The sequence below is a fragment of the Nicotiana attenuata genome, chromosome 11 (assembly GCF_001879085.1).
Source record: "Nicotiana attenuata strain UT chromosome 11, NIATTr2, whole genome shotgun sequence".
Taxonomy (NCBI): domain Eukaryota; kingdom Viridiplantae; phylum Streptophyta; class Magnoliopsida; order Solanales; family Solanaceae; genus Nicotiana; species Nicotiana attenuata.
Genome location: NC_031999.1, coordinates 26,559,174 through 26,631,262, shown reverse-complemented (window position 1 = coordinate 26,631,262; position 72,089 = coordinate 26,559,174). Strand labels below are relative to the sequence as shown.

At 38.3% G+C, this 72,089-nt stretch overlaps 3 protein-coding genes across 4 annotated transcripts; 2 read left to right on the top strand and 1 right to left on the bottom strand.

Annotated features, from left to right (window-relative positions):
- Positions 20,537-24,920, top strand: LOC109234274 (phosphoribosylformylglycinamidine cyclo-ligase, chloroplastic/mitochondrial). The gene is made up of 9 exons (XM_019400187.1): positions 20,537-20,669; positions 21,240-21,628; positions 22,676-22,770; positions 22,838-22,939; positions 23,050-23,109; positions 23,666-23,838; positions 23,944-24,046; positions 24,143-24,301; positions 24,457-24,920. Exons 2-9 carry the CDS (start codon positions 21,277-21,279, stop codon positions 24,625-24,627), a joined length of 1,215 nt encoding a protein of 404 aa, XP_019255732.1. The 5' UTR covers positions 20,537-20,669; positions 21,240-21,276; the 3' UTR covers positions 24,628-24,920.
- Positions 31,777-35,127, top strand: LOC109235010 (glucan endo-1,3-beta-glucosidase 13-like). Its single transcript, XM_019401030.1, has 4 exons — positions 31,777-32,039; positions 32,985-33,323; positions 34,569-34,605; positions 34,712-35,127. The coding sequence occupies exons 1-4, from the start codon at positions 31,985-31,987 to the stop codon at positions 34,815-34,817; spliced, it is 537 nt and encodes a 178-aa protein (XP_019256575.1). The 5' UTR covers positions 31,777-31,984; the 3' UTR covers positions 34,818-35,127.
- LOC109234273 (UDP-sugar pyrophosphorylase) lies at positions 45,882-62,092 on the bottom strand. Of its 2 annotated transcripts, XM_019400186.1 has the most exons (18): positions 62,030-62,092; positions 61,743-61,886; positions 61,447-61,551; positions 58,655-58,771; positions 57,635-57,775; positions 57,288-57,387; positions 56,454-56,581; positions 56,303-56,374; positions 56,112-56,176; positions 55,394-55,454; positions 55,165-55,282; positions 51,351-51,475; positions 49,787-49,863; positions 48,552-48,657; positions 48,385-48,444; positions 47,425-47,505; positions 46,525-46,764; positions 45,882-46,333 (listed from the first exon to the last, which is right to left on the bottom strand). In XM_019400186.1, the coding sequence occupies exons 2-18, from the start codon at positions 61,845-61,847 to the stop codon at positions 46,166-46,168; spliced, it is 1,869 nt and encodes a 622-aa protein (XP_019255731.1). In that variant the 5' UTR covers positions 61,848-61,886; positions 62,030-62,092; the 3' UTR covers positions 45,882-46,165. The 2 variants fall into 2 exon arrangements, with proteins under 2 accessions (XP_019255731.1, XP_019255730.1); XM_019400185.1 differs by lacking the exon at positions 62,030-62,092 and having other exon boundaries at positions 61,743-62,006.

Here is a 72,089-nt window from a genome sequence, read left to right as displayed (position 1 = left end):
ATTCAACCTAGACAATAAGCCTTAGAATCAAATTTCGAACATCCGGAATTTTCTATAAAATCAGAATCTCGCATCAACACTCTGTATAAGTCTGAACAAGCTGTACCAAGACGTAACCATAACTCAAATACTCGAAACTCAAATACTTCATAACTCCAATACTCGTAGCAATGATTTCTAATCACAGTAGCTGCTCCAAACAACCCAATACCGGTAATAAACCTTGTATCAAACAAAACCTCGTTCTAATGCCTTTTCACACTACCGATGATGAAAGAAACATGCAGAACTCATCACCATTCATTAGATCAAAAAGTCATGGAGCTCCCTCTCCTTCGACAAGAACTATAGCCGATTTCTAAGCCAACTTCCGATATTATCCTTCCAACTATGCTGTAATCAATTATGATAGTATCCATTCTGGGTCCAGTGACCTCACCTCATCCAACACAATCATTCTAGTGACATGCCACTTCAATACCATCTAAATGTACTCAAGTCATAGAAAATGACTCAAACGAGAGAACTGTCCCACAAACTTAACAAGTACTGCCCCAACAAAATGCTGAAAATCCATCACACATCATAGGACCATCACACGAATCTAACACAAAGGTTTGTACCTCAACATAACCCCGCTGCAAATGCATGAACTCATCCAAACACTGATCTATGGCATATACCTCAAGCCACCTTGCTCAAAATCAATAACCACGCGCCATTCGACATCAAGTTCCCAAAGTGCATTACCATAACCACGGAGAAGCAAATGACGCAATGCCACACAAGCCCCAAAGAACATAACCAATGTGCAATCAATCATGCAACACCCAAATACCCATCTCGCTTAAATTTCGCTATAAAGCCCAAATAGAACCGCACCATGTGTGCATATAACCAACGAATCACAACTCCCCGTCGCATAGAAGAGTAACTCACAGATCATTTCAAAACACAAATAAGCTCAACAACAACCGAATGGCACATCCCTCAACAATAGTAGTATGGAGTCAACCAATCCGATGCGGTGTAGGATACACATCCTAATTAGGCCTACCAATGGACCCCCAAATCAACTCTAGCCATCCACAAATAGATAAATAACCCTCCGAAGATCCACAATGACCCAACCATAACACATACCATCCTCTGACTAGCTTTAGCCACATTTTCACAGTCCACAACCACGAAACAATCTACTCATGAGAGCTCCCAGTCTCCAAACCCATAGCACACACGAATCACTGTATTTGATCCCAACTCCACCTACCGAATATCTAACACATCTTTAATACACAATCATCCCATGAGGAATACTTCTATAATTCTTCTATGTCACAAAGCAAAATTTGAACATTAGCAGTCGATCAACCAGGAGAGTGCCGCAATACCTATGAAGTATCCATAAAGCAAAACACAGTGCCCCTTCTGAAACTTACACTCTCATCAAGCCATATCTAATAGTAACATCATTTATCTAGTCTTTAGAGATCATCCATGCTGCCTAAGAATTCATGTCCTTCCCTTCAAAACTGAACCGTGACCTTACACATGCAAATCTCAATCCTACACAACACACCGCATATACCATGCCATCATATGAAAAATACGAGAACTTTATAATCCACTCTGAGTGACAAGCAACTACGTACTCAATTAGCCAAGAACTTTCCATTTGATTTCATCCGAAGAAAATCACTATACATCACATGCTCCTCACGCCAGTAGGGAATATATTCCTCGAACCGTGGTAGAAATCATTGAGAACTCTTCGAAACCCATTTGCCCAAAATCAAGCCATCAGAACTAAATCCCTCTAACTCAACCAAGCCACGCAGGTCACCAAAAACCCAAGAGCATTACCACGAAACACCTGTAGAGACTAGCCACATCATAAGTACCCAAAGAACCTATTTTATCCATTACTGTGATGATCCAACCTAATACCAAGTTGTCCTAATTCTCCGAGTTCTTCCTGAATTACTTTCAAGTTGATACTTTTCCTCGCCATAATACCAGAATCCTCAACCAAGACTCACCATACGAGATCCTAGCATAAAACTACACCGCCCTAAGGCTCATAAGCCGATGAATGCTCTCTTAAGCACCCCAAAAATACCGCAACCGAGATACTTACTCCGAAGAGACCTCCTACGAATTCAGGTTGTTCTTTCACCTTCTTGATACTGAAATGTAGAATCCATAAGGATATAGAAATATCGAGAGTCCCGACACTCTCTAATGAAGATCTCAGTTTCTAGCCAAATACAAATTTTGAAGATTCTCAATTGCTACATATAAATCTGGAATCCGTTAGAACCATTCTCGAGAGTCATCCACTCAACTCAAATCTCAATTAAACCGACTAAACGGGCTGAACGACCCCTGCCCCATTAGCACACCAACACCCTAAGAAGTAATCCACACCTCTAAGCAACCAAGTGAATCCCTACTCCATGCACACTACATCTTCCTTCCCGAATAACAACTTAATCATCCCATGATTCCCATACACCCTTAAAGTGTAACATAACCCGCATCCAGAAATTTCCTTACTCGAGTCATTCTCGAACTCAACCTCTCCAAGTCATAACTGATTTACCAATATACCTCAAACTGAAACCAATACAACACATAACCATGCAATCAACTTATTAGTAGCAAACTCCTCCACTTGTCTCAAAGCCATATATCAAAACACACAATAACTCACAATGCCCATCATCTATTACTGCCATAATACCGCAGTGAGATTCAACTAAATCCTTCATAAACTCATGTAACACAAACCATCTAATATCTCAAATCATCTGCAGATCTCGCATTCACTCTTGTAACAGTCAAGCCAACTCTCATAAGCGATCCACACTCAAATTGCAACACATCTAGCATATTGGTAAAAGAGAACTCTCTACAAAACAACGTAGGGATCACACAAACCTCAGGACACCCTGCAGGAGATAACCCGCCTGTTCTGCCTCAACTTGACATCTCTCTATACCCTTCCACAATTACAACTACTTCGCAATCACCTAATCTTCCTGATTCTAAACTCATCAACAAGATATGAGAATCTAATTCGTTCCAAGAAGCACAGATAATTATGGAAATGGACTAATTGTGAAAACAAGCGTAGAAGTTACTAACTTTTTTTATGGAAGCACAACTAAACAACATGAACGATCCTTCAATACACTCATAACTCGAGACTATACATCACATCAAGACAGAAATCAAGCACCCGATAGTCCTTTATACACCTCAAGCAAACCCTTCTTGTCACATTTAACCCATATGAACACATCTCGCAGTCACATGATAGTCATCACGTATCCATCCAACCACAAATTCCACTAATAGGGACACTACCAGATATACAAATCCAAAAGCACGTGCTCACATAGTCAACATCTTTATGCTCAAGCTACAGTCAAAACCAAGCCTCAAGTCCTCCAGACTGGCCCATTAGCAGCATATTGAAATCACATCTCGCACCTCATCCCTGGAATCATAAATCGTCGATGCACAGCTGATACCGAGCGCTCATGTGTGCATACGAATGCGTGAAAACAATTCAAAGGATTACGCTTCAAGCTGAATCGACACCGCACGATAAGGAAAGAAAGATGGGAAGTATATCCTAAATGCCTTGTAGCCTCTCGAAGATAGGTATGGACGTCATCATACGGATCCGCAAGACTCTACTAGACACTTGCTCATGACTTGTAGAACCTATGAACCTAGAGCTCTGATACCAATCATTCACGACCAAAATCCACTAGTCGTGATGGAACCTAACCCAACCCGCTAGGTAAGCCAACTAATAACTATTCAATTCCAACAATAATAATAAAACAATTAAACAAAAGAAATTTTCTGAATAGTATATATTTCCCAAGGACTGGTAGTACAAATCATGAGCTTCTAAGAATAGAATTTATAAAGCTGATATAAAGTAAATACATCTTTTGTTTGAAAAGTACATAAAATAGAGTTTTATATTCTAAGGCTACCATGAATAAAAGGTAGCTACAACAAGGACGCAGGTACATCTTCAAATCCAGCTCCCATCGAACACAGCAACAACAACAGCCAACATCTGTACGCAAGGTGCAGAAGTATAGTGTGAGTACAACCGACCCCATGTACTCAATAAGTAACAAACCTAACCTTAGGTTGAAAGTAGTGACGAACTGCAACATGGTCGAGTCCAACACCAGTAGCCAACAACAATTCATAACAACGTAGAGCATATAAATAAGGAAATAACTCAGAGATAAAATGCTCAGATTTTTCACACTTTTCTGAAAATAATTTCGATTTTCAAGAATATCAGTGAAAACCCAAATCCTTTAACGAAATTGTCGAAAAATATGAGATAGTTTGAAAACTGTAATTTTTTTCAAAAATTCTTTCCACAATAAATAACAACAACAACAACAACGACAACCCAGTAAAATCCCACTCAGTGGGGTCTGGGGAGGGTAAAGTGTACGCAGACCTTACCCCTACCCCGGAGGGGGTAGAGAGGCTGTTCCGGGAGACCCTCGGCTCTGAGACAATAGATCTGTGACAAAAAAACTCGAAAAAATAATATCAGCAACGTGAGAGACATCAAATAGGTGGAAAAGCAGTATCACAAATATTATACAAAAGTCTAAAACACAACATAAATCGACTGCCCGACTACAACCCTTAACCTACTACCCTAATGCTCGACTACCCCTTAACCTACAACCCTAATGCTCGACCTCCACACCTTCCTATCTAGAGCCATGTCCTCGGAAATCTGGAGCCGCACCATGTCATGTCTGATCACCTCGACCCAATACTTCTTAGGCCGCCCTCTACCTCTTCCCGTACCTGCCAAAGCCAACCGCTCACACCTCCTAACCGGGGCATCTAGGCTTCTCCTCTGCACGTGTCCGAACCATCTAAGCCGCACTTCCCGCATCTTATCGTCCACCGGAGCCACGCCCACCCTCTCCCGAATATCTTCATTCCTAATTTTATCCAGCCTAGTGTGCCCACATATCCACCTCAACACCTTCCTATCTAGAGCCATGTCCTCGAAAATCTGGAGCTGCGCCATGTCCTATCTGATCACCTCGACCCAATACTTCTTAGGCCGCCCTCTACCTCTTCTCGTACCTGCCAAAGCCAACCGCTCACACCTCCTAACCGGGGCATTTAGGCTTCTCCTCTGCACGTGTCCGAACCATCTAAGCCGCGCTTCCCGCATCTTGTCGTCCACCGGAGCCACAATAAATAAGATGTTTCGTTTTCTTTCTAGATATCTAGTGTGAAATACCACTCTATGCTCATATATCAATGTGTGTGAGAAATCATGAATGACGTGATACCGTACAGCATGAGGAAAAATACATCTCAATGCATGTAGTCATGTGTGCTTGTCAATGCCATGTATCTCAGAGATGAATCATGTACTCACACTCTCAGAGTACTCAATCTCACTGTCTTGCACTTTCCACTCATCATGCTCAACCACTCGGTACTGTATATGGCCCATACGGCCCAGGAAAGATCCATCCCGGAATATATACATCATTGACCATCAGTCACTTAGTACCGAGGAAGGCCAATCTGGCCCTATGGAGAAGATCCATCTCCAGGTATATAATTGCTTTGGACAAAATCCATGTCTAGGGAAGATCCATCCATCAATATAATCAACCGCGCTCACTAGGTGAGTGTACAGAATCCGGAGGGGCTCCTACAGCCTAAGCGCTATAATCTGCACGGATAACTCACGTGCCATAGTATTAATATCAGAATCCGCACGGACAACTCACGTGCTATAGTAACAATATCAGAATCCGCACGGACAACTCACGTGCTATACTATCAATATTCTCACAATTAGGCCTTCGGCCTCATCAGTTGTCAATCTCTCCAGTCTCTCTCTTTCTCTCGAGCTCACAATGTCATAAAACTAGCCCAAAAATGATGATATGATGTATCAATAAATAACAACAGAGACTAAGATATGATATGCATTTGAATATGTATGACTGAGTATATAAAGCAATGAAAGTAAATAACTCAACAGTAAAAATGACCTCAGTAGGTCCCAACAGGATAAGCATGTTGCCTAGACATGGTGTCAAACATGGATCACAGCTCAATAGCTCAATTAAGTAGAAATTTCATGGTTACAGGTAAGATCGGGTAACTACACATTACCACAAAAATGACGGAGTCACAATTCACATGGTGCACGCCCACACGCCCGTCACCTGGCATGTGGGTCACCTAAACACCAATCACACAGCATGAAATTCGGGGTTTCATACCCTCAACACTAAGTTTAGAAGAGTTACTTACATCGAACAACCCAATTCCAATACCGAGCAAGCCAAGCGACACTCCAAAATGCCATCACGCACGTAGAGACCTCCGAACGGTTCAAAACTAGCCAAAAGAAACTCAAATACATCAAATAAATCCCAAGGAAACAATTCCAAATGATAAAAATCGAATCTTTAATCAAAACCCAAAACCGGCCAAAAATCACATCCGGGACCGCGTCTCGGAACCCAACAAAACTCAAAAAATTCGACAACAAATTAGATTATGATTCAAACCATACTAGCTTCACTCAAATCCGACACCAAATCGGTGTTCAAAAATCGAAAATTCACATTATGAAACTTTAGGCCAAAACCCCCAATTTTCTCTTTAAAATTCATCAACCAAAAGCTAAAATCGAAGATAGATTAACAAAATTTAACCAAAATCAAGTAGAGAACATTTACCCCAATCCTTGTAACGAAATTTTCTCGAAAAATCACTCAATTCTGAAGTCCATAGCTCAATATGTGATAAAAATGACCAACCCTCAAACTTATAACAGTCTGCCCAGCGAATTTGCATTTGCGGTTAAAATGTCACATATGCGACCTCCGCTTCAGCGGATGAAATCTCGCATCTGGGAAGCCCATGGAGATCGGCCCTCCCGCACCTGCGGATATCAAATTCCACTTCTGTGAAGATTTTCGCACCTGCGCTTCCAATCTCACATCTGCGCACACAGGTGCGCTTCAAAAATCCGCTTCTGCGGTCTTCCTCACCCAGCCTCTTCTCGCTTCTGTGACTCCACTAATGCTTTTACGACCATCTCACCTGCGCAAACAGCCCGCAGGTGCGATCATACCAAAACCAGCAACAACCAACAATAGCAACATGAAGAAAAAAAATCCGAAATCAATCCGAAACATGCCCGAGCCCCTCGGGACCCCGTCCAAGTATACCAACAAGTCCCATAACATAAAACGAACCTACTCGAGGTCTCAAAACACACATAACAACATCGATGCCGAAACTTGTCAAATCACGTCCGATTGACCTCAAATTTTGCACACAAGTCACATTTGACATTACGGACCTATTCTAACTTCCGGAATCGGAAACCGACCCCGATATCAAAAAGTCCACTCCCGGTCAAACTTTCCAAAATTCCAACTTACGCTATTTCAAGCCTAATTATACTCGAATTAAGGCGTGATTTGTCATTTTGATGTTGTTATGTGTGTTTTGAGTCCTCGAGTAGGTCCGTGTTATATTATGGGACTTGTTGGGATGTTCAGATATGGTCCGGAGGGGCTCAAGCATGTTTCAGATTGTTTTCGGGCTATATTTTTTCATGTTTTCAGTGCTAGTGTATTATGATGTTTGGTGTCACTTTTCTTCTTCGCGATCGTAGAATGAGGAATGCGATCGCGTAAGGGAAATATCTGAGGCTGAGTGTTTCTCCTTCACGTTCGCGAACATGGGTCCGCGTTCGCATATAATATGGCAGATTGAGCATCGCGTCCAAGTTGGTGAGCACGCATTCACGTAGTGGTTTGGACTGAGCTGGGACTAGAGTAATTCTTCAGTACGTTCGGATGAGGTGAGATGCGTTCGCGAAGGCATGAGGTAGTGTTGCTCGCGTTTGCGTGGTCTGTTTTACGATCGCATAGTGTATTCTGGGAGACGGCTATGTTTGTTCTTCGCGTTAGCAGTGTCTTATCTGCGTTCGCGTAGAACCTTCTTGTGGCAGTGCATTTTTATTCATTGCGAAAGCGATGATTTTTCCGCGTTCGCATTAGAGGATGCCTGGGCAGATTATAAAGTATTCTATTTCGAAGGTTTTAGCCATTTTTACATTTTGGGAGCTATGGAGCTCGGATGGAGGCAATTCTTGAAGCAATTTTCACTATATGAATTGGGGTAAGTGTTCTCTACTCAGTTTTGGTCATATTTCATGAATCTATCTTCGATTTTAGCTTTTTGTTGATGAATTTTAAAGAGAAAATTGGGGGTTTTGGCCTAAAGTTTCATAATATGAAATTTTGAGTTTTGAACATCGATTCGGAGTCGCATTAAGTGAAACTAGTATGGTTGGACTCGTAATTGAATGAGTTGTCGGATTTTGCGAGTTTTGTCGAGTTTCGAGGTGCGGGCCCGGGTGTGATTTTTGGTCGGTTTTGGATTTTGATTAAGGATTCGATCTTTATCATTTTGGAATTGTTTCCTTGGGCTTTATTTGATGTATTGGAGTTTCTTTTGGCTAGTTTTGAGCCGTTCGGAGGTTGCTACGCGCGTGATGGCATTTTTGGAGCATCGTTTGGCTTGCTCGGTATTGGAATTGGCTTGTTCGAGGTAAGTAACACTTCTAAACTTGGTGTTGAGGGTATGAACCCCGAATTACGTGCTATGTGATTGATGTTGAGGTGACGCACATGCTAGATGATGGGCGTGTGTGGGCACGGACCGAGTGAATTGTGACTCCGTTATTTCTATGGTACTATGTAGTTACTTGATCTTACCTGTAACCATGAAATTTCTACGTACGTGAGATTGCTATGTGATCCATGCTAGATATCATGTCTAGGATTTATGTCGATACTGCTGGGACCTATAGTGGCCATTTTTTGCTGTCATCTCACTAATTTTATTGATATTTTGTACTCAGTAATATTCATGCAATCATATCATATCTCATCCTCAGTTGTTATTTATTGATGCATCATATCATTGTTATCGGACTAGTTTCATGACATTGTGAGCCCGTGAGTGAGTGAGACTAGAGAGATTGATGACTGAGTGAGGCCGAGAGCCTGATTATGAGCGACAGTTATGGTAACGGGTTGCACGCCGCAGCGGTTATACTGATTTTATGATAGCAATTGGGTTGTATAAGCCCCTCCAGAGTCTGTACACACCCCTAATGAGCGCGGTTGATTATGTTGAGGGATGGATCTTCCCTGGACATGGATCTTGTTCGAAGCATTATATACTTGGAGATGGATCTTCTCCACGGGCTAGATTGGCCCTACTCAGTACTGAGTGACTGTTGGTCAGTGGATGTATATATTTCGGGATTGGTCTTCCCTTGACCGGATTGGCCATATACAGTACTACGTGATTGGGCATGATGAGCAGAAAGTGTGAGACAGTAAGGTTGAGTACTCTGAAAGTGTGAGTACATGATTCATCTCCTAGATACATGGCATTGGCATGCACACATGACATACAGGCATATAGATGCATTTTTCTCATGTCGTACGGTATCATGTCATTCATGACTTTTCACACATATGGATATGTGGGTGTAGAGAGGTATTTCCCACTTGCTATCTGGAAAGAGATGGAGCGGGATGGATGAAATAGAGACTCGCTTCCCTTGTTTTGTATGACAAGAAGGTTCCACCGAAACTTAAGGGTAAGTTCTACAAAAAGGTGGTCAGACCAATCATGTTGTATGGGGCTGAGTGTTGGCCAATCAAGATTGCTCATGTCCAAAAGATGAAGGTAGCAGAGATGAGGATATTGAGATAGATGTGCGGGCACACCAGGTTAGATAGGATCAGAAATGAGGTTATTCGCGATAAGGTGGGGGTGGCCTCTACTGAGGACAAGATGCGTGAAGCGTGGCTAGGTGGTTTGGTCATGTGAGGAGGAGGAACATAGACACCCCAATGAGGAGGTGTGAGAGGTTGACATTGGAAGGCCTACGGAGAGGTAGAGGTACGACAAAGAAGAGGTGGGGAGATGTGATTAGGCAAGACATGGAGCAGCTTTAGCTGACCAAGGACATGACCCTTGATAGGAAGGTATGGAAGTCGAGAATTAGGGTAGTAGACCAGGTAGTGTAGAGTGTTCATAACATTAGTATTGGCATGCAATCTCGTTTTCTGTTGGTAGTAGGTCTTTATGACTAACCGTTGTTTTCTTTCATTGTTGATCACTTTACTGTGTTGTTGTCCTATTCTGCTTTTATATGGATTTTTGATATTGTCCCTTCTTGCCTATATTTTCATTAATGTGGTACTTATACTATCCTGAGCCGAGGGTCTATTGGAAACATCCTCTATATCCTCACAAGGTAGGGGTAAGGTCTGCGTACACACTACCCTCCCCATATAACTGGGTATGTTGCTGTTGTTGTTATCTGGAAAAAAATGAAACATCTCATTTATTGTGGAAAGAATTTTTAGAAAAATTAATATTTTCAAACTATCTCATATTTTTCGACGATTTCGATAAAGGATTTGGGTTTTCACTGATATACTTGCAAACCGAAACTATTTTCGGGAATTATCGAAAAGCTTAGTAGTTTAAATTCCGAGTTACTTCTTATATTATTTGCTTTGCATTGTTATGAACTGCTGTTGGATTTTTGGTGTTGGACCCGACCTATGTTCCAGCTCGTCACTACTTTCAACCTAAGGTTAGGTTAGTTACTTATTGAGTACATGGGGTCGGTTGTACTCATACTACACTTCTGCACCTTGCGTGCAGATGTTGACTGATGATGTTGATGTGACCGACGGGAGCTGGGATCGAAGATGTACCTGCGTTCCGGTTGTAGCTACCTCTTGTTCATGGTAGCCTTAGATTTATAAACTCTATTTATGTACTTTTCAAACAGATGATGTATTTACTTCATACCAGCTTTGTAAAGTCTATTCTTAGAAGCTCATGATTTGTACTACCAGTCCTTGGGAAATGTATAAGATTCAGAATATTCCTTTTGTTTAATTTTCTTATTAATATTATTGGAATTGGATAGTTATTTGTTGGCTTACCTAGCGGGTTGGATTAGGGGTCATCACGACTAGTGGATTTTGGGTAGTGACAAATTGTTATCGGTTATGAGGAACATTAAATAAGCACGATTCCCAAAGCTGATAAGATCTGATCCCAGCCATAGGGATTCTAATTTGTGGTGCGAATATCACAGGACGAATGGTCACCGGACTGGGGACTGCCGGCATCTGTGCGAAGAGGTTGTGACACTACTAAAGAATGTCCATCTCAGGGAATTCTTAAGTGACAGGGCTAAAAATAATTACGATCGCAATCGTGACAACATAGAACCTTCAAAAGTAGGAGAAGATCCCCCACGCCTGACGATCAACATGATTTTTGGGGGGGGGGGGGGGAACGAGATTAACAGGGTTACCTTCTCGATGGCGAAAAAGACAAAGGTATCAGTAACCTACCGCAAGAGACTCTGGGAAGTCGCTAAAAATGGCATTACCTTCACGAAGGAAGACACAGATGGATTGTCGCTGCCGCACACGACACACTGGTAATTTCTTCAAATGTGTTAGATTTTAAAAGCAAACGTGTTCTGGTGGATCCACGGAGTTCGGCCAATATTATACAACGGAGGGTATTGGAGCAAGCTAAACTTACCGGAAGCATCATTCCAACCACAAAACTCCCATCGGGTTCCACCTAGCAAGTGTGACAACCCGAGGAGAGATCTTGCTGTCCACGAATGCCGAAGGGGTGATAAAGGCGACCCTTTTCGAGGTGGTGGATGGTGATATGGGCTACAAAATTATCCTGGGAAAACCATAGTTGCACGAAATGAAGGTTGTGCCGTCAACATATCACCAGTTGCTGAATTTCCCAACTCTCGAGGGAATGAAACAAATAAAAGGTGACCAACCGGCGGCAAGGGAGATGAAACCAATTTCGGTCTCCAGTAGCAAAGGGAAAGAGCATGCGGCATTGCAATTACAGGAACTGGCGCCTGCTCCTGAGCCAAGCGAGGTCAACCAGAGGGAAGAGTCGCCAAAATCGTATCAAGTGCCAAGGTTTTTCCAGGTACCAGAAGAGACGGACGCAACAAAGTCCACAACGGAAGAGCTTGAGAAAGTTGCATTATTCGAGAAGTTCCTGGAAAGGAAATTCCACTTGGGTACAAGATTACACCCCGAACTAAGGTCTACATTTATTGAATTTCTTAAATTTAATGACGATTATTTTGCGTGGTCGCATGCGGATATGACAGGTATCTCGCCGGAAGGGGCCATACACAAGTTAAACTTGGATCCCAACATTCCTCCGGTAAGATAGAAAAAATGTCCTATTGCCAAGGAGGGCCTAAAAAAATATTCGTCAAAGAAGAGGTAACTCGCCTACTTGATATCGGTTCAATCCGAGAGGTAAAATATCCAGACTAGCTAGCTAACGTAGTAGTAGTTCCAAAGAAGAAGAATAAATTTTGCATGTGCGTAGACTATAAGGACTTGAATAAGGCGTGCCCAAAGGACTCGTTCCCACTGCCGAACATTGATCAAATAATTGATGCAACGGCCGGGCATGAGCTAATGAGTTTCCTTGATACTTACTCCGGGTACAACCAAATTAAGATGAACCTGGATGACTAGGAAGAAACTTTATTCATAACGAACTTCGGCACATATTACTATAATGTGATGCCCTTCGGTGCCCTTCGGTCTAAAGAACGCCAGATCCACTTATCAGCGGCCAGTAAACAAAATGCTTGAAAAACAAATAGGGAAAACCATGCAAGTTTATATAGACAATATGCTTGTTAAGTCTTTGAACGCAAGCGATCATCTTAAACACCTACAAGAGACTTTTGACATTCTAAGGAAGCATAACATGAAGCTTAACCCGGAGAAGTGTGCGTTCGTGGTCACCTCTGGTAAGTTCCTGGGATTCCTAGTGTCACAAAGGGGGATTGAGGTTAACCCCGATAAAATCAAAGCCATCGAAGACATCCCGGATTAGCTATCAAGCGTAAAAGAGGTTCAAAGGCTCACAGGGAGATTGGCCGCTTTGAGCAGGTTCATTTCCCGGTCTTCAGAAAAACTAATATCACTTCTTCTCGTTACTCAAGAAGAAGAAGAACTTCGAGTGGAACCCGGAATGTCAACAGGCTTCGAGGGGATTTGAAAAGATACTTGTCAAGTCCTCCGCTGTTATGAAAGCCGGAGGAAGGCGAAAAACTGTTAATCTATCTAGTAGTCTCGGAGGTAGCGGTAAGTGCTGCTTTAGTCCGTGATGATGAAGGAACGTAATCTTCCATTTATTACGTTATTAGAATTTTAATGGGAGTAGAACTCGCTACACACATTTGGAAAAGTTGGCCTTAGCCCTCGTAGTCGCCGCTCGGAAGCTAAGGCCTTATTTCCAGTGTCACCCGATAGCTGCGTGACCACCTTTCCCCTACGAAATGTCCTTCCTAAACTCAAACTTTCGGGAAGGTTGGCCAAATGGGCCGTCAAAATGAGTAAATTTGACATAGAATATAAACCTAGGACGACAATTAAGTCCCAAGTTTGGCCGACTTTGTGGTCGATTTTAGTATGGGTTTGCTACCGTTGGCTACTAAAGAAGCAGTGATGATGTTAGAATCGATATCAAGAGTTTGGACCCTATTTACGGACGAAGCCTCCAATGCAAAAAGGGTCCGGGCCTGGAAGAGTATTAACCACTCCTTCGGGATAAACCTTGAGTCAAGCCATAAGAACGGTTTCACTGACTAAAAATGAAGCGGAGTATGAAGTTTTGGTTGCAGGGTTCTAACTAGCCCGGGGACTGGATTCTGAGGTCAAAGAAATCAAATGCGACTCCCAGTTGGTGGTAATTAGGTCTACGGGATATTCAAATCCAAAGAGAAACACATGCACCAATATGTAGTGAAGTTTCAGGATTTGCTCGCCCGGTTTTGAGAGTGGTCAATCACGCATATCTCGAGGGAAGAAAATGCAGAAGCAGACGCATTAGCTAACCTTGGCTCGTCAACGGAGATGAAGGTATCGAACACCGATAAGATTGTACAGCTTATGCACTCGGTTATGGACGCAAATAGCTACTATGATGTAAACGCGACTAATATGGTCTGGGACTGGAAGAATGAGATCATTGATTATCTTGAGCATGGAAAGTTGCCTGAGGATCCAAGAGCATCCTGGGCGCTACGTGCTAAAGCAGCTGGTATAGTTTCAAATGAGGTCAATTGTACAGAAAACCTTTCCAAGGCTCGTTTCTTGATGTTTGGGAGCCTCTGAAGCTAATTACGTTATGCGAGAAGTCCACAAAAGGGTCTGTGGAAACCATTCGGGCGCAGATTCCTTAGTACTAAAATTGGTAAGGGCAGGATATTATTGGCCCGGGATGGAACAAGATGCCAAAAATTTTGTTCAAAAATGCGATAAGTGTCAATGCTACGCACCGATTGTACATCAATCAGTAGAACCATTGCACTCAGTTTTGTCTCCATGGTTGTTCATGAAGTAGGGAATGGATTTCGTTGGACCGCTGCCACCGGCCCCTGGTAAGGTAAGGTTCCTTTTGATTTTAACTGTCTAGTTTTCTAAGCGGGTTGAAGCATGTCCTTATCAGAAGATTGGCGAGCGTGAAGTGGTGGATTTCTTGTAAGAGAACATAATTTGCAAGTTTGGGATACCAAAAGAGATAGCCTGCAACAACGAGCCACAATTTATAGGCGCAAAGGTCACGAAGTTCCTTGAAGACTTGAAAATCAAAAGGATCACATCTTTGCCATATCATCCGAGCGCAAATGGTCAAGCAGAATCAACGAACAAAGTAATTATACAAAATCTCAAAAAGAGATTAGAAGCAGCTAAAGGAAAATGGCCCGAGAAACTCCCTGGAGTATTATGGCGTACCGAACAACGGCCAAATCGAGCGTAGGAGAGACTTTTTTCTCCCTTGTGTACAGAGCAGAGGCCCTAATCCTGGTGTAAGTAGGCGAGCCTACCTTGAGATACTTCCAGACAAATGAAGAAGCGAACAATGAAGCAATGTTGGTCAATTTGGAGTTGCTCGATGAGTGCAGGGACTTGGCGCATATAAGGATGGTATCTCAAAAGTAGAGAATAGAAAGATATTACAATCGAAGAGCCAACCTCCATTATTTCAAAGTGGGAGACTTGGTTTAAGGAAAGTAACTCAAAACACCCGGGAACTCAAACGCAGGGAAGCTAGGTCCAACATGGGAAGGCCCATACCGGGTTTCAGCTACCACCGGGAAAGGATCATACGAGCTGGAGAATCAAGATGGAGAAAAGTTACCAAGCAAATTGAATATGGCACATCTCAAAAGATACTATTGCTGATGAACATCACCTATAATGAAAGTATATGTTGCACTCATTTTTCCTTCGTCCAGTTTTTGTCCCAACTGGGTTTTTCCGGCGAGGTTTTTAACGAGGCAGCAACAGAAAGCATACTGCAAAGAAAGTTTCAACAACAGCAATAAGACCTTTTAAAAACAAGGCACATAAGCGAAGAATCAATTGGACGGTTAGATAATCTTTTGCTCGGTAGCAAAGTTCCTACTGGGAAGCTAAGTTTGCTATAGAGCAAAGGTTACCCGACCATTCACAAGTGCGAGCCACTAGGGGATTATTAGATAGTCTTTGGCTCGATAGCATAAATTCCTAAGGGGAAGTGAAATTTGTTACCGAACTGAAGATTGTTTAGCAATTCATTGATGGAATCCTCGAAGATGTTAAACTTCTAGTGTTCCAATTCACATTCTTCGCATTCAAACACCCAGGGGGATGATATGATAATACATCGCAAATGACTGCCGCTTCGACCCGAATACGAGACCTGGAAATGTAATTGTATCATCTGGACGGGGGACTGTACAGCCAAACCCGTAGAAACAAGTTGTACAAATTAGCCAAAAGAAATGGCAATTTCTCTTTAGCACAACGGATGCTTATGTACTATTTGAAAATAGAAGGAATAAAGTAAAGTCCTTTTATTTTAATCTTTTTTCTTGTTTGAACGATGAATTGATTTTGTCATTTGAAAGTTAAACAAGTACTTCAATTGCTAGTGCTGTAATAAATAGGAGAGTCCTCTTCAAGAGCATCGTGAACATAAGAGGGCCCTCTCTTATGAAAACCCTCAAGTTAAAGAGTTGATTTCGGAAAGACTTATTCCCGGAATCCAAATGCTTTCTGGAAAAATAAACCAGCCTTGCATAAAAAGAGGCAAAAAGAAACTTGCACAAATACTTAAACGAAAAAAAATGCAAAAAGCAAATTTGCGGAAATACATAAACGAAAAAAGATGCGAAGATTAAACTTGCATAATGTTTAAACGAAAACACACAGAAAGGAAAACTCATGCAATAATTAAGCAAAAAGCTATTTTTATTTACAAGGAATGTGCCAAACAGCACGCGTACAAAAGTTGGAAAAAGAAATCAAAAGCTAAGTTGTTGCATCTCCCGAATCCGGAAGAAGAGAAACATCTGCGCCCCCGGGAGAAGGGGGTAGATCCACCGCCGGTTCGATATCTTGGCCTTCATCATTTTCGCCCTCAGCATCATCACCTTCTGGTTCCTCTTCAGTTCCCCAAGAACTCAAAACCGGGACCAGAAGAATCGGTAGCATCAGGCCTGGCCGGAAGACTTCTTTTTTCAGCTAACTCCAGCTCAGGGGCCTTAGCAATTTTGGCGTCAAAATCAATGACACCCGCTTTGGGATATTCCAAGGGTTTTGTCCTCATGCTATACATAAAATTCGTTTTCTCAACAATGAGGGAAGCCGCTCGGCGCTAAAGTTCATCTTTAAGTTGGTCAACCTCGGTAGAAATATTTTCCCGCGCTGATGTAACGGCCCGAAGAATAACATCAAGATCACGGACCTTGGAGCTGAAAAGTCTATTATGCTCAATGGTCCTCTTATATTTCTCCTCCAATTGGGTATATTTCACCCCGGCAGCAGCAAGCTCTTCATTTTTGGAGTTCAAGGCCGCCTCCAAATTGTTTAACCTTTTAGCGGAGGCAACCTCGCGATCGGATGCAGCAAGATAGGCACTATTAACTTCAGCCCATTTGGCCCTAGCCGCTTCAAATTGAACCCTCAGCGGGGAGATCTGTTGGCTAAGGGTCTATACTTCTTGCTCGCTTTGCTGCAAACGAGCCTCCAACACAACAACCTCAGTAGCTTTCGCTTCCAGTTTTGAGAGGTGAGCGATAGTTAGGTCCCGCTCGGCTAAAAGTTGATCCCGCTCGGAGGTAAGTTCGTCCTTATCTCGAATCAACCTTTGGAGGCCCTCGGAAGCAAGGAAATTGGCCTGCGAAGCAAGAAAGAAAAACTCAAAATACTACTATATCAAAGAGAAAAAAGATCGTTGTGCATAGCATTGTTTAACAAGCATTCTCCCGAGAAAGCTTGTATCTTTTCCCAATCTTTTTGCAAGTTCCACCGGCCGGGACAACAGATTGTATCCGGTAGAGACCGAGAGAGTAAAACTCCTCCTTTTTTACAGGTCTTCTAAGGGGATGGCATAATTTTGCCCCAAATTCCCATAAACTGGGGAGTGGGGGAGGGGAACATCCTCTTTTCGGAAAGATGCGGCCGGTGGAGATGATGTAGCAGTTGCCGGTGGATGAGTTGGTGAAGAAGGAGATGAAGCTGATGGCATTGAAGGGTGAGAAGTAGTTGTGCCAAATGCAGTGCTGGTTGTTGGTTGCTCGTCAATCAAAGACGCCAGGGGCTCGGTACTCTGCCTCACGGTACCGGGCATATCGACTGGGATCGGGCAACGGAAGTTGGCATTTTCTACCATCTCAAACTCCCCCCAGAGCGCCTCGTCCTCGGTTGGTGTAACTAACTCAATAGATTGAGTATTCTGTTAAGTTGATGAAGGTCGTTGTCATGTAGAAAAGCTCCATCATCACTAGATTCTCCATCATCATCTATAACTACAGTATCCATGGCCGGCTCGGGCGTGACGCTCGACACCACAACATCTGAAGACGGTTCGTGCACGACACTCCTTGCCCTTTTATTTTTTTCCCCGGCCGCGAAGGAGCATCTCTTTTTTTCTTGCTTTCTCTCCACCCGGGGACTCCGAAAAGAAACACTTGCACCCAAGAAGGCTTGGAGACGCCTGTTCGAGTAAACGCCTCCTGAAGCAGCCTCACCGCATCAACAGGATTAGCCAAAACATCCTCCTCAGGGACGATAACCGAGCCTTAGGGTAGACTTGAATTCAGCAAAAGGAGAAAGGATTAATCAACTTCCTCACACGAAAATCAAAGACGAGATGAGTCCAATTTACCATGATTTTTGGCCGTCCACCCGTATTTAAGTGCCAGTTCTTTCCACGTGCGGGTCTCGGGCTCGGTGATGTCCAAGATTTTCTGGACTCATTGGTCCAAGCCTTCAACCTTAGGTGGTATCCATCGAGTTGTTGAAACAGGCGAAAAAAGAAGGGTCAATAATAATATGAGATGATCTTTAATGAAAGAAAGGTTAAACGAGGAACTTACGAGTGCGGTTCCATGATTCCTGAAAGGATGAAGCCGTTGCCGGAATGATATTATTAGTGACAACTACAACGAATTGTTCCATCCACCTACGGTCGTTGTCATCATCCATGCTAGATAGCAGAGCATGGTGGCCACATTTGCTGAAATTTACCATTCCCCCGCGGAAGATCTTGGGGGAATAGAGGTTCATCACGTGATCTAGGGATAGCTCTTCTCCCGTCTCCTTGCACAGGCGTCGAAGACAAGCGTTTGTCCTCCACACGGAAGGGCTTACCTGTGCCAAGCACACCTGGTAGCGGAGGCAAAACTCCACGATGACGGAGTCAAGCTCTCCATTCAAAGAAAAAGCTCCCAAAGTGAAGGGATACGTATAAAAGTATGTAAACTCCTTCTTGGGTAAGGTTACCCGCTCCGCCAGATCAGGAGCGATAATGTCTAAATCCTAGCAACGACAATCTTCCTTCACAGAAGGAATACTGGAAGGACGGATGGAAGAAGGGTATCTGCCAACGGTCCATGTATGAGGGTTAGTAGAAGGAAATTTCTCTTTGAAGTCTTTAGTTGTGACAAGACTTCTAGGGCTGATGGTGCTCATCGTAGGAGGAGCAGCCCCATCGGCTTTGCCTTTGTTCTTTGAGGAACTAGACTTTTTAAAAGAAGAAGCCATTCTGTATTAGAAAAGAAGGAAAAGCTTTTCTCTTAGGAAGAAGGTTAAAGAAAAGTTGAAGATAAAGTACGAGTTGAATGAAGAGAGTTGAGGAAGTTTGAAGAATTATGAAGTATAAATGAAGAAGTTTGATACGTATAAGCGAAGGAATAGGCGGCCAAAGTCGTGGCCATAATTACCTCGATAACCGGCAAAAGTGGCGCTAAATTATGGGATGGCGCGTGTTCAGAACATTAAATACAGAGAGACGTGCGTCTAATCAACCGTCAGAAAACTTTTCAGAGGAGGTCAGTGAATTTCCCCCCAAAGAAGATGTTTCTACCAACTTCCCGGTGACACAAAATTATGCCACCGGAAAGCAGGGGGACTATCTGTATAGGCTAAAATATGTTTATATTAAATGACCACATAAGGAAGTGACTCTTGGAGTCAAAGACAGAAGATAGTTGTATCCGAAGGCAACAATCACATCTGTTACCGGGGAAAATTATACTCATAAAGGCGAAATGAATGCCTGCCACCCTGTAGCATTTAATAAGTAATATTCTATAGCATTAAGTACGCGGCTCGTTATAAGGAATATGGCATTCACTGCCTGCCGTTACACATTCTTCAATGGCCCTCATAATTGACATGAAAGAGGGGCTTGGTCCTAGGACCTTATTCCCTAGGTGCAACTATAAATAGTGAGCTCTATTATCATTGTAAGCAGGACAACTTTTCTGGAAAACATACGCTACACTCTATTCAAAGCTCAATATAATTTTATCTTCTTGTTTATTGATATCATTGTTGTTGTACCCGGAAGCCTTGCTCCTCGAATTGCTATTCCTGTTATTTTATCTTTATCTTAAGGCTAAGTATTACATTTTCGTCTAATTCACCTATTATTTCAGGATCAATTAATTCACTTGCCTATAAACCACGTATAAATTCAACTGTACTGTTTTATATAACATGGAACATGTCTAATTGATTCCATTGATGACTTTTGCAAATTTTGGAGTTATAGAAAAGGTAATAAACAAGAAAAAGGTATAATTTCACCTATATATGTTATTAAAAAAAGGATTAACTATATTTGGAAGACAACAAAACGTCAATGATATAAAGTTACACTCTTATGATAATAATAATAACAGCAATAAAAATAAATAAAACTTAAAATCGAATATATTAATTTTCTGTTATCTAATAATTTAGATAACAGAAAAAAGTTATTTAGGTTTTTCATGATCTTCGTGCGAACAAATTCACAAGTTAACTAATATAAGGGTCCAATCGCAATATTGAAAAAGAAGTGAAAGAATTTAGGGCAAGTTCCAACCCGCTGTACTCGAATTCTCCTGAACTACTCAAACTGTCTGGTTCCCGGCCAATACTGTCTCTAACTCTTCCTATCTTCGTTAGCAGGTGTTGATTTCCTCTCTGTTCTTTTTCTTTTTCTTCCCTTTCCTCTTGCTGCTGCTTCTTCTCCCTTCTTTTTTCTTTTTTGTTCTCGTTCTCTATAATCTGTGTGCGTTACTTTCAATTGCTATTATTTCTGCTCCGCACCCATTATCTGATTAAGTTTTTTTTCTGTTTTTACCAGTACTAGTTGTTAAGTTGAGGTTCGAAATTGATTAATGTGGTATTCGTTATCACCTTTTTCAGTCCTGCTGTGTTGTGTCTGTTATTTGGAGCAAGAACAATTCCATGTGTTAATTTGTGAGCCTATTTGTTTGAAGAGCTTATTGTTATTCTACAAAAAATTGGTCATGTTTAGCTGCTTTTAACATGATAAGCTGCTGAATGTCAACTTGTAGAGGTATTTTTTATACTGTGTGTGTATGTGGAAAAATTCACTAAAAGATAAAAAAAAAAAAAATACTGATTTTTAACCCATAATTTCAAAAGTGTAATGGGATCAATGGTAAGAACCTACAGAATGAACCAATCAAATTTAAATTCTGGATACGCCTCTAACTATGTTCTTTTTCTTAGGTTATTTAGTTTCGAGCAACCTTTTCCTTGGGTTGCAATGAATCCGTCTTATGGAGCAAATTTAGAGATATCACAGTGCATTGCTGCATCCCCTATTTGTCGTCCAAAATCATCTATCTTTGAACCAAGATCATGTGTACCCAAGCTCCAAGGCTTCTCAACGAAGGTAGTGCCTTTATGCAAAGATCTTCATGCTAAAAGTAACAGGGAGAGAAGCATTACGTTCTCGGTTAGTGCTAGTGCAAGTCAAGTTGATACTGCTGCAGATGAGCCCAGCAGTCTTACATATAAGGATGCTGGTGTGGACATTGATGCAGGGTCGGAGCTTGTGAGGAGAATAGCCAAAATGGCACCTGGAATTGGGGGATTCGGAGGTCTCTTTCCATTAGGTAATGTTTTCCATTAGCCTTCTTTATGTGGGTTAATCATTTTACATGGCATCTTCAATTGAAACACTGACATAATCAAGGTTTTCTTGTTACAAAAATCAAATGACCGTTCGACCAATAAGCTGGTGACATGGTTAAAAGGAAATACTTTAGAAAACATGTTCTTGAGTTAGCTTGGATTTGGTTTTGTAGACTATGCTGGAAATTGGGTGGGAGGTCTTAGATCAAGCTTGTATTCTTCTTTTGTGATGACGGTAGTGTCTGGCAAGTCTTCATGCATCTTGACTAATCCACCAGGAAGCTTGCTGGTTGTAACTTGGCCTGCCAGTGTAACAATTATAATGATAGCAAATTTGGCTTGTGAAACTAGTCGTTCTTGAATTTAGGCTACTTTCTCCTTTGTAAGGTCAGGTATCCTTGAGCACTCACTGTTTCACTATGCAACCTTCATCTCCTTCAGCGAGGATCCGATGTCAATTTCTTGGTGTCTGCAACTACTCACTATTGTAGCGGTAGTACCTGCCAAACGAGCACTGTGTAATAATTATTTTTTCTTTACTACCAGCAAAGTGGACAAGTCCTTTCCCTTTTACCCATATTTCTCATCTAACCCTTAAGCATAAAATGACATAACCTGTTCCTTCTCAGAGTTTATTTAATATTGGTTTGGAAATCTGAAAACTAACATCATATAACAGCAGCCCGAATCATAGGTTATATCAATTCCAAACCTCTTTTTGCTGATATCAAGTGTCATAAATAACGGAGTCACAGTGCAACCTGAGCACAAATAGAGTTTGTCCAACTGAATTAATGCAGTATAGTTGTTATGAGTTGTAGATTATGGAGTTCTAGAAACTTTACTACTACTGATCTTTAGCTTTTTCCTGCTCAAAATTCCCCCTTATCTATCTCTTTCTATCTTTTTCATGCTTGTGTAGCCAATAGTCAAAGTATATGTTTTTTTTTCCTTTCTGTTGTCTTTTTTATGTTGCTGCATGTATTAATTTGGTACATTCTTCTTGGTTTTTCTGTTGTACTGAACAGGGGATTCATACCTTGTGGCTGGTACTGATGGTGTGGGGACAAAACTTAAGTTGGCATTTGAAACAGGAATTCATGATACCATTGGGATTGATCTGGTAAGTTTGATTCATCTTTTTATGTATTTGACAGATATTTAAGAACTAATGGTGCCTTTCTTCCCAGGTTGCGATGAGTGTTAATGACATTGTCACTTCTGGAGCAAAACCTTTATTTTTCCTTGATTATTTCGCCACTAGCCGTCTTGATGTTGACCTTGCAGAGAAGGTACGTCTAGACACAAATATCTCAGTTCATGACATTTGTAGAGCCTTATTCACACTGGCATGATGTTTGGTTTTCCAGTAAAACAGAGTTGGCTTCTTGCATGCATGCAGGTCATAAAAGGTATTGTGGATGGTTGCCAGCAATCTGACTGTGCTCTTCTAGGGGGAGAGGTACCTGTCACTCCATTTTTTCACTAAAAGTCACTCCTAGTAATAAAATTGTTGCATCACTTGTATCCTGCAGCAGAAGCGCGATATGAATGACAAATTCTGATCTTTTTTTTTTCTTTCAAAACAAAGGAATTTCAGTGTAAAGTAAATGATTTGTGCTACATTTTTTTTGTGGTGTGTGCATAGAGTCGTCGAGACATTATGGATATCACTTATATAAACTTGTCTTGTGCTATGTTTTTCTTTTTATTTTGGGTGGGTGGGCGGGGGGAGGGAGGGCAGAGGGAAGAGTTCAGTATACTACTGCATACATAGCTTCTCTCTCACACCCTCATGAAGGTCCCAAATATTGGTTTTGTTTCATAAGATGTGTTTTTTTGCTTTTGAATTGGCTAAGCAATTGGTTATGTGACCCAGTGTATAAGAACTGAATTTGTTGAGTGAGAACAGACAGAAACATGCTTTTGTTCATTGTATGTTAGACTTGGTAAAACATGTTTTGGAATTAGAAGCAATCTTCTGTTGTTGCACTCAACTGATTTGATGTGCGTTTCAGACTGCAGAGATGCCAGATTTCTATGCCGAAGGCGAGTATGATCTCAGTGGATTTGCTGTGGGCATTGTGAAAAAGGATTCAGTTATTGACGGGAAAAGCATCAAGGTTGGAGATGTTCTTATTGGCTTACCATCTAGTGGAGTTCATTCAAATGGTTTTTCTCTTGTTAGGAGGTTTGTCTTGTAAAATTATTTTCGAACATTTTGATTTTTTTTTTTTTGACTTTATGTACTTTTATTTCATTTCTCTGAATGATAATGATATGCTTATCTGTGTAGGGTTCTGAAGCAAAGTGGTCTTTCTTTGAAAGACCAGCTTCCAGGTGAAACTATTACACTTGGCGAAGCTCTGATAGCCCCAACTGTTATATATGTTAAACAGGTTTCATCTTGGTTTCCTTCTCTTCTGCTTTATTGTTAAATTTCATTTTTAATATTGGGTATGCAGTAATGTGTTTTACGGATTTGGAAAATGAAGGTCCTTGATATTATTAGCAAAGGAGGGGTTAAAGGAATAGCCCACATTACTGGAGGCGGCTTCACTGACAATATCCCTCGAGTATTTCCTAAAGGCCTTGGAGCCATTATTTACGAGGACTCTTGGGCAGTTCCTCCTGTATTTAAATGGATTCAGAAGGTGAGAATCTTTAACACTTGCTTGAATGTTCTTCCGCTAATTACTTGCAGGTGGGGATACTGATTAGTTACACTTCTATTAGATACCATATCGTTGAGCTGCAATTTTTTTTCTTTTCTGCCTTTAATTTTTACAATATGGTGGTTGAAATGAAGGCGGGAAGAATAGAAGATGGTGAGATGATGCGGACTTTCAATATGGGAATTGGGATGGTCCTTGTAGTTAGTCCAGAAGCAGCTGACCGGATACTTGGGGAAGTGCAGAAAACGGGCATAGCATACCGCATTGGTGAAGTTGTAAAAGGTGATGGAGTAAGCTATAGCTAAAAGCTGTGAAAATGGTCGGATGATCTCTATGTTCATCAACCTTACTTCGATTAAGAGTTCAAAATTTTGGAGCCTTTCGCATCCTGTGTAAGGTTCTTTGTATCGTCTAACAACAAATGTATAAGCTCTTATAGATGTGTTCTGTTATGTGCCATCAATAACTTCTGTTGCACAATGAGGACGTAGACAACTTTAAGAGGTCTTGAAATGGTTTTGCATGTATTTTAGGAGATAATTTTTCGTTAAATTCCATTTGGATAAAAAAATTCTTGTTATAATATATCGTTTCATTATGGGTCTGTCAAAATGATTAGATTATTCTACAAATAATGATAATATATTATACACATAAGGAGTAATATTTTATACTCCTTTCAAGAATGCAGTTTTTTTTAAAGAGTGGAATTCATCTTAAACCCCAACTGCGAACATTATTGGGACGTATCTCATTTTAGTCATTAAAAATATGAATATTGGCATCCCATGCGGATTAATAAAGGGCAACATAGAAGTTTGATTTATCATAATTCCAATGAGACATCTAATACTAATATCATTACATGATTGCAAATATTACTAACTTTTTATTTTTTTATTTTTGTTGGACTGTCAAGTATTCTTTTATATTTCCTTTTCTTTTAGCAGTGAATACCGATTGCATAATTGAATGTTTAGCTATGACTAGTGAGACATTTCTTCACTTTCAGGTAAAAGTTAAGATTAAAGAAAAAATACGAAAAGATCCTATCCACAGTTTTGAGATCTTCTTGATCCTTATATCCAATTCATATTAGAATATTTTTTTTTTAAAGAATTTGGTGCAGTTAGCGAGAGCCATCGTAGTTCATCTTTAGAAAAACTGGAAACTTATTCTTTTCTTGGCAAGTATATACTTGGGTTTGGTAGCCGATTAGATTGTTTGTAGCCTTAATAAGACGTACAATCCGATATGAAAATTCATAATATTTACCCGATCCAAACTTTAAAATCCGATCCAATCCAATTTAATTCGGATTGGATTCAAATGGCATTTATAAAATTCGAAATCCGAATTTAGAATCCAAATTGTGCTAAATCTAATCCGATCGATGCACAACCCTACGGTGGAGATGTTTGGAGGTTAGAGGTGTTCCTGTAGCATACATTAGGGCTATTAAGGACATGTATGATAGAGCTAAGACTCAAGTGAGGACCGTGGGAGGGGACTCAGAACACATACTTCCCGGTTATGATGGGGTTGCACCAAGGGTCACCCCTCAGCTCATTTTTATTTGCCTTGGGGATCGATGCATTGACGCGCCACATTCAAGGGGATGTGTCGTGGTGTATGTTATTTGCAGATGACATTGTATTGATTGACGAGACGTGAGTCAGTGTTAACGAGAGGTTAGTGGTCTGGAGGCAGGCCCTGAAGTCTAAAGGTTTCAAGTTGAGTGGGACCAAGATAGAATACTTGGAGTACAAGTTTAGTGGTGCGACTCAGTTAGTGGATAAAGATGTGAGGTTTGATTCTCAGGTCATCCCTAGAAGAGAGAGTTTTAAATACCTTGGGTCAATTATACAAGGGAATGTAAAGATCGATAAGGATATTACACATCATATTGGGGCGGGGTGGATGAAATGAAGGCTCACTTCTGGTGTTTTGTGTGATAAGAATTTGCCACCAAAACTTAAAGGTAAGTTCTATAGAGCGCTGGTCAGACCGACTATGTTGTATAGAGCGGAGTATTGGCCAGTTAAGAACTCCCACGTCCAAAAGATGAAGGTGGTTGAAATGAGGATGTTGAGATGGATGTGCGGGCATACCAGGTTCGATAGAATTAGAAATGAAGTTATTCGGGACAAGGTGGGCGTGGCCCCTGTGGAGGACAAGATGTGAGAGGCGCAACTTAGATGGTTTGTGCATGTTAAGAGGAGAGGGACAAATGCTCCGGTGAGGAGGTGTGAGAGGTCGGCCCTGGAGGGCCTAAGAAGAAGTAGAGGCAGGCCGAAGAAGTACTGGGGAGAGGTGATTAGACAGGACATGGCGTTGCTCCAGCTTACTAAGGACATGACCATGATAGGAAGGTATGGAGGCTGATAATAAAGGTAAAGTGATATGATAGGTAGGCGAGCGTTCTCCTATCTGTAACAATAGCTCTATTACATGACTTAGTGTCCTATGTGTATTCTCGTATTCCTTGACTGTTGTTATTACTTGTTTTTGTTTCGGCTTTCTGATTATAGTTCCTATTGTTAGTTTTGTATTTCTGCTTCGGGTTTCTGATTGGTGTGCTTATGTTGCCCTTCCTTTTTCTTTACTGAGTCGAGGTCTACTGAAAACATCCTCTCTGCCTTCTTGAAGGTAGAGGTAAGACCTACGTACATTTTACCCTCCCCAAACCCCACATATGAGATTACACTGGATTGTTATTGTTGTTGTTGTTGTAGTACTCATTTTTTTCAAAATTAAGGGGTAAAGTAGGAGTTAGCATGGCTCGTAATTAAGAGCCCGTTTGGACATAAGAAATATTTCACTTTTTTCAATTTTTCACTTTTTTTTTCGAAATCAGCGTTTGGTCATAAAATTTCCAATTTTCATTTGAAGATGCATTTTGGAATTTTTCGAAAATTTGAGAACCTCCAAAAAGCTGTTTTTCAAAATTTTCACTCAGATCACTCACAAAACTTCAAAAACAACCCAAAGTTATACTAATGTCCAAATACAACTCTAATTTTCAAATACTTTGAAATTTTACAATTCTTATGTCCAAACGCCCACTAAGATTATGGGGGTAAAGTAGGAGTTAGCGTAGAGGTTATTTCTCTCATCTTCATTTTTTCCTTTTTCACCGGTTATTCGATGATCGCATTGGAGTCTTGATAATAGGTGAATTTGACTATAATCACACCTTAAATAATCACCTTCTTGTATAGTTTTAATGCTAAAAGTGATGACAAAATGCTCTTATTAGTGCTTTTCATGATTTGTAGGTGATATATGTATAAAGACGGCTAAGGAGCAGTTTTGGAGTCCAAAGTGATGAAAAAGAGGCCAACTGTGAAATTTTCTAAGTGACCCGTGCAAAAACAGGCCGAAGATTCAGAGAACTGGATCCACCGCGGTTCCACCGCGACCGCGGCAGAACCGCGGTGGGAAGCAGCTGCAGAAGTTCAGAGATTCCGCGAGGGTGTTTGGCCGCGGTTCTACCGCGACCGCGGCAGGCGCAGAAACTTCAGGGACCAAAGTGTCAATTACGGGATTTTTAGACCTAAACCCTATTTAAAACATTAGACTTTGCCCAAGAGAGGCATGTATTGATTTTTTAGGTTTCTTAGCAAGGAAAACAATTGGGAGAAAGTACTCTAAACATCTTTCCTCTTTTCTTTTGATTTTATGATGAATTCAAGCTTAGTTTATGTTCCCATAGCCATGAGTAGCTAAATTCCTTATCTAAGGTTTTGATGGAACCTATTGGGTGATGAACTTCTTGTTTATGTGAATACAAATTGCTAGTTTAATCTTTATTTGTTCAACTTCGTGTTCGTTGTAGTTAATTGATAGGATCCTCAATTAGCTGTGCCTATTTAGTGTGCATAACTTGGAAAAGAGTGCATATTTAGGGTATTGTTGAACAACACCACTCCTAGATTATTAGAGGAATCTATAATTGCGGGTTTAAAGGCGGGATTAGGAATAACGAAGCCTTGGGTGCAATCTAAATTGAATTGTGCTAAATAAAGTAAGCTAGTGTATCTCGGGAGAGTGCAATAGTAAATTACTATGATTACTCGGGAGAGATTTACGGTAAGATTAGCGTTCATGATTGATAGAGATGTGTGGGTAAATTTGAATGAGCATAAACAGAAGGGATTCCATCAATAGGGGAAATCATTGCCTTAGCTTTTTCTCATAATTGTTTACAATCCTTATTTTTTACTTAGTTACAGCCATTTAGTTATTTGCAAGCTAGTTATTAAAGAACACTCAACTGAGATTTGAATATTTGGGAAGCTGGTTCTGAAGAATTAGTGGGTCTGAAGATAGTGGTTGATAGGTTAACTCTCTGTGGATTCGACCCTGGGCGTAATACTCGGGTTATATTTGCAACGTCCGCAAAGTCCTTTTTATAAGGCATAGTTGGGCGTGATCAAATTTTGGCGTCGTTGTCGGGGAGTTAACGGAAGTATCAATTGCCATTGACAGAAATACAAAGATTCTTGTTGTAGTCAGTTTTCTCTCTACCAACTTTTTCATTGAAAATTTGACGGTTGTTGATCTGGGTGCACAGGTGCATGCCTAGAAATTCTACGAAGACTGGAGAACTGCTTGAAGGACTCTCGGACCCCGAGAAGACATTCCGGGCATTGAATCGTGCAAACAAAAGACTTCAACAATCACAACAAATACACCAACTCGAAATTGACATGGGCGACATAAACGACCCCAACGTGAACGTCAGGAATGAGCAATTGGCACCTCCTGTGCCTGAGGGTGCACTTTATGACTGGGCACTACCCACAGCTGACAATCTGGCCACTGCCATTATTGTGCCTGCAATACAAGCTGAATCGTTCTAGATCACAAATAACATGCTACACTTGTTGCAGAACAAGGGACTTTTTTCTGGGACACAAACAGAAGACCCGCAGCAACACTTAAAGAACTTCCTGTCTATTTGCAAAACTCAAAGGCAACCGAACGTGACTCCGGAAGCAATCAGATTATTATTGTTTCCATTCTCGGTGACAGGAGCTGCTCAGGTTTGGCTAAACTCGCTTCCCATAAACTCTATAGCAACTTGGGATGAGTTGGTCAAGCAATTTCATAACAAGTTCCATCCTCCTAACAAGACCGCTCAAAAAGTGTTATAATGTAATATTCTGGACATACGCATATACTCACAAAACGAAAAGGAAATTCCTCTAAAACTAAGTACTTTAACTATTGATTTTGACTTTCACTTTTGGAATCCGTTTGGTAGAAGGGATCATAAATGATTGATAGTTAAGTCTAGATGTGCAAGGTAGGCTGATACTCCATTTTGGATCTTGTAAGGTTTCAGAGAAATTTTCACGTTGGATCATTGTTACTTCTCTTTTAATGGTATAGAAATGTTATTTTGCTTAACTTTGCAAAGTCCTATACTTTTCCAATATAGAGACCAAGAAGTCTTTACGTGTAAACAAGTAAGCACTTTGTCTAGTGACTCATTTTGTATAATTTGCCACCTTGGCTAAGCTTATGCCATGTGGCAATCCCAAAAAGACTTTTATCCACTAAATACCATAATTATCTCCATCACTAATTAATTATCCACATAATTAAGGACTATCTCAAATTACTTAAAATACTACCCACTTTTAACATACCTTATACACCTTACTATCATGGTCATGTGGTACCTTGTATGGCACTAGCCCATAAATACCGAGTATTTTAGCTCAGGCCGCATAATGCATATAATCTCAAAATAANTTTAAGTGTGGGGTGTTGATAATAGGTGAATTTGTCTATAATCACACCTTAAATAATCACCTTCTTGTGTAGTTTTAATGCTAAAAGTGATGACAAAATGCTCTTATTAGTGCTTTTCATGATTTGTAGGTGATATATGTATAAAGACGGCTAAGGAGCAGTTTTGGAGTCAAAAGTGATGAAAAAGAGGCCAACTGTGAAATTTCCTAAGTGACCCGTGCAAAAACAGGCCGAAGATTCAGAGAACTGGATCCACCGCGTTTCCACCGCGACCGCGGCAGAACCGCGGTGGGAAGCAGCTGCAGAAGTTCAGAGATTCCGCGAGGGTGTTTGGCCGCGGTTCTACCGCGACCGCGGCAGAACCGCGGCAGGCGCAGAAACTTCAGGGACCAAAGTGTCAATTACGGGATTTTTAGACCTAAACCCTATTTAAAACATTAGACTTCGCCCAAGAGAGGCATGTATTGATTTTTTAGGTTTCTTAGCAAGGAAAACAATTGGGAGAAAGTACTCTAAACATCTTTCCTCTTTTCTTTTGATTTTATGATGAATTCAAGCTTAGTTTATTTTCCCATAGTCATGAGTAGCTAAATTCCTTGTCTAAGGTATTGATGGAACCTATTGGGTGATGAACTTCTTGTTTATGTGAATACAAATTGCTAGTTTAATCTTTATTTGTTCAACTTCGTATTCGTTGTAGTTAATTGACAGGATCCTCAATTAGCTGTTCCTATTTAGTGTGCATAACTTGGAAAAGAGTGCATATTTAGGGTATTGTTGAACAACACCACTCCTAGATTATTAGAGGAATCTATAATTGCGGGTTTAAAGGCGGGATTAGGAATAACGAAGCCTTGGGTGCAATCTAAATTGAATAGTGCTAAATAAAGTAAGCTAGTGTATCTCGGGAGAGTGCAATAGTAAATTACTATGATTACTCGGGAGAGATTTACGGTAAGATTAGCGTTCATGATTGATAGAGATGTGTGGGTAAATTTGTATGAGCATAAACAGAAGGGATTCCATCAATAGGGGAAATCATTGCCTTAGCTTTTTCTCATAATTGTTTACAATCCTTATTTTTTACTTAGTTACAGCCATTTAGTTATTTGCAAGCTAGTTATTAAAGAACACTCAACTGAGATTTGAATATTTGGGAAGCTGGTTCTGAAGAATTAGTGGGTCTGAAGATAGTGGTTGATAGGTTAACTCTCTGTGGATTCGACCCTGGGCGTAATACTCGGGTTATATTTGCAACGTCCGCAAAGTCCTTTTTATAAGGCATAGTTGGGCGTGATCAAGTCTCAATTTGTATCGCATAAGATCCATTAAAAAGGAAAACAATTCGTACTCAATAGTTTTTATGTTTTTTTTTTTAATCTCTAGTTAAGAGTGAAGGATACTCACAATGTTTTAAAATTCTCGTTAATTTTCTGCCATATCTATTTAACTACTTTACCAAAAGAAATCAATGCTGAACAATTTGTTCCTACTTAGCTATAATTTGCAGTAAGTATTTGAGAGAGTTAAACCACAAATTATATCTGACGAAATAATGGCAAGTCACATCCAATAAGATCTTCCAATGACCTTTATATAGGACCCACACAAAAATAAAAATATTGAAATTTAAAGTAGCTCTTGTCAGCACAAGTACTTAGCTTCCTCAGTGTTCATTACTCCACACTAAAGAGGAAAAAAGAAAAAGAAAACACACATAAAATAGAAAGAAGAAAATTTCTCTTCAAGAAATGGTTTGATTCTTCAGGTACTCTGCATTTAAAAATGGCATTATAACACTTCACTTTTCTTACTTAACTAAACACAAAGAGGGAGAGAGCAAAAGGAAAGAGTTAGTCTAGAGTTTCAGTAGAAGTTGGTTTAGCCATTTTTACACCAATGGAAATTAAAGCTTGGATCTTTCTAAGTTTTTTGGTCATGAAATGTTATGTGGGTAATGTTTCTTTTTCCCCTTCAAGTCTTGCTATCTTATATGTCTATGTGATTAATTTTGTTCTAGTTTCTACTACTTTCTTGATTATTGGTTATAGTGTAACTCTTTTTTGTGTTTTTTATGCTGTTTTTATTATTCTCTCCATTAGACTTTTTTCTTCTGTTTCATTGTTGTTTTACCATAATGTCTAGGAGAATGTGCCAACTTTATTTGTGGTGAGTGACTGATTATACTAAGGTTTTAAACTTTTCAATGTTTTTCTTAAGTTTCATACTGATTTTATAGGGGATTTCTTGGCTTGGTGTCAATGAACATTGAATAGAACTATTAAGTGTGTAGGTAAATGTACATATGAATGGAATAGTTTGTGATCAATGCTAGCTCTACAAAGGAAGAAAAGAATATGAGTAAAGGTCAAAATAAAGTGAAAAAGGATTTTCTTGTTGCCACAACAAAATGGTGTATTAACTTTATGTAGATCAAAAGAAGAGGAAAACTTCTCCTATTTGAAAGATATATTTATGACTAGAAACACCAACACTCTTTGTTTATTACTTGTTTTTTAGATCATCCCAAATAGTCAAATAAGATATATACAAGTTTGTAATTGAATTTTTTTCTTTTTTGAAACAAAGTCATTATAGTGGTTAAGGATATGAGATAAAGATTTTATTTTGGGCTAGAACACCCAAAGCAAAATATGAACTTCTTTACTTGGGGGTGGCAAAAGTTATGTGTTTCTTATTCACTATAAAAAAAAAAAAAAAAAAAAAAAAAAAAAAAAGCACCCCGATGCATTAAGCTTTCGATATGCTCGGGGTCCAGGAAAGGACTGGACTACAAGGGTCTATAGTACGTAGGCTTACCTGCATTTCTGCAAGATACTGTTTCTTATTCACTATAGTTGTTCTAATTTATTACATTACTATTAAAACATATATATAGTTGTTGAAGTAGAGGGCATGGTGCAAGAGAAGGAGGAATCAGCTATTCCAGTTACAACTCTTTCACCTCCAGAAGGCAACACTACATTCCTTGGTGGGACAACTTGGTGCGTGGCACGGGCCGGGGCTCCGCAATTTGATTTGCAGAATGCATTGGACTGGGCTTGTGGATTGGGAATGGCGGATTGCAGGCCGATCCAAGCCGGTGGCCCGTGCTTTGAGCCCAATACGCTTTTATCTCATGCTTCATTTGCTTTCAATGACTATTACCAACAGAATGGTAATTCTGATATTGCTTGCAATTTTGGAGGAACTGCTATGTTAACTAAAAGCAACCCAAGTAAGCATATATTTGGCCTTTCCTTTTTTTTTTCCTGGGTCCATTATCTTTTGCTCTAATAGTTGTATTCTTCTCAAATATATGAATATAAATAAAACCTAGTTGTTAAAAAATGCTTGATTTGTTGCTCAACAAGAGAACGTGGTTATAACTGTAGTTGCTGCATTCTTGTGCCACTGGCCAATATGTCCACTTCAAGATGGACCTTATGGGGCCGTTTTGTTTGAATATGGCTGCTGAGATTAGTTATGTTGAGATTAGTTATTTTGGTATTGTTTTCTATTCACCGTTTGGTGTGTTATATTAAAAATAACAATTGTATAATTTTTAAGAAGAAGGTATTAGTTATCCCGGCACTAATTATCCCACCTCCTACAAGGTATAAGTTATCCCGGTACTAATTTTAATCCCGAGATAACTTATATCAGGTTTGCTAACCAAACAAAGTATAAGGTGATATTAAATTTTTATACCAGCACTATATCTACTTATACCTCATACCAAGCGATCCCTCTGTAAATATCACCAAATAACACTTTTTTTGGTAAAATTATACACTAAAACAGAGTAAAAGATTCCGTGTATTTTATTCTTCATGTTACAAGTTTCACTTTTTTATGAACTGTTACGTAGGTGACTTAATGTGTGTAAAATTTTACACGGTCAGAGGTCGTTTGTTATGATAAATAAGCAAATATAATTCTGGCATAAAAATTTAGTACTGCCTTATTCCTTATTTGGTTACTAATTTTAGGATAAATTATCCCATAATTAAAAATAGTACAGGGATAACTTATACATGCTAGAGGGTGAAATAGTAATCCGAAAATAAGTTATCCTAGGATAAAGTGGTAAAATTGACAATTCCAGGATTAATACAACATATCAGACAGTCAATAAAAAATTATATCAAGATAACTAATATCAACATAACTAATCCCAGCATAACTTATTTTCAAACCAAACGACCCTTTGGCACATACAAGTGAAACTTTATTTCTGTTAACACATGCCACATGGTGTGAGTGTTGCTTAGGGCAAGTTTCTAAATTCTCCATTTCTCACAAGTCCTTGAATATCCAAGGTTAGTTAATACTCTAAATGACTAAGGAAGAAAATTTATGTCATTTTCAGATTTTTTATGGCTTGTTGTTTGAAAAGAAAGTTTTTTGGGAATTTTTTAAGGCATGGAAAACATAATGTTATTCCTTTCTAAAAAATTTACATTGTTTTTTTATGTTGTAGGTCATGAGAAATGTATTTATGCTACATCTGGACCCAGGTAGTATTTATTACTATTATATTATATGAAGTTTCTCCATTCATGAAATTACTTAAGCATATTTATTGACTTGCTTCCTCTTTCTTGTTTTTTTTTTTTAAAATAGGATTGGTAGTATGAAGTCTACAGCACCTCCATTTCCGAAAAATAGCTTAAGCATTATGTGGTGGAAAATTGCTACTATTCTTCTTCTCTTGTACTTGGGAAGCTGAGATGTGCATTTTGCTATGAGCTAAAAATGACCAACTTTTGTCTGAAAAAGTAGAGCATAATGAAGAAGAGATACTCTAATTAATTAAGATATATATGTACAGCTCTGGGACATTAATTCTTAGAGTGGTTTAATTTCTTAAGTATATTCCTTCCTTTCTTGTTGTATTAAGTTAAGCATCTTAGCCATTAAGAAGAAATCTTGTCTTTTTAAAAAGACAGAAAATTCAATGCAGATTTTGTAAAATTATTGATGACTTTAATATTACAGATGCTGAGGGGAAGTGAGTTCTCCGAAAAGTGGTTATATTATTCCTCTTGTTCCTCCTGCTTTACAAGAGATTGATAAAGCATACTTCCCCGTTAAAAAAAAAAAAATATCTTAGTTTGACTTGGTACAAATATAATTAAAAAAAAAAGAAAACTTTTGAGATATTTGGTCTTAAATAAACCATATCCTTTATGTGAATGTAAAACGTTTGAATGGAACATGTCATACCATTTGTGTTTGTGTGACTACAAATACTTCTTATTACGAAAATATTGAAAGGTGCCAATGATTTTTAAACAAACCAATAAAAAAATAGTGCCAATTTTTTGGAACAGAGGGAGTATTTTTTTATCAAGGCTATATTAGCAAAAAAAAAAAATTGTTCGGCTATAGTTCATTTGGCTCGAATTCACGAAAGAAAAGAAATTTTTTATTACTTGTGATCTTACATATATGGGGGATTTGCATCTATACCTACTTTTTGGGTCACGTTTTAACTTGTGCATGCTTTGCAAAAAAAATTGCAAGCGTATCCACTTTTTCGCGTAACTTCAGCATACGGGGTTGAAGTAGCAAAGGCAATCACGCAAAACTTCAGCATTCTAGTAGACGGGCCTGAAGTAGCAAAAATTGCTGAACCAAGTGCTGAAGTTTTTGTTTGTAATTGCTGAACTTAAGCATTCTAGTGCTGAAGTTTTGTTCTCTATTTGCTGAAGTTTTTATTTGTAATTGCTGAACTTAAGCATTCTAGTAGCTGAGTTTTGTGATGCTGAAGTTATTTAGTTCATTTGTAAAAACTTCAGCACGAAATACGCTGAAGTTTTTTTGTCATGGATAAGCTTTTTCAAAAACTTCAGCAGAAGATGCTGAAGTTATTTAGTTCATTTGTAAAAACTTCAGCACTAAATAAGCTGAAGTTTTTTTGTCCTGGATAAGCTTTTTCAAAAACTTCAGCAGGAGATGCTGAAGTTATTTAGTTCATTTGTAAAAACTTCAGCACTATATAAGCTGAAGTTTTTTAAAAAGCTTATATAGTTTTTTGACCCATACAATCACTATATTGGATCTTCGATTTTTTTCTTCTTTCTGAACGTTTTTATGGAGCAGATCAGTAATTACAATAGAAAAAGGTGCCTTCAGTGGAAATAAATCAAATAATCATAAAGTTAAAGTGATATAAAGTGAAACTATTACTTTAACCCCACAGATCAATTCATTTGATTCAAAGAAAAAAACATTACATCAAAAATGCGAAAAAAATAGAAAGAAATCGTGCAGCTTATGTTAGTTGATTCATTGTTATTGATAAGTCGTAATCAATTTATTGGGACTTAAATTTAATTGTTCCAACTCCCAATGAAGACCAGATGCTAGCATGTGTTATCATACTGAAAATATCTTAAGAAAACGAAGGAGGAGAAGGAGGAGGAGAAAGGGGGGCTGAAATTGCTTAAAAAGTGGGTACTAGTTAAAACTTAAAAAAAAAAGAGTATAGGTTAAATGTGGGCGACCAAATAGGGCGCCCCGTGTAATTTTTACTACATATATCATATGTTGTGGGTGATTAATATTTGTATAACACATTGACTTTTGTGGTTTACGATATTACGCCTATTTCCCTAATTTTGATATCTCTGTAACAATTCTTTTTTATTTATTTATTATTAATGTAAAAAGTTAGGATATGACAATTGTACCCATAATAGTTAGAAAAGGGTATTTAATAGTTTAAGAAAAAAGCCAAAACAAATTTATGCCTATAATATTTATGTGGTTATAGAAATTTTTTATTAAAAAAATATAAAATTAATATTTTTTTTGGAACAAATTAATAAAAAGATATTGTCAAATAAAATAAAGAGAATAACACTTGCAAGCTAAATCTTTTTTTCAATTCAATTTTTTCCTGTTGTGAAAAAGATGTGACATGGATGGAAAAAATTGAAAGCTGAATGAATTCAGTGTTGGGTTTTGGGATCCAATTCATAATCTACTTTTGTCCCTTTCATCCTATCTGTTTTACACTTTGCTGAGTATTTGTTGTTTGTCAAATCTTATGTTTCTCGGGCAGTGTTTTTCTGCATGTCATCAAAGTGATGGCACAGAACAGGCCAGCCTTTCGCTTTTACGCACGGGTTTTCTTGTCCACTTTCTTGCTTTTGTTCTTTTATGAGTTCAAATGATAGGACTTCTGAATACTGCAAATCAATTTCAAAGTTTCTCTTTTTCATAAATGTAATCCATTTGGGAATATATCGTAACCAAAATAAAAAGTTTCTACTTGAATTTGTAGATGCACGTATATTTTTTTTTTTTGGCGAAATACATAAAGCGTCGCTTTAAGTTGTCCTCAACGATCAACTGAACATCTCAACCGACTCATTTTTCATTTTAACACTTCAAGTGACTATTAAATAGGTCAAGTAAACACCCGATTACACAGACCATATGCGTGAGTTGCACTTGCTAATGACATGTCAAATGCACCAATCAAAAAATGACACGTGTAATTTTGCCATAAAAAATTTGACACATGTAATTAACCAAAAAAAATACATTTAAAGAAACCTTCTTTACAATTTCCTCTCTCATTTTGACAGAGCAACTATCGGCTCCTCCCTCCCTCCATTTCTGCCGACGCATCGCCGCCTCCAGAGGCAAAGCAAAACGGAAGCAGAGAGAAAGTCAGAGAAGAACGCAATTTTTAGAAACAATAGCAGCTAATGCGAGAGAACTCCGAAACCAAATTTGATATTGAGATTCAGAGCAGGTGACAGAGAAGAATGGGTTTGGTATAAGAAATTTGTTGAATTGATATGATGATATATTTGGTGGCAAATTTTTCACCAAATCTATGGATGATGGTTGAATTGTGAGTCTAAATTTTCAGAGCTGTGTTTTTTATGTTTGGGGGTTAAGGTTGGAGGTGGATTGTCACTAATAATTAAATTCTATTTTTTTTGTATTCCTGTTCAACCAGAAATTAAGCACGAGAAAATGGAGGCAGAGGTAATTTAGAGTATAAGAGGATGTCAAATGGCGGAAGAGAAAATTGGAGAAGAAGGAGGTGTGAAAATAAGGTGGGGTCCACATTATTTTAGAAAAAGAAAAAACGAATTTTAGGTAGGCAACTCACGTCCCAGAGAGTGCATTTTACGCGATGGGGGTTGACATGGTCGGGTATTTAATTGATCTTCTTTTATGAATAAATAAAGTGTCTAGCTGGAAATGGCATCAGTTGATCGTTGAGGACAACTGAAAAGGGACGCTTTATGTATTTCGTCTTTTTTTTTTTTAGGTTTCGACCCTATAGGAATTACAAAGTGATGGAGTGAAAATTTGCAAAGAATTATTATTCATGCCATTTCAATTTATGTGAACATATTTGACTGAGCATGAAGTTTAACAAAAAAAAATGAAGAATTTTGAAATATGTGATCGTCATAACTTTTGTATGGATATAATTCTTTTAAAACTTGTGGCTTTAAACATGTCATAGTATTTGTGTGACTCTAAAAGCGTCTCATTAAAGTTAGAGTAGAAAGTTTAAGTTATATTATTTTCAAATATAGAAATGGTTCATTCTTTTTGGCACAGATTAAAAAGAAAATATGTTCATTAACATAAACTACTGAGAAAATGATCAAAATGGTCCTTAATGTATTGGGCTGGTTTGTCTTGGTACTTGATATATACCCCTTAACAGGTATAGTCCTTAATGTTTAGAAAAAGTGAACACTTTTGGTCTTCAATCCTAAAACTAACAAATTTATCAAAAATAATCGTTAACTTTAACACCTGAACCACGTGCAACATGACAGCGAAAAAAAGAAGAGAACAGAAACACGTCGGGGTGTCGAAGAAACTCAGCCGGAACAAAAAGAGGAATTTAACCGGATGGTTACTCTGTCAGAACAAAGGGTTCCACCGCCAACTCCGCCGAATTCAGCAAACTCTGATCGATGGCGAAACTAGTTGAGCTACAATCCGCCGATATAAGCTCCGGCAAAAAACTCAACACCAACGACATGGTGGAAAAAATTTGTGGGGCCGGTCAAGGCTTACTGGGTGGGGTCCTGCAAAACTGTTGAAGGGTGAAAAAAATTATGTCATTTTCAGTTTTGGATTTGAAATGTGCTTCTTAGTTCTTACAATGTCACCGAAGCTTGAACGGAATCGGAAAAGTCCTTCGACGCCGGCACTTCGATGTTGCACCAGTGAAATTATTCTGGTTCGTAATTAGGCAAATGGGTATTCTTTTTGAGGTGAAATTTTTGATACTTATTCAAAGTTTCAGTGAGAAATTAAAAAATGATAGAAGATGGAATGCTAGATATTTTTCTTTTCTGATTTTCATAAATTACAGTCTACATTGTTTTATGTTTGGTTTGTTCTAAAGGACTTAAATATCCTTCCTTAAAAGAAAAATAAATACACTGACAACTCAAACCTTATAAAATAATACTAGTACTACTATATATAATTTTAAACTTGAGTAGACATCTCAAAGCCCGTTTGGACATAAGAATTTTTTAACTTTTTTAAAAAAAAAATTCACTTTTTTTCGAAATTATCAATTTTCACTTGGATATGAATTTTGAAATATTTCGAAAATTTAAAAAACTCTAAAAAGCTGTTTTTCAAATTTTTCATTCTGATCACTCACAAAACTTCAAAAATAACCCAAAATTATATTCATGTCCAAATACAACTCTAGTGGGCGTTTGGACGTAAGAATTGTCAAAATTCCAAAATAGGGGGAAATTATTTTTTCAGGTGAAAATGGAATTTGAAATTTAGAGTTGTGTTTGGACATGAATATAATTTTGGGTTGTTTTTGAAGTTTTGTGAGTGATTTGAGTGAAAATTTTGAAAAATAGCTTTTTGGAGTTTTTCAAATTTTCAAAACTTTCCAAAATGCATCTTCAAGTAAAAATTGAAAATTTTATGAACAAACGCTGATTTCGAAAAAAAATGAAAATTTTTGGAAAAAAGGGAAAATTTCTTATGTCCAAACGGGCTCCTTATTTTCAAATATCATTTTCACTTGAAAATTTTTTTTACTTTTTTTTTTTTTTGAAATTTTGCAATTCTTATGACCAACAAAAATTTTCACTTCTCATCTCTTGTGTTATTGAATTACTCCGTAACTTTAGGGTACTACAAAGAAATTAAATTAATACTTAGAAAATTGTGCTACAAAGTTAAGCAAATAGACAAGCTTTATAGCTTACAAAAGGAAGTCATAGCTTCCCATGAATAGCAAATTAATCATCTCAATTCTCAAAAAACTCAAATTTCATGTATCAATCCCAAATTTGGTTTACTTGTACCCTTTTCAAACTTTTTCTGTTTAGTCATTATTTGGAGAAAGATTAGTTACGCAGTTAGTGGGTAAGTTTGAGGAATTCCTGCATTGCTATTTGCTCCTTACATTGAAGATGAAATAATACATCTCCCTATCCCTCTTTAATTCTCTGCTATTTTCGTATTGATATAAATGTTCAGAAGCTCTTCTTCCACTTGAAGCTTCTTAGATTTACAGGTTTGCTACTTACTCAGTTAAGTACATGACATTGTCCCAATTTATGTGGGCATATAACAGGACAACATGTCTCGGAGACAACGTTCAAGATGCCCCAGAAATGTTCATAAATCTCATGATCCTTGATCACGCCCAACTATGCCTTATAAAAAGGACAATGCGGTCGTTGCAAATATAATCCGGTTTATAAGTCCGGAGTCGAATCCCACAGAGAACTAAGGTTTAGCTACAACTGTTCACTATCACCAAGAAGACAAGCTCGAACAATTCCTAACTTATAGATATTAAGATTCTTCTGTTTAACTAATTAACTAACAAATTAAAATAGTAAATTAACAACTACGATACTGAGGGTTATAGAAAAGATTAAGGAGGTCTAGAGTTATGATTTCCCCTATTGTCGGAATCCTTCCCGCTATGTCTTCTATAATTTCGCCTAAGTATTCTCTACCGATCATGAGCACTCTTATTACCGTAAATCTCTCCCGAGTAATTACGACAATTTACTAGACGCACTCTCCCGAGCTACGCTAGCTGGCTTTTAATACAGCTCACTTCAGATCGCACCCAAGGCTTCGTTATCCCTAATCCCACCTTTAAACCCTCGGTTATTGATCCCTCATATACTATGGGAGTGGTGTTGTTCAACAATTACCTAAATATGCACTCTCTCCCGAGTTATGCATACTAAATAGGCACAGCTAATTGAGAGCTCTTCAACCAACCACAATATAAACGTAGTTGAACAAATAGAGAAAAGCTATGGCTCAATTATATAAAAACATAACAAGAATTTATCCTACAAAAGGTTCTATCAAAACTCTAGATAACAAATTAGCTATTCATAATAGTATGTAAAACTACAATACTAAAAGTCATAACCAACAATGAAAAAAATAGGAAGAGGAAGGAAAAAACTCGTAGAAGAATTCTCCGCCTTGCTCCCAATGTGTTCATGTCTCCAAGGGTGTTGTCTAACCCTAAAGTAGTGTCTCTCCGCCTCCTTAGGTCTAATTTGTGTCCAAAATATGTCCCCTTCTTGTTCTTGGCCGGCCTCCTTTGTTTAATATAGGGTTTAGGACTTAAAATCCCATGTTTTGCACTTTAGTCCCTAAAATTTTCGCTTCCTGCCGCGGTTTTTCACCCTGTTCCGTTTGGAATTTGGAAAAACGTAAAACATGAAAGTTGTAGCCCTTTGAGTTAGATTTCCAACCATATATTGTGGAGCCCAAATGGAGTTGTGAGCAAAAAGTTATGTTTATTTTACTAGACAGTGCACAATAAGCCTCCTCAAGTCTTCGTTCGTACTTAATTATCAAATTTGACCTCCGAACACGATCCTGGCTTAATTCCTTGAGCTTTTACTCAGACTTCAAATCTTCAAATCACTTAAATTCATTCCATAACATATATATAGCTCGGAATCACACCTACAAGGCATAAAACACACAATTAGTGCAAAACACTAGCGATTAAAGCGCAAACTCAATTAAAGTGCAGTAAATTCGAGTGTAATAAGCGACTAAAATATGCAATTATAGCCTATCATCAATCCTAACATATGTACGACCTAATATTTAAAAATTTTGAATATTATGAGATGGTCATACAATTTAACCTATTAATATTAGAGCAGGCAAAGATTCGAGTTATGTGGTTAATTCACCGGTTGTATTCGATTTCTAATTTCTATATGTTGATAGGAACATTTATTAGACTTCTTTTTTTGCATATTGCTTCTACTTGGTCAGCTCTTGTTCTCTAGGCGACTCGTAACTGTTGGGATATATACTATTAGCCATGGATTTGGTTTAGATATAGTATTTATGATGATAATATTGTTCATTCAATTTTAATAAAGCTTTAATAGATCATATATTAGTCGGTGTCCTTTGCTTATTGATAATAGGTGAATTTGACTATAATCACACCTTAAATAATCACCTTCTTGTGTAGTTTTAATGCTAAAAGTGATGACAAAATGCTCTTATTAGTGCTTTTCATGATTTGTAGGTGATATATATATAAGGAAGGCTAAGGAGCAGTTTTGGAGTTAAAAGTGATGAAAAAGAGGCCAACCGTGAAATTTCCCAAGTGACCCATGCAAAACAGGCCGAAGAATCAGAGTACTGGATCCACCGCGGTTCCACCGCGACCGCGGCAGAACCGCGGTGGGAAGCAGCTGCAGAAGATTGAGAATCCGCGAGGGTGTTTGGCCGCGGTTCTACCGCGCCCGCGTCAGAACCGCGGCAGGCGTAGAAACTTCAGGGACCAAAGTGTCAATTACGGGATTTTTAGACCTAAAACCTATTTAAAACACTAGACTTCGCCCAAGAGAGGCATGTATTGATTTTTTTTAGGTTTCTTAGCAAGGAAAACCATTGTGAGAAAATACTCTAAACATCTTTCTTCTTTTCTTTTGATTTTATGATGAATTCAATCTTAGTTTATTTTCCCATAGCCATGAGTAGCTAAATTCCTTGTCTAAGGCTTTGATGGAACCTATTGGGTGATGAACTTCTTGTTTATGTGAATACAAATTGCTAGTTTAATCTTTATTTGTTCAACTTCGTGTTCGTTGTAGTTAATTGACAGGATCCTCAATTAGCTGTGCCTATTTAGTGTGCATAACTTGGAAAAGAGTGCATATTTAGGGTATTGTTGAACAACACCATTCCTAGATTATTAGAGGAATCTATAATTGCGGGTTTAAAGGCGGGATTAGGGATAACGAAGCCTTGGGTGTAATCTAAGTGAATTGTGCTAAATAAAGTAAGCTAGTATATCTCAGGAGAGTGCAATAGTAGATTACTGTGATTACTCGGGAGAGATTTGCGGTAAGATTAACGTTCATGATTGATGGAGATGTGTGGGTAAATTTGTATGAGCATAAACAGAAGGGATTCCATCAATAGGGGAAATCATTGCCTTAGCTTTTTCTCATAATTGTTTACAACCTTATTAATTTAGTTACAGCCATTTAGTTACTTGCAAGCTAGTTGTTAAAGAACACTCAACTGAGAATTTGAATATTTGAGAAGCTGGTTCTGAAGACTTGGTGGGTCTGAAGATAGCGGTTGATAGGTTAACTCTCTGTGGATTCGACCCTGGGCGTAATACTCGGGTTATATTTGCAACGTCCGCAGAGTCCTTTTTATAAGGCATAGTTGGGCGTGATCACTTATATAGTAGATGATTTAGTGTATAGAGTTTAGCTTATACACGGAAGATTAAATCACCGGTTCTTATAAGTATAAAGTTTGAGCTCACAATCTAATGATGGAATTGGACAAACCATCAGGAATGATTGTAGCACAAGATTAAATATAATTTATCTTGATTATGGGAATGGTTTAATTCTAACTTCTTGTGCTAGTACATTTTGTATGTATTAAACGGACCAAGTAGAGATAAGTATTTTATACTGACTTAATAAAATAAACTCTCTAGCCATTAAATGTACTTATACTCTTAATCTTGATATAATTATTATTAGCTGTGTATATTATTATTGTTTTGATTTATTAAAAGGCGAGATTCTTTTGTGGGTCAATATGCCTGGTAAATTGGATAATAATAATGTATATTGGCGAAGTAATAGTTAGTTGATGGAATCCATGCCTCGGTTTAGAGATTGATGATACACCTTTATGAAAGCTTATAAGTTTTCATGTGTAAACCCGGCCAGTGGATTTTGTATCCGACACATGAAATAAGTTAAGCGAAAGTCTAAAGGAAAGAATCAATAAATAAAATCGTCAGTAATTTAATTTAATTGATTAGTATCTGAATCTTAACATGGGGAGTTAAATAAGATTTAATGGATGAATTTCGAAATTGAATAAGGAGTGCAATTACGAATTTTTAGTGGAATAATTCGTAATTAATTATGGTAGATATTAATTTCGAAAATTAGAAATTAATTCCATAATTGGAGCTTTGTTAATTAAATTCTGTGGTCCCTACTGTGCCTAAATAATAGGAAATAAAGGAATCCTTTTTCGGGTGGAAAGGAAAACCTAACAGGTTTTGGAAAAGGGTTTTAACCCTTAAAACTTGTGTTATAAATACATAAGGTTTTCCACCTAGAGGAGGTGGACATAGTGGCCGAAATTTTCAGCCTTTTCCTTAGAAAATTTCGCCTACACGAAATTACTATTTTCGGGTATTATTTGGGTAACACAGTAGAAGACCGTGGAACGTTCGAGGATCACGATTGCACGGGCGATGGAGATTCCACTGAAAAGTTATGGAATTGAAGACTCACGTGATAGAAGAGATTTATTCACGCTTCAAGAGGTAACCCGTGAAATCCCGTTTATGCTAGTTGTCTAGATTACATGTGATTTTGATATTGGAATTGCTTCCGCTGCATATAAGAATCCATCAGTAACTTGGCCTAGTTACATCCTCGATCCTACATGATATTTACACCCGAAAAATTCTGTTTTGAAGTTCAAGTTCAGCGTCTAACACCAGGGTCATCTATGAGAGTGAGACATTGTATTGCGTCTATAAATGGAAGGAAACTCTCAATTGCAAAAAAAATTAGTTAAAATTCTTTCAAAAGCAAATACTTCGGATATTTTATTCTTGTAGCAGCCTCTACCCCTACAATTTTTGGCCTTGAGTTACTTTCTCTTCTCAGTATGCAGATGATTTGCTTTCTGTAATGCCTCACTGTCACATTCACCTTCCTCTTCCATGATGCATTGAAGGGTTTAATCTCTAGTGTTGCCTTCTCTTCTTGTAATCTAGTTTTCATCGCCATTGCTTGATTTACATCACATGCATATGCATTTCGCTTTCATTGACTAGAGCACTAGCACTATCAGTATTTGAATGTAGTAGCTTCTAATTCACAATTGAAGCTATCTTTACTTTTTATACTCTATGCCTTGCACAGAATCGAACTTGTCCTTTCTGAATGACAAGCTATGACAGAAGTAGATAGCTTAGTTTCAATCTCCTTGGTGTCACGCTGTCATCCCTGTCTTTCCATTAAATTGTGATAAAAGTGCACCATATTTAAATTCCGACTCCCTTTTTAGTAGCTTTTCCAAATATCTTGTTTTCAACAGCCAAGACTGAACGATGGAACACCCATGATAATCGTTCAAGTCAATTTAGTGTAATTTACCGAGACAGAGGAAGTATATCCAAAGCATAGACTGACATCTGCTAATAGTGCTTATAATAAGCGGCAAGCATGCCATGAATGCAAGAAAACTTCTTCAAAAGCAATCAACACAATTTTCAAAAGGACTTATTACTAATTAATCAACCTTATTCTCTTTCCAAGCTAAAAAAATCAAGAATTGTTTTCTAAATGTTTCACCAGTTTACTAAGTTACAAATGATTGAGGGCAAAATAACAGCTAGCACCTATGTCACAATGTTATAAAAAAAACTTTGAAACATAACGTAAGCAACAGAATCTGCAATAAATATCCACAGTTTACCAAGCTTAACCTCAGAGCTCCTAAAGAATTTTGAATCACAAAATCTTCCCACTGAGTACAGATGTGTCAACCTTAAGGCTTCAAAAAATATTTTCCGGGCTCGGTATATGTTTTCTCCAACTGCTCAACCTTGTTGAATCTGAAACCCCTGATTCTTATTTCTTCTGGTATTGAAGTATCCTTATAGTCGACATTTTCAATTGTCCAACCCTTGTTCTGCACAGAACCTCCCACTTTCACCTGTACAAATGATTCTCAGTAAGTGTATCAAACATCAAACTGATATGTTCATTACAAAAGTTGAACGAGGGGGGGAGGACGAATTACAAGCATATAGGCACTCATATATCAACTAAAAGACATATCAGGGGTTCTGATACACCCCTATAATGCCATCCAGATCAGAACTTGATCAAGGACTTGAGACATACCTCAGCACCATCGACAGCCTCAGTAATGAGAGCTCCATCCAGGGAAAGATCCTCAAGGGCAATATCTCGCCCCTTGATTGCCATTGTAGATCTTTGTGAAATGGAGCAGTTTCCACTCACTTTGCTTTTTACTTCCGAGAAAGTAAGCGCCCATTTCGGCTTCCACACAACTCGAGACCATACTTCCACCTCCTGTCCGTTAAAGACTTGAATAACCGGATCATCTATCTTGACACCAGCCTGTAATAAAAAGAGATGTAGTGTAACTGATGCACACAACTAGATCGACACAGGTTTACCAACTGAACTCATCTGTGGCAGTGGCTATTACGGAAGGGAAAAGTTAGGGAAGTGTTTCAAGAGTTGATAGTTATCTTCATATTATCACAATTAGAAATTTCAGTATCATAATTTCTCCTATCTTTTTGTCAAGGAACACGCCAAAGGTGAACGTCTGAAAACAGAAGGTTGCAGGACCAAAAATTGCTTATTATGAGGCCAATAAAAGGATCTTCAGTAATAACCCGAGTTAATTTACGTAACTGTAACCTTATGTTTGGACTTGCTAACCACTCGTTCAGCACATGACTATAAATCAAATGTTCTGATATACTGTTCTCTAACCAGTGATGAGCAGCAACTCTTCTTTTTAACTTCTGCTTTGTCTTTTTTTTTTTTTTCTATTGTCATTCCGCTGGTTTAAATGTTACTTAAAAACTATAAGGACATGGTAAAAGCCTAAAAGGCCTCTTTCAGATTCCAGCAATCTTTTCCTTTATATTATATCCTGTAGATGTTTGCACTACAATTGGTGCATAATGTATCAATACCCATAGGTCAAGAAAGAAGTACTCTGAAAAGTTCAACTTTTCACTTGAATTCCCAGAAGGAAAGAAATACCTTTCTTAGAATGAGGCTATGAGAGCGATATATGGCCATTTCTCCTGAAGTGGCACTGTGATATGGATTTCCTTTCGGCACCTATCATTGTAAAGGAGACAATTAAAAAATAGTTAGAAATTGAACCACAGCAGATTATGTCAAGAGCAATAACTACCTATGAGTTATTGTTAGTAACAACTGTTGAGAAAGACTTCAACAGATGCCAAGCCAAAGAAATACAAGTCAAAACATAAAACTTAAGAATGTCAGTAAGCTGTTTCAACTTTCTTAGATGGTGAAAGCGGGCTTAGGATAGTTGCTATGAACGACAAAGGAAAAAGTAAAATGGAAGGAATGTGCCCCTGCATTTTTCACTTTGAGGGTAAATTTTAGCAAAGCATGTCAATTAATTATAAGCTTATGATTGCATATGTAAGAAAGAGATTCAACAATGTTATATCGGATCCCACAGGGAAATGCTGCCTCCAGAAACATGCTTGGGTTGTGCTTCAAAATACCTACACAACCAAATTACAATATCTGACGAGTACGCATAAGATCTAAATAACTCAGTAAAAGAGCTTGAAGCAGAAATCATTTGCGAAAACACTTGATAACATTCCAAATTGGAAAATTTTCTGGTAACTATTTGATACAAAATTGAACATCGAATTCAAAGAAAGAAAAAGCCAGAAGCATCAATTCTTCAGTCCTATGGCCTCTGTACTGAAAATTTTCAGAATGGACCTCAGGTAGGGTCCACACCCAACCAGCAGAGACAAACACATTTATTATACATAGCCAGCACTAGATCATCAGAGCTTTCGATGAGAAGCAAGAACTAGAAGTAGGGAAGATGGCTTTTGTCATGAGGATCAAAATGTTATGCCAGCCCCAATTTAAAGAAATTTGCCAATTTACTGAAATTATTTCTCCACATATGACAGCTAAAATTATTTCAATAACCGCTCATCATACCTTGGCAGCATCTTCTGGGTTGTTTTTCACAGGTGCATAAGCAAGCCAAGCATCCATCACCTGAGTCATTGTAAGAAGCATTGTGATCTCCACACTTGGATAACTTGACCGTAGATGACTCACAACATAAGTAACAGAATCAGAAGCCAAAAGCAGTATGAACTTACAGTGAATCCAACCCTAGCTGATGGAGGCAGCGTTTTAGGATAATCTTGCATCATGCATTCAAGTCGAGTTGAGGACTTGAAAGCAGTTTTGGTAGCATCTTTATACCTACAGCAAGGGATGCCATAAATTAGTCAAAAAGAGGTAAAGCAGCTACTAAAATCACAAGAGAGAGGATTTTAACAACACGTGCCCTAAAATGTTGAGCTTAGAAGAAACAAATATAAAATGACAACAAATAAGCAAATGAATTATAATGTACGAGCTTCTAATCAATCCTTTAAGCGCACAGTCTAAACAGTATCACCTCCACCTTTTTTTCTTTTTGTGACAGAGGTAGTGTCCAAGCTAGCTTGCGTGCACCTCGACCATTCCATCGGGTACCTGCTACCTCCCACCAACAAAGATACCGAATAACTCTACCACCAAGGCTTAGACAGATTGAAGGAAATCACCTACTGTTATTCACACTGGGATTTGAGACCTGGTCTACAAGGTTCGCACCTACTTCATGACCATTAAGCTACACCCTCGGGTGCATCACCTCCACTTTTTTTGGCATTTTTTCAAACTGATTTAGATGCCTAATCAATTCCTTTAACCGCACCCATAGGATCATCGCCAGATTGTCCCGAATAACCAGAGAATGTCAAGATGCAAAAATATCCAGACTACGAGTTGGAATCATTTCTCTTTCTAAGTCCTCACTGTCAGTCAACCCACCAACCTCTGAGAACTACATGTCATTGGATGTTAATGTTCCAGTCTTGCCAAAAGTACAAATATCAACCTTCCCAGCAAATGGGATACGGGAAGGGTGTGTGCAGAATATCCCATCCCTCGTGAACAAACTGCAATACCAGTGTTCATCTAAGCAAAATGAAAGCCCTGGAATATAACTCAGGTGATTAGATCAGCATAAACTCCTATCTTCTGTCTATGGTAATGTCTTAAAAGCGAGCAAACATATTGGACATAAAGCATCTGAGCTGTTCCGTATTTCTACTTTATGAGAATCAAGTTCAGCTCATTTGCATTTTGCTTTTTTCATTCCTAGCAACATATTAAATTCAGTGGTTTTCTCTACAAATTTTTGTCGTGGAAAAATTTCCTGGACTTACAGCAAAAAATCAATAAAAAGATAACCAACATATGTTTTCAAAGGAATATCAAGTAACATGACACCACGACATTGAACATACAAGTCTTATATAGAGATATAAGAGTAGATGTTTACTTAGGGTTAACAAACTCCTTTATTGCACCTCCTGTTTTAGTGAGCTCTTCAATGTAAGGGCCAATTTCAAAGATCAGCTGCATTGCAAATGAAGACAGCTTAGGTAAGCAATTACTTTTCTATTCGAAAGTAACCAAAAAAAGGAAAGCTATCCTACAGAGGAACTTGGCCGCTACAGCATAATTTGCATGACTATTCCCGCTGATTACATGCTCGAAAAATTATAAACTACTGTCATAAAGAAGGGGCACTTCACCTCTCTGTTTCTTATGAGATCCTCACATTTAACGAAGACAGTGATCTTCCTTAATTGCATTGACATCTATAATTTATCCGGTGTTTCCTTACATATACTTTAAGGAAAAATGAAATTTTCTTTTTAAAATTTGCATTCATATAATCTAGTAACATATTAGCATGTTATCCTTAGTTACTTTACAGAAATCAGTTTGCACGTTAAAATCAAGTCCGCTAACGTTGCAAAGCGAATTGGTCCCCACGTATAGGTGATTATGGAGTTTTATTACCGAAAAAACATCAAAGAACGGAGGTTTCCATGATAGTTGTAACCATTGGGGATCCATGCATTATAGGCCAAAATTACCAAGAACTTTGGGAATATCCGGGTTATTATACAAAGTGGTAAAATAATTGGGAAATTACCAGCTATGTCCATTTATAAGTAGCTCATTACAAAAATTGGCCAATTGATAAAATATTACTAATATTAGCCAAATTAGCCAATTAGCTATTTGTAGCAAAAGAATATCAAATTTTTGCTTTGTTTTGAGTGGGTGTTATTAGAATAGATTGGGCACAACTTAAGGAGCTTGAATCTCAGTTTTGGGATGATTTGGTGAAGTTTTGAGGTTGTTTGAATTGAAAATTCGAAGTAAAAGCTGAACATGAAAAAAAAAATGATATGTGTATCACACTGTGTATCATTTGTGTATCACATATGTATCATATTTGTATCAATTATGTATCACATGTATATCCATGTATACCTGTGTGTGAGATACATGCGTGATACATGTGTCGCAGAAGACTTTTTTGAACTCGATTTAATTACGAATTTTGATACAAAACCAGTCCAAATCACCTCCAATCTTCCTCAAATTTTGTATATTGACTTATCTACATATTTTCAATGAATTTCAAGTATACCCATTGAAAAAGTTCCTTTTTTGTTTAGATTTTTGGAATATTGTATAGATTTTTGTATTTCATCACCTTATTTGCTACCCCGTCCATGAAATTTCCTTTCCGTCTTGTATCTAATGTTGCTAATCACACTTAAAAATATGGAAGGTGATTTTTGCATGTGATTCTTTGAGAGAAAGAACCCTATTATTTGGTTTTTCAATTTTTGTTGGCTAGTTTTGGTAAGTCTATGACTAATGGCTAGAGGTTGGTAAGTTGAGATTTATTTGGGACATTTGTGTAAGTTTCCCAAAATAATTTATATGTAAAATAATATGGCAAATAACTTGAGTCACTACAGGGAAAAATTGGCAAAAAAGAAAAGAAAAAGACACTTCAGCATATAGACTACAAGACATACCTGATTTATATTTCCAGGAAAAGGTGAATAGCCTGTTACAGAATTGACATCACCATCAGGATATCCAGAAGCTCTAAGCAACGGATCGAGCTGGTTGTATTCCACATTAATCACCATTGTCCGCCCTAGAAAGGATTTTTTTAATGTCAGATAGACCCACATGAGTTTTCACATAGTACCCCTACCATGTTCAACATCAATCTTTTCGCAGTACTATCCTAAGAGCAAAAGTACATTAGAATCTGAATCCCAGACAATTATTGCAGATGGAGGATATCACAAATGAAACAGAAAAGACTACGAAGTTAATGTTAACGTATACATTAAAAGAGCTCAAATGTTACCCTTTATAGAAGACAACATAATTTATGTGCTCATGAGTTATATTTGATAGGCAGGAGCCGAACTTGTCGTGACTTGGCCAAGCTATGGCATATAGTGGCATTGCTTATAAGCAACTAATTGTTTTGTTTCTACTTTTTGATGATTCAGCGGATGAAACTATTTTGAGACCCTCCCACTTTGATTTAAATTGATTTCAGGAGCATGCCAGTTTATTCGATTAAGCATAGCAGAAATTATACACGGAGGTCCAAATCTGAGTGCAGAGTAAAATAGGTCTGAATTGGCAAATAACAGTTAGTTAGATGGGTAAACGCGGCTTCAAGCTCCCAACAGCTCAGAATTTGTTCTTGATACAGCTGATGATGGATGTAGAAAGAATACAAGAAGGGTCAATCCTTTTATTATGTCTGTTTTACCTATTTGATTTTTGATTTCACTACCCTTTTTGCAACTTTAGAACTCAATTTCAACCTGTCTAAATTGCTTAATTTCTTCGATAACTCAACTGTTAATTTATTCTTCATGTATACAGAGAAGGCTCAGAAGAAAAAGTTAAGTCGAAAGATAAAGCTCATGGGGTCAGTTAGTAATTTATCCCTTCCTATTTTTGTGAAGTACAACTTTTTAATTAAATTTTTTTAACTATTATCTTTCCTTAGTTGGTTTGGGACTTCCTCCCCTCACATAACACTTCATTTCTAACATTTAGTCATCACATTATCCACATCTCTGAGTTTCAATACTCAAAATTGTAGTGAAGTAGAGCTCATTTGCATGTGTTGAGTTGTCCCACATCGGAGGGATTTGAGGTCCTTGGTCTCCTTATATGGCTTGGGCAATCCTCACCTTAAAAGCTAGCTTTTGGGGTTGAGTTAGGCCCAATGTCCATTCTTATCATGGTATCAGAGCCAGGCCCATCCCAATTATTGTTACCGATGTTGGGCCCCCATTTATGTTGTCCACGCTCCAGAGGCCTGGGCGTGAGGGGGGAGTGTTGAGTTGTCCCACATCGGAGGGATTTGAGGTCCTTGGTCTCCTTATATGGCTTGGGCAATCCTCACCTTAAAAGCTAGCTTTTGGGGTTGAGTTAGGCCCAATGTCCATTCTTATCAGCATGCAGCCACTGCACACTCTGTACCTTGCAACCAGATCAACAAAATGTTTATTTTCATAATAGTTCAATGATATGAGGAGCTATCTCAAAATTAATAATTCAACAAAGGATGGTATCACAAGTCCACATGGAATCATCTTATTTATAATTTCAGAAATTCATCTCATTAAAGCTGGGAAATGGAAGCAGAATCAGGTTCTGGACAGATGTCTGGCTAGGAGATGATAAACTGATGAACAAATTTCCTACAATATATAGTTTAACCAGGAATACACAGGGCACAGTAGCAGAGTGTCATACAGGGGAAGAATGGAGATTAAATTTTAGGAGAAACTTTAATGATTGGAGTTTGATGAAATTGGTCAACTTTTACATTGGCTGGAATCTTTGACCCTTGATGCTAGTACGTTGGATTCTCACATTTGGGCAGCTGGGAAAGAAGGCAAATTCTCAGTAAAGAGCTGTTATACTCTTTTGCAAAAACAAATAGACCACTGGGATTTGACTTGGCCATGGAACATGTTGTGGAATCATAAGCACCTCCTAAAGTAGCTCGTTTTGGCTGGACCGTAGCTAGAAATGCATGTTTAAGTTTAACTCAAGATATGTTGCAGAGAAAGGGAACTCCTTTGTGCAGTAGATGCTTTTCGTGTGAAAATTCCCAGGAATCTGCAGAACATCTTTTTTTGCATTGCAGTTATACAAGCCAGATATGGGATGAGATCTATTTCTCGCTCTGACTGGTGTGCAATGGGTGATGCCAAAGAAGGTGAAAGATCTATTGGTTTGTTGGCAGAATCAAAGAGTCAGGAAAAATCTAAAGCAAATCTGGAGGACCATACCTCTTTTTGCATCTTTTGGACCATCTGGTTGGAAAGAAATAAGAGATGTTTTGAAAATAAGCAGAATCTGTAGCTAGTGTTAAAAATAGTTGTCTTCATAACCTATATTTTTGGGGTAGAAGAAGTTTGGCAGAAGACTTAGATCAGCTAAGTTGCTCGGACTCGGGTGCAGGTATCCGATACGGGGACGGATCCGAGTATCGGGTTCGGCAAAATCTAAAATTTAAGATTCGGGGGTGCAGATCCGGATATGGATACGGGTGCGGGGATTCGGCTAATAAAAAATAGAGCTATAAAAATATTGTAAATTTTGAGAGATATTCTGTGAAAAACTTACATGAATATTGTAGAATTCAATCTTTCATTCTCCAAGATGGACATTATTCTTTCATTCTCCTAAATTTGTTTTATTTTTTATTTTGAGAAATCAAAATCTCAACTTTTCTCCCAAATTTGTCGATGGACTCCGGTCAAAGTGTCCGAAGTCAATTGACCGAATCTGGGACGTATCCCGCTCCCGCTCCCGTCCCCGTCTCGTATCGGGACGGGGACGGCACCAAAATCGAAGAGCCATGCAACTTAGTAGATCAGTACATGGATTTTATAGAAGTTTTGAGATTGTAGTAATGTTTTAAGCAGTGCTGAAGTTTTGTATGCTTTTTGTACCTTCTTGGTACATTTTTAATGAAATTTTCATTACCTTATCAAAAAAAAAGTTGAAGAGTCAGTGCGATAATAATTTTCGATAGAAAAAACTGTAAGGCTTAACATATTTATTAACCGACTCAACAGACATTTCCACTCAGAGAAGCTTGGTAAGTTCAGCTACAGGGGGGAACATGATCCCAAGTAGCCCACTTGCAACCCATAACTGTATGTAAAAAGTGATATCAGCAACCAGGAATCTTTCTTCTGACACGTAGTCCACAAATTTCTCAGGGCTATTTTATCTTAAATAACTAAGAGTTCTCTCATCTTCTCCTTGTTACATACCTTTGAGAGGTCCAATGTTTTTGAAGAATCTCTATAATCAATGTTTGCTCATAGTACATCTAAAGTATGTATATGTTCTACCACTCATGCCCCATATGGAGCATCAGGTACAGAGGAAATCAGGCATGAAACGGATCCTGCTATTCCTCGTCACAAGTTACCTTTTAAAAAGACCAGCTTAAGTGCTGTTGGAAGTTCATAGACAACCAACTAATAGGATCATCATCAACTGATCGGACAGATAGTATCCTAGTACTTTCGAGACCTATTAAAATTTTGGCTAAAGATTAAGCCACCAACATTGCGAATTCAGTTTATGAAAGCAGGAATTGCCCACAGCTTATAACACTCTTTAGATGAAATATTTTCTGCCACTAAAATTTAGCAGTTATAAACAACTACTGAACAACAAAGAAACTCATATCACAACCCATGCTTTCTTTCTTTCAACATTTATTACTACTTTTTCCCTGGGCCACTACAAGATACAAAGCTAGATGTAAGTTACTCATCTACGTACCATCTTTATGAGTAAGCTTGGTAATGCCACCAATGGCTTCTTTCGCTTTCCGAGGAACAGCAAGAGAATTGACATGGTATTGTTTTATCGCGCTGACACCTAGCGCTGCTGGAATTGCCTGGAACATAAAGAAACGTACAGATTGATAAAATTGGCCTAACATACATGAGCAGAATATGAAACAATTCAAAAACAAAAAGAAACAAAAAAGAGAAGGCATCCAACTAACCTTGAAAAGTAGACCATTGGTGTCTTGGAAAAAAAGAACCCATCTTAAGCCTGCATCATGCCTAGATTGCACAGAATTTGGACCATCAATCACAGAAATATGTTAACTCTCTTTCTCTTTTTAAGTGAAACATGCACCTCTTAAAAAATCAATACAAAATGGGTGCAATAGTGACGAGATACAGGCTATAATTAAAAGGTTGTACATCAGCTTTTATTTCCAGAACACGAAGGAAAAAAGCCTTGAAAATATGAATTCCATTTCTTCACTTCAAAGATGGATACACTGTATAAGGTAGGGTCCAGAAAAATAAAGATCATGGTTAAAGATTATAGTTGAAGTTAAAAAGCAATGGACTGAGACAAGAAATTACAAAAGAAAAAAGTATCCATCTTTCTCTAACTGGGCAGCCCGGTGGACAAAGCATCTCGCATTCATGTAGGGTCCAGGGAAGGGTCGAACCACAAAGGATGTGATGTAGACAGCTTAACCTAATACAAGTAGTGGCTGCTTCCACGGCTCGAACCCGTGACCTATAGGTCACACAGAGACAACTTTATTGTTGCTCCAAGGCTCCCCTTCATCTATCTTTCTCTAACTGATTACTTTTATATAGTCTAAAAGGGCTTAGTTCATTAGTTCATCCAAAATCACATTAAAGTGTATGAGAATGGCAGAAAGAAAGCAAAGGTTTAAACGAAAAGAGGGGAGAACATACCAAACTTTAAGAAGACCACTTGAGTAAAGAAGTGAGTGGACGTCTCCATGGCCATGAGGTTTTGTCTGATAAAGCAGAGGCATAGGCAAAAACTCAGGCACTTACATCAAAAAAAGTTAATGACATCAATTAAATAGAAGAATATTCATATCTTTAAATATAGGAAGAGTATTCAGCATACAATTATCCACCTGAATTCTATATTTATTATGGGGGTCCAGAGCAAGGTGTGCTTCATTATCATCTAAACAAGCAACTTTTTCCTGCAAAAAGATCAAGAAATATATGAGTTTTAATACTATGACTTAATTCTTCATAGGCTTCTTAAGATCAGTGGCTCACCTGCTTAAGCAGTTTCACTTGTGTGGGTTTCATCCCAAAAAAGGAGTTTTTTTCTAAGAGCTCCATGGTACGTAAATGTGTGTCATCTGACGTCATAATAGCCAAAGGAATCTCCGCTTGGCAGTTGCCTGATTACAAGGAAGCTGTTAGTTGCCAGGAAGCTCCTACATGTTTATTCTATTAAGGATATGCATCATAATTTTAGGTGGCCCAAACATAATATGTTAGCAGGTATCTCTATGCATAAAGATATTCTTTTTAGCCAATCCTTTATAGCTTGTATGTATTGTTTGCTACACCAAGGAAGAGAATTCTTAACACCGTTTTTATCCATAAGGACCATTTCTTTTGCTTCTTCTACTACTACTACTACTACTACTACTACTACTACTACTACTACGCCTCAATCCCAAGCCAGTTAGGGTCGTCTATATGAACCATCGCTATCCAACAACTTTGTGCACAGAATATAAGGTTTAAATTGTTTTCTGAACTTTCTAAAAGGTTTCTAAAGAATCAAAATTTTGGCAACTCCACAAATAGAATCACTGGTCAACAAATCTTGGAAGCAGCTTCATGAATCTTAAGCTTGCGACTGGATCCCCTAGCACAACAACCCCTCCCAACCTCCTTAAAATTGAGTCCCTAACATAACAGTCCAGGGAGAAGTACCTTCCAGAGCTTGGGTTACACCAAATTGCCAACTTCTATAATTAGTTGGTTTACTATGCTAACGGTGCGATGAAAAATTGGGACTGAACAAGAAGCATTTTAACTGTAATTTTGTCCCTGACAGAAAATATTTACAAAATCATAACATGCACTACTACCAACCTTCGGCGAGGCTGCAACTAGCTTCTTGTAAAGCAAGAATAGTTTCAATGTAATGCTGTAAGAAGCATGTCCCTGTAGTTGTTTCTCTAGGAAGGGCCACCTGCAAGTAATTAGAAGGAATTGTCACAGAATTAGATCTTATGCAGCCAGACATTAGATTAGTAGTTGCATGGTGAAATGACAGAATACAACTATTAATCAAGTTGCAAAAGCTTCTGCATATTTTTACCCATGAAGACAAAAATCAGAACAAGTTTTAGACCAACCAACCAAAAGAATTGTTTGAACAGCAGAAATGTATCTTGTGAGGATTAAATGATGCTCCATGAAATTTTTACGTGTTCTACCTTTATTCCGTTGTACCCAAGACGTTCTCCGAGGCCTCCAGCAACAAGAACAAATGCAGCCTTCCGTGCTTCTTTGACGCCAGCTTCCTCAAATTGAACAAAGTTATCATCACCATATGTCAGAACCTCCCCAGAAGGAACCTGCACAAGTTCACTTACATTTTTGAATGCATCATTAATCTAGCGCAGACATCAGTATATTATCTAACTTTTAAGTGCTTGTTACATAAGTATTAGTAAGGTGATCAATTATTTTCCGAATTTTTCAAGGTAAGAGGAGTGATCAAGGAAATATAATCAAATCTGACAACATAAACCATCAGATATCATTTTTCACAAGAAAAGGAAGTGTGACAAATCCCATGAAAGACTATTGACAGCAAAGAATAATTTCTCAATAAAAAGAATCCGGTATGAATTTGGAGACTATCATAATATCCTGTGAAGGAAAAATAAATGATCAGTTTGGGATTGAAAAACATAAACTCATTACTTTGACCTTTAGCAAAGGCTTGAAGCACCTAAAAATAGCCAAAAACCTGCTAAACTTCGCATTTCAATATGCCGACCAGTAGGCATGAAAACCTAACCAAAGCTAATAAGGTATTTTTAGGATCTTCTACTAATGCAACATACACCACTACTATCTACCGCAGTTGTAGCTTAGAAGTATTTTAAGTGGCACACTTTTCTCAACACTCTGTTTAAACAATAAATTATTGTAGCTGCATAGTACCAGGAGAAAAGTAGCTGCATAAACAATATTCACCAGATTTGTGAAATATAGACATTTTCTTTTATAAGCAGCATCTTCACTAATTTCTGACAGACATAAAACAAAATATATGAACAAATCGAAACTTTAAGACATGCACTGAATCCAATAAATCACATAAAAACACAAGTTGAGTTACTGTGTGCTGCTTGATGAAAAAAGTTAGAGTTGAAGTTACCTTCTATAGAGAGAAAACTAGCAAAATAAGTTTTGCTAAAGCAGTAACACAGGATTCAGCGACTTACGGAAGGTGTAAAACCATCATACGGGTTTTTTCCAGCCTTTGAATCAGCTAAAAGCTCCCTAGCAGTGTTAACGTATGCTGCCAAACCCCCAGGATAACTAGAATTAAGTTTGGCAATCTGAAAGAAACCATAATAATAACACTTACGTCTTCATAATTATTACAATTAAAGTAAGAAGTGAATACAAGCGTAGAAGACATTGGAAACAAGCCCAACAGGAAATGATAACATTTCTGGCATCACAAGATTGCCACAGCCACCAGCTGTACAATATTCAACAATGACAACAAACTCCAAATTTTGGCTACTGTATCATTTGAGTAATTAAGCACGAGCAAATGCTTCATATAAATTGTCATATAAGTTTTAAACTGCAAAACAGAAACAAGATCAAGTTTTAAATTTTGCGAACTGCAAACCACAACCTTATCACATCCCGAATTTCAGCATGTAAGTAACCAAAACTGGTAATAGGAGTTCAAATTGCTTGCATTGTTAAAATTCAGTTGCAATTGAAAGCTAGTTGGTCAGCTTGAATTGTTCAAAAGAAAGAAACACAATTCATAGCCTGTCTTCTTTCCAGGCTTGACCAGTGGTTCACCGTGTGACATGCTATACTTCCATTCTTTTAAAAGGAAAATCCAGACTGCCAGATCCCAATCCTGGTCTAGTCATTGACATCATAGGAGACATCAGGGCCATAAATGGTGAAGTCGTCCGTGTTGGTTCCAGGAAGACCAGAATTATTATTATTATTATTATTATTATTATTATTATTATTATTATTATTATTATTATTATCCTAGGTGGAGGGTTGCCTAAGCACCATAATTGTGATGCCAATATGATATGCAATGGTGCAGATTTTGCTGTGTACATCAAAAAACAAGAGTTTGATGGGGAGTGATTCTGGCGCCTGTCCTGATGAAGCTGTGTTGTGGGGAGAAATGCGGGGCGCTGCAAAGACAGCCAAGGTACATTTCCCTTATTAATATAGAGACACCGCACAACTGGACAAAAGAATTCTCTCTGTGTTAGGTGCCAAGGTTGAGTCGACTTCTCAGATCTAGTTTTTTACCATATAAAAGTAAATTACATATAAGTTGATGACTCCAGAGTCTTGAAGCCAAAGCTACTCTGTGCAGTATTCATTGGTCAGAAAATTCTAGCATAAAGAGCGTACATTCCGTTAACCCCATTTATAGATTTAGTGTGGTTCAATATGTTTCATTTTTCCTCGCTGTCGTCTTAATCTATTTATCCCCTGGTCTTAACCGGAGGGAGTGGAGATCATTGATCGGGGAATTGGTTTGAGCATTCACTATTCTCAGTAAGCATTCTTTTGAACAAAGCTATATTGAAGGTGCTAATTGGATGTTCGGGAGAGGATCAATTTGTTCTTTTTTTCACCTTTGATTTACATGTTGCCTGTAAGCCAAAATCGACCACTCTGTTTAATAGCATGTTTGGCAAGCTTATAAAATCAGCTTATTTTGAGAAGTGCTTTTCTTTAAAGTGTTTTTAAGTGTATTTTTCTCAAAAGTGTTTTTGGAGAGAAGCTACTTTTTTCTGCTTATCAAAAATTGTTTCTGCTTCTACTCAAAAGCATTTTTTCCCTTCCAAAAGGTTGGCCAAACACCTTAACTTTAGGAAGGAAAATAATAGGCACTTACGGCCCCAAAAAAGCACTTTTGGCCAAAAAGAAGCTTGGTTTACATGTTGCCTGTAATCTGAAATCCACCAGTAATACTGACCACTAACCATACACTCCGCTTTGGCGTTTATTGGTTCTTCAGTATTTATATTCCCACTCAAATTACTGAGGATGAAATCCCTTATTACGATTTCTTTCTTTGTGGATGACATTTCATATTCAACAATATGAAAGTGATAGTCAAGAACGGAGCTTTAAAGGAAAAAACACTTCAAAACTAACACTCTGTTTGGATCATTGTTCTCCATCGTTTTATAATGTATTGTTTTGTATTGTATCGTATTGTATCGTATTGTATCGTATCGTTTTATGAATACAATGTTTGGATATATTGTATTGTTTGTTATTGTTAAATAATATTTTGCTATTTGGTTTGACTGTATCATACTATACTATAACTGACAAGTTTACTAAAATACCCTCAATTATTTAAATATTACATTTATCAAAAAGTATGCATAAAATAATTTTTAAAAATATAACAGAAGAAGACAAAACACCTTAAGAAAGCAGAACAAAGGAGCGAGACAGAAGAAGGCAAAACAAAGGAGCACAACTAAGTAAAATTGAGTTAAAAGAAAATTAGGAAAAAAAATAAAACAGAAGGCAACAAAACACCTTTAACGTTGGCCGCAGAAGTTCTGGAAAAAAACAAAATAGGTCATAGGTTGGAGATTTGGAGTTAAAATAGCAAAAAAAAAAATTAAAGGGTAAAATAGAATTGTGGAGTAATAAGTTAGGGCATAATTGGAAAAAAAAATAGGAAACAATCCCACCACACCAAATCGGTTGTTTCAAAAAAGGGGACTTTGTATTGTTCCGGAACAATGGGTTTAACAATACAATACAATCAATTTTAATGAAACAATCAAAACAAACATTGTTTTGGGATAACAATACAATACAATACAATGTGGAACAACCATCCAAACAACCTGTAAAACTTGATCATAGTCTAAGCCAGCTTAAATATGCATAAGTTATACCATGGTGACATCAAAATCGAGTTTATTTAAAACAAACAAATATATCCGGAAAAACAATTATAAAAAAAGATAAATAAAAAAGCTGAACACACCTGATCAAAAAAGGCACGCTTCTCATCATCATCAACTCCGGGCTCCGACCAATGCTGAAACAAGTGGCTTTGCTCCTTCTCTAACAACACCTTCGCTAACTCTACCTAATATCACCACACACACATCAATCTCAATTCAACTCCACACACAAAAAATAAATATCAATTCAACTACACAAACGAGTTTAACTCTTTACACACTGACAAGAAAAATACCGTAAATTAGCATGTTTACAATGTGTTTATTCGCAGTGATAATCAGACAGTAATCCTTTTTAACAAAAATATATAAGAACCTGTTCAGGGGAGAGAAGAGAGAGGTTTTTCTGGAGATTTGGAGCAGAGGAAGCCCAATCGCCATTAATGTTAAGCTTCGAGAATTCACCCGCCGTCGATGTCATTTTGCCGTCGCCGATGCTTTAGAGGATTGTAGTAATCGACTGTAAAAGCAAAATAGAAGAAGAAATTGTGTGAAGTTGAGAATGGTTTGAATATATAGCGAGAGAGAGAGAGATCTGGGAGAAAAGAAAAGGAAGACGGGTGACCGGAAGAAACGGTGAGAATGCTGTTTGCTGTTAGTTACCTGATGGGGATGGGGATTTGAGTAGTACCAGAATCGTGACCTGACCGGAACATGTAATGATATAAAGGTATTTTCTTTTATTGTATTTATATTTATTATTTATTTATGTTTTTGGTATTTTTGGGGATTGTGGAATCTCGGAGAATGTTTTGAGATTTGAATAGGTGGGGAAAAAGGAAAGAAAAAAGAATGTGATGGAAGATTATTTAATGAGTATCCAGATTTATTTATCCAGAACTGATCTATTAAAATTTTTAAGTATTAATTAAATTTATGTAATTAATATCTAGATTATGTTTTCTTAAGTTTCTTTGCCAAGTATGGGCTAATACTATATATTTTCAGCTCTAAAATTATTGTCGTTCTCATTTTCTTTATAGAAATAATTGAGTAATATAATGTAACGTAAAAAGTTGTCACTAACAAATCTTCCACCTTTTTATATGCTGTTTTTCAGTTCAGACGAACCAAAACATAACGGAAAACAACGAATAGAAGATATGGTTTCTTGAATTTTATATTTTTCTTGTTTTCTTAGGTATGGACGCAAGATTGCTAGTTTAGTTAAACTTTCAAAATCTAACTATTTTGAAATGTATTTTTTATTAAAAGTATTTTGAAACTGTAGTCAAGGGCGAAGCTAGAAGCCCGGCTACAAGTTCAGCCGAAATCAGTAGCTTAGCCTTTTCTCAATTATATAGTTGTGTTAACAAATTCATTGAATATGTACAAATAATAAATTTAGAACCCAATATTAACACTTGAAGTTAACAACAACAACGACCCAGTAAAATCTCACTAGTGGGGTCTAGGGAGGGTAGTGTGTATGCGGACCTTACCCCTACCCTCGAGGGAGTAGAGAGGTTGTTTCTGAAAGACCCTCGGCTAAAGAAGACGAAAAGAGACAATATCAGTACCGCCAATAGAAACCATAAGAAAAATAACATCATGAAAATGAGAAAGTAGATGCAAAGCAAAAGCGATAGACAGTATATAGAGCCGGCAATATGGAAAACGAAAGAGTAGTAAGACGCAACATTGCCACTAATTGACTTCGACAAAAACCCTACCAGACTAGCCTCACAAAGGTACGAAGTAAGGAAAGACTCAACTACCTCCTAACCTACAACCCTAATACTCGACCTCCACAGCTTCCTATCAAGGGCCATGTCCTCGAAAATCTGAAGTCTCCCCATGTCCTGCCTGATCACCTCTCCCCAAATACTTCTTAGGTCGTCCTCTACTTTTTCTCGTTCCCTCCAAAACCAGCCGCTCATACCTCCTTACCGGAGCATCTAGACTTCTCTTTTGTACGTGTCCGAACCATCTGAGCCTCGCTTCCCGCATCTTGTCATCAATGGGAGTCACGCCCACCTTCTCCCGAATATCTTCATCCCTAATCTTATCCATCCTAGTATGCCCGCGTATCCACCTCAACATCCTTATTTCCAATACTTTCATCTTCTGGATATGTAAGTTCTTAACAGGTCCACACTCAGCCCCATACATCATGGCCGGTCTAACCACCACTTTGTAAAACTTACCTTTGAGTACCGGTGGCACTCTCTTGTCACATAAGAATCCAGATGTCAACCTCCACTTCATCCACCCCATCCCAATACGGTATGTGACATCCTCGTCGATCTCCCCTCCCTTCTGGATAACCGACCCAAAGTGCTTGAAATTGCCATTACTTGGGATGACCTGTGATTCAAGCCTCACTTCTACACCCACTTCCCTCTGTTCAGTGCTGAACTTATACTCCAGGTATTCCGTCTTCGTCTTACTCAGCTTGAAACCCTTATACCCAAGAGCTTGTCTCCACCTCTAATTGTAACAGCTATTCATCAAATCATTTAAACAACGCATTCGTTAATATTAAAGGTAGTTTGTACTTGATCAACTTTTTCAAACTTTTAAGCGTCAAACAATGAAAAGAAATATGTACATTACTTTTTATTTAATATTATTCAAAAATAAAAATGGTTTATTATTTACCGTTAGAGATTTAAATTAAGGTATTTTTCTCTTTTCATATTAAATTAAAGACATTTGTAGAAAAAAGTTATGTACTTGCTGTTGACGACCAATTTTGGCCCTCTCCTATTTTAATTAATTTGCTATGCTTCGTGGTCAATAATAATTTAGTAAAATATATTTAAGTTATTTTGAAGAACTATTCAAAATAGTTATCATATATTTTTTTAAAAATATCACGACCCTAATTTCCCTGCGTAGGATGTCGTGATGGCACCTAGTCTCTAAGACTAGGTAAGCCTAACATTCATGCAGACATAACTGAAATAATAATTAAAGTCTCAATACTTAGAAACTATATAAATAAACTCTGCAACTCAGCAACTATATAAAATAAACTATGCAACTCAACATATACAACTCCCAAAATTCGGCTAATACAAGTCACAAGCTCTAAGTAATAGTACTGAATAATCCTATTCATCAATATTTATAAAAAGGACAATGAAATAAAGAAATTTAGGTAGAGGGGGACTCCAAGGCCTGCAGACGCCGGCAGGTATACCTTGAAATCTTCGTATATGAGATCTCGCTAAAACCTGGGTTGGTAGGAGGTACCTAAATCTGCACAAAAAGAAGTGTAGAAGCGTAGCATGAGTACACTACAACGGTACTCAGTAAGTGCCAAGTCTAACCTCGGTAGATTAGTGACGAGGCCATGTCAAGGCTTACTGGATTAAGTAATAAGAAAAGTTGTACAAGTGTATGGCAGTGTAGAAATGATAGTAGTGAGATTGAAACAACAAATAACATATCAAGGTCAAATAATGCAATACGGTGAAAACAAGGAATGATATATTAAAGAAAACAAAACAACCAAAGACAAATGCATCCATAGAGAAATACCAACAAGAGTCACTACTGAGGTATCGCCTCGTAGTCTCAAATCACAAGAATAAATCACAATCCTTCCTTTAGCTCACCTTATCAACCACATGGCTTCTAGTAGTTCCCCTACTAGCCAAGCGTATTATCACGACCCAAACCTATCGGCCGCAACGAGCACCCGGTACCTTACTCAATCGAGTACCAACATAACATATCTTTCTTATTGTACTTTTATTGGCAAATGGGCCAAACGGGCCGTCATGGGCTAACTAGAATAAACATAGGGGAATACTCAATATAGGATGACTTAACCTGATATAAAAATTTATACATGTGATATACGGGCCTATAAGGCCAATATGATCATTTGTAAACTTAAAACATAGGCCGGCAAGGCCATACAAGCATTCGTATACATGACATCTGTCTACAAGCCTCTAAGAGTACACACTTAACATAAAGGTCGGTAGAGGGCCCGCCATACCAAACAATACGCGTACAAATCAAACTGACCAAACAAGCAACTCCGGAGCAAATGGAGTGCACCAACATCTTCCGCTGAGCTGATAGCCTACTAGGAGGAATCACGACCTGTCTATCGGGACCTGCGGGCATGAAACGCAACATCCCCAGGCAAAAGGAACATTAGTACGAATAATTTACCAAGTATGTAAAGCACATAAGTAAGTACATAAAAGACATGGAAGAAATATAGAGTAGATGACTCAACTTGTAAGTCTGGATAACTCTGTAAATCATGAAATACTTATAGTGTCATGCATATACGTATGAATGTCATGTCGTGCATAGGTACATGTGTTCATAACATCATCAAGCCTCTGAGGGCATCGCATCATATCATCTCGGCCACTGTGGGCAAAATCATCAACGTATACCAGCTGATCAGGTGGTGGTGCGTATATAACGCCATAACCTTTCCAATGTCCCATATACATATATATATGCTTATATAACGCCATCTAGTCATGGGTCAATGTGCATGTATAAATTCATGAAATGCATATGAAATACGTTAATAAAATCTCTCGATACGTCATAAGACCATTATGCCTCTGATTAATATCATGAAGTAAAATTTACCAACTTACATATTTTTAAGACCCATGAACAGATGATAGAATAATATGACATATGGGGAATCAAGAACATAAGCATCTCTAGTATTTCTATGAATAGGGTCATTTATGGAAGTTGTGCATTTGCTCGTTCCGTTCGTGTCATATAGATCATGCCAAAAAGAAAGAAGGGATAGCCTTAACATACCTGAATCGATTCTCTTTTCACGTAACGGCGGATCGCAGTAGGAAAAAATCCATATGATATTCTTGAGAAAAATTGTACCGCGCTTTTTTGAATTAGCATAACACGTTGGAACACATTATAAGCAACAAAGAGATACAAGAAAAAGATGTGGCAAAAAATGTTATAATGTAAGGTTCTGGACATACGCATATACTCACAAAACGAAAAGAAAATTCCTCCAAAACTAAGTACTTTAATTCCTGATTTTGACTTTCATTTTTGGAAAATCCGTTTGGTAGAAGGGATCATAAATGGTTGATAGTTAAGTCTAGATGTGCAAGGTAGGCTATTTTTCCAATAAAGAGACCAAGTAATCTTTACGTGTAAACAAGTTAGCACTTTGTTTAGTGACTCATTTTGTATAATTTGCCACCTTGGCTAAGCTTATGCCATGTGGCAATTCCAAAAAGACTATTATCCACTTAATACCATAAGTATCTCCATTATTAATCAATTATCCACATAATTAAGGACTATCTCAAATGACTTAAAATACTACCCACTTTTAACATACCTTATACACCTTACCATCATGGTCATGTGGTACCTTGTATGGCACTAGACCATAAATACCGAGTATTTTAGCTCAGGCCGCAACGAGCACCCGGTACCTTACTCAATCAAGTACCAATATAACATATCTTTCTCATTGTACTTTCATTGGAAAATGGGCCAAACAGGCCGTCATGGGCTAACCGAAATAAACATAGGGGAATACTCAATATAGGACGACCTAACCTGATATAAAATGTATACATGTGATATACGGGCCTATAAGGCCAACATGATCATTTATAAACTTAAAATATAGGCCGGCAAGGCCATACAAGCATTTGTATACATGACATCTGTCTACAAGCCTCTAAAAGTACACACTTAACATAAAGGTCGGGCCAGGGCCCGCCATACCAAAGAATACGCATCTAAATTATACTGACGAAACAAGAGAGTCCGGAGCAAATGGAGCGCACCAACATCTTCCGCTGAGCTGATAGCCTACTTAAAGGAATCTCGACCTGTCTATCGGGACCTGCGGGCATGAAACGCAACGTCCCCAGGCAAAAGGAACGTCAGTACGAATAATGTACTGAGTATGTAAGGCACATAAATAAGTACATAAAAGACATGGAAGAAATATATAGTAAATGACTCAACCTGTAAGTCTGGATAACTCTGTAAATCATGAAATACTTATAGTGTCATGCATATGCGTATGAATGTCATGTCGTGCATAGGTACATGTGTTCATAACATCATCAAGCCTCTGAGGGCATCCCATCATATCATCTCGGCCACTGTGGGCAAAATCATCAACGTATACCAGCTGATCAGGTGGTGGTACGTATATAACGCCATAACCTTTCCCATATCCCATATGCGTGTGTATATATATATATATATATACGTATATAACGCCATCTGGTCATAGGTCAATGTGCATGTATAAATGCCTGAAATGCATATGAAATACGTTAATAAAATCCCTCGGCACGTCATAAGACCAGTATGCCTCTGATTATATCATGAAGTAAACTTTACTAACTTACGTATTTTTGAGACCCATGAACAGATGATAAAATAATATGATGCATGGGGAATCAAAAAAATAAGCATCTCTAATATTTCTATGAATATGGTCATTTATGGATGTTGTGCATTTGCTCGTTTCGTTCGTGTCGTATAGATCATGCCAAAAAGAAAGAAGGGATAGCCTTAACATACCTGAACCGATTCTCTTTTGCGGAAATACGTAACGTCGGATCGCAGTAGAAAAAAATCCGTATGATATTCTTGAGAAAGATTGTACCGGGCTTTTTTTGAATTAGCATATGGAACACATTATAAGCAACAAAGACGATACAAGAAAAAGATGTGGCAAAAAGTGTTATAATGTAATATTCTGGACATACGCATATACTCACAAAACGAAAAGGAAATTCCTCTAAAACTAAGTACTTTAACTATTGATTTTGACTTTCACTTTTGGAATCCGTTTGGTAGAAGGGATCATAAATGATTGATAGTTAAGTCTAGATGTGCAAGGTAGGCTGATACTCCATTTTGGATCTTGTAAGGTTTCAGAGAAATTTTCACGTTGGATCATTGTTACTTCTCTTTTAATGGTATAGAAATGTTATTTTGCTTAACTTTGCAAAGTCCTATACTTTTCCAATATAGAGACCAAGAAGTCTTTACGTGTAAACAAGTAAGCACTTTGTCTAGTGACTCATTTTGTATAATTTGCCACCTTGGCTAAGCTTATGCCATGTGGCAATCCCAAAAAGACTTTTATCCACTAAATACCATAATTATCTCCATCACTAATTAATTATCCACATAATTAAGGACTATCTCAAATTACTTAAAATACTACCCACTTTTAACATACCTTATACACCTTACTATCATGGTCATGTGGTACCTTGTATGGCACTAGCCCATAAATACCGAGTATTTTAGCTCAGGCCGCATAATGCATATAATCTCAAAATAATCCCATTCCCGAACTTACGTTGATTAACTTACGACGAAACTTTAACGTACGAAAATGCGGGATGTAATATCTCATTTCTGAGCTTTCATCGATTTACTTATGCCGTACTTTTACGTACGAAAACATGGGGTGTAACATGTATCAAGCCCACCTTATCTCACCACATGCGTTTCAACCCCAAAACCTTATACCACCGCATGTGTATCAATATCACAATGTATCACAAATTGCACCTCAAGTGCCTAATATCACAGCTTGCCAAAGAAATCAACAATACCAATGTTTTCACGATAAAGAGCCTATGGATCAACCACAATGTACACAAGGAATCTATATAGCTAAAATCAGAAAATTTTCACATTTAGCTCGTGCACACACTCGTCACTTTGCGTACACGGCTTTCACACATCACAGTCATCACAAACAACACCAATTCTAAGAGGTAATTCCCCCACACAAAGTTAGGCAAGACACTTACCTCAAATCACGCTAACTCAATCCACTAGTAGGCATTTCCCTTGATTATCCAACTCCGGACAGCTCGAATCTAGCCAAAACAATTTCATAATATAAATATAACTATAGGAAACTATTTCGAACAATAAAATTACGATTTTTGCAAAGAAATAAAAAGTCAACTCGGTCCCGCATCTCGGAACCCAACAAAAATTACAAAATACGAACTCTCATTTGATAACGAGTTCAACCATACAAGAATTACTCAAATACGATCCCAAATCGTCTTTCAAATTCCCAAATTTTAACCTAAGAAGTTTTCACAATTTTTCCTCAAATTTCCAACTGAAACAATTTATTAAATAACGAAATTAACAATAGATTCGTGTAATTTAACCGAAATTGAGTTAGGATATCTTACCCCAAAATTTTCCTTGAAAATCTCCTGAAAAATCGCCACAAACCGAGATCTCTAGGTCCATAAATGGATTATGAAATCAAACCACCGACTTAGGTCTTTTTCCGCCTAGGGAATTCGCACCTGTGAACCCACAGCCGCATTTACGGCTCTGCACCTGTGGAAATTCCATAGCAGGTGCATCCGTGACTTAAGCTCTGAGAATGCGCATCTTCGGACACCAAAGGCCGAGGACACCACATGCAGAAGCATAGCATGAGTACACCACAACGATACTAAGTGCTAAGTCTAACCTTGGTAGAGTAGTGGCGAGGTCAGGTCAAGGCCGAGGATGGGCACGTGGTGCAGCCAGAGCACCGATCCAAGCTGCTACAAAGGATCCACCAGTAGCTCCAATTGGAGGACAGGCAACTGATGTGCCTGTTAATACTCCAGCACTTAAGGAGACCCTCGCTTAGTTTTTGGGCATATTTGGCACTCTGGATCAGCAAAGGTTGATTCCACTTGGTCCTGCCACATCTAAGACCGAGGGAGGAAAACAGACTCCCTAGAACAACAGGTCCAGGTCGACCAGGTCCCAGAGGTCATACCAGTGCAGCCGGTCGCCCCAGTTCAGCTCGAGGTCAGGGCAGCAACTTATGAGGGGGAGCAGCTCAGACTGGAGAGGTACAAGAAGTACCACCCTCCTACTTTCAGCGGTTTGGCTTCAGAGGACGCCCATGGATTTCTTGAGGAGTGCCACCGTATACTCCATACTATGGGTATTGTGGAGTCTAGTACAGTTGCTTTCATTACATTCCAGCTTAAGGGAGCGGCTTATTAGTGGTGGCGAGCATATGAGTTGGGTAGCCTGGCCGAGGTAGCTTCACTCACTTGGGCTTAGTTCTCATATATGATCATGAGGGAGTTTGTTCCCCCAGAGTCTTAGGGATGTATGGTGCGCGAGTTTGAGCAGTTGCATCAGGGTGCTATGACTTTATCGGAGTATGAAGTTTGGTTTAGTGATTTGTCCAGCATGCACCAGCTTTGGTTGCTACTGTTAGAGAGCGGGTTTGTCGATTTATCGAGGGGGTCAACTCTGGTATCAGATTCAGCATGGACCGAGAGCTGGAGCTGGACATCCCATACCGGTAGGTTAGTGGAGATCGCTAGGAGATTGGAGGGTATGTGAGCCCGGGAGAGAGAGGAGAGGGAGGCCAAGAGGCCTCAAGATTCTGGCACATTTAGTGGTGCTCGTGCCCCAGTTGCAGCCCGTCATGATAGGGGCTATGTGAGCCGCCTTGTTCATTCAGCACTTCCAGCTTCCAGCGGAATTTCGACCACTCCCAGGCCTCAGGTTCCGCATTATGCATCGCAATTGTCTAGTGCACCTCCTACACGGGGTGCTTTCAGCGTTCAGGCCATCCGACCAAGCCCGAGCCAGTTCCAGCAACCATGTCCTCTGAAAGATTATTTTGAGTGTGGTGATGCTCTTCATATGGTGAGGGATTGCCCTAGACTCAGGAGGGGTGCACCTCCACAAACTACTCAGGCCCCACATATTCCACAGGGTCCTCAGGCTTCTTAGGCCGTGGTTACCGCACCAATTGCCACTCCACCTACATAGCCAGCTCGAGGTGAGGGTCGGACATGTAAAGGTCACCCTAGAGGGGAGGCCAGGCTAGATATTATGCTCTTCTTGCTAGGACGGCGGCAGTTGCATCCGACTCAATCATCACAGGTATTATTCTGGTTTGTCACAGAGATGCATCAGTCTTATTTGATCCAGGCTCCACTTATTCCTAAGTATCATCTTACTTTGCTCCATATTCGTGTATCTCCCATGATTCTTTGAGTTCTCCCGTCTATGTGTCCACGCATGTGGAAGATTCCATTGTTATTGCTGTGTGTATTGGTCGTGTTTAGTTGTTCTTGGTGGTGTTGAGAGTAGAGCCGATATATTGTTGCTCAGTATGGTAGATTTTGATATTATTTTGGGTACTGGTTGTCGCCCTATCATGCTATTCTTGATTGTCATGCTAAGACGATAACGTTGGTAATGTGAGGTTTGTCGCGGTTGGAGTGGAGGGGTACTTTAGATTACGTTCCTAGTAGGGTTATCTCATTTCTAAAGGCTTAGCAGATGGTTGAGAAGGGGTGTAATGCTTATCTAGACATTGTGAGAGATGTCCAGATGTATTTTTGAAGGATCTTCCGGGCATGACACCCGATAGGGATATCGATTTTGGTATTGATTTATGGCTGATGCCTTGAGTCGCAAGTCGTAGAGCTTGAGAAGTTTAGCATATCTACCGGCATTAGAAAGGCCATTAGCATTGGATGTCCAGGCCTTGGCCAACCAGTTTGTTAGATTGGATATTTCGGAGCGGAGTTGAGTTTTGACTTGTGTGGTTTCTCGTTCTTTTCTATATGATCGTATCAGAGAGCCTCCATATGGAAGGACAGTCTGAGCACACTATTCAGATATTGGAGGATATGATCTTTGCATGTGTGTTGGAGTTTGG

What these genes read in the sequence shown, in the direction of transcription:
- LOC109234273 (XM_019400186.1), bottom strand. Translation starts at nt 61,847, where the DNA reads ATGACATCGACGGCGGGTGAATTCTCGAAGCTTAACATTAATGGCGAT. An exon ending in TAGTTGCAGCCTCGCCGAAG is followed by an intron (nt 56,582 to 57,287) that starts GTTGGTAGTAGT and finishes CCTTGTAATCAG; the next exon opens with GCAACTGCCAAGCGGAGATT. An exon ending in CAAGCTTACTCATAAAGATG is followed by an intron (nt 51,476 to 55,164) that starts GTACGTAGATGA and finishes AATCCTTTCTAG; the next exon opens with GGCGGACAATGGTGATTAAT.
- LOC109235010 (XM_019401030.1), top strand. Translation starts at nt 31,985, where the DNA reads ATGGAAATTAAAGCTTGGATCTTTCTAAGTTTTTTGGTCATGAAATGT. An exon ending in GTTAACTAAAAGCAACCCAA is followed by an intron (nt 33,324 to 34,568) that starts GTAAGCATATAT and finishes TTTATGTTGTAG; the next exon opens with GTCATGAGAAATGTATTTAT. An exon ending in TATGCTACATCTGGACCCAG is followed by an intron (nt 34,606 to 34,711) that starts GTAGTATTTATT and finishes TTTTTAAAATAG; the next exon opens with GATTGGTAGTATGAAGTCTA.
- LOC109234274 (XM_019400187.1), top strand. Translation starts at nt 21,277, where the DNA reads ATGAATCCGTCTTATGGAGCAAATTTAGAGATATCACAGTGCATTGCT. An exon ending in CGGAGGTCTCTTTCCATTAG is followed by an intron (nt 21,629 to 22,675) that starts GTAATGTTTTCC and finishes TGTACTGAACAG; the next exon opens with GGGATTCATACCTTGTGGCT. An exon ending in GTGCTCTTCTAGGGGGAGAG is followed by an intron (nt 23,110 to 23,665) that starts GTACCTGTCACT and finishes TGTGCGTTTCAG; the next exon opens with ACTGCAGAGATGCCAGATTT.